The sequence below is a fragment of the Lactuca sativa genome, chromosome 2 (genome assembly GCF_002870075.4).
Source record: "Lactuca sativa cultivar Salinas chromosome 2, Lsat_Salinas_v11, whole genome shotgun sequence".
In the NCBI taxonomy this organism is placed as follows: domain Eukaryota; kingdom Viridiplantae; phylum Streptophyta; class Magnoliopsida; order Asterales; family Asteraceae; genus Lactuca; species Lactuca sativa.
Window position 1 is genome coordinate 39,327,174 of NC_056624.2, and position 72,089 is coordinate 39,399,262.

The 72,089-nt window shown below is 40.5% G+C and overlaps 2 protein-coding genes across 2 annotated transcripts; both read right to left on the reverse strand.

Moving 5' to 3' along the window:
* Positions 1-17,776: 17,776 nt before the first annotated feature.
* Positions 17,777-26,467, reverse strand: LOC111886535 (uncharacterized). The gene is made up of 13 exons (XM_023882797.3): positions 25,973-26,467; positions 25,687-25,858; positions 25,125-25,342; positions 24,810-24,870; positions 24,441-24,513; positions 24,268-24,345; positions 23,956-24,113; positions 23,062-23,230; positions 21,358-21,820; positions 19,671-20,066; positions 19,321-19,524; positions 18,247-18,380; positions 17,777-18,067 (listed from the first exon to the last, which is right to left on the reverse strand). Exons 1-13 carry the CDS (start codon positions 26,348-26,350, stop codon positions 17,893-17,895), a joined length of 2,679 nt encoding a protein of 892 aa, XP_023738565.1. The 5' UTR covers positions 26,351-26,467; the 3' UTR covers positions 17,777-17,892.
* A 25,977-nt stretch (positions 26,468-52,444) lies between these two features.
* Positions 52,445-54,668, reverse strand: LOC111886546 (mediator of RNA polymerase II transcription subunit 9). The gene is made up of 2 exons (XM_023882803.3): positions 54,070-54,668; positions 52,445-53,207 (listed from the first exon to the last, which is right to left on the reverse strand). The coding sequence occupies exons 1-2, from the start codon at positions 54,537-54,539 to the stop codon at positions 52,607-52,609; spliced, it is 1,071 nt and encodes a 356-aa protein (XP_023738571.1). The 5' UTR covers positions 54,540-54,668; the 3' UTR covers positions 52,445-52,606.
* Positions 54,669-72,089: the final 17,421 nt, after the last annotated feature.

The window sequence follows — 72,089 nt, forward strand, 5'->3', positions numbered from 1 at the left end:
TTTGAGCACAAAGTGACCTTTATAGCCATGCAAAGGCTTAAAGGTTTCAACTTTATGGATTAAGTCATATTAGAGGAGTCAGATCTGAAGTTTGGATGCAAGTCTTAACCGATTAAGACCTGAATGTGTTGGATAAAGAAACTGGGCATTACGTTGGGTGTAATCCCAATACGTGCCACGTAGGGGGTCACGTTCCCCGTTTCTGGAGTGCAAGGTTACGCCCCGCGTACAGGAGCTGGTACCCCCCGCGTACTGCTTGTTGTTGACTTTTGTTGACTTTTAGGGTTTTAGTCAATATGTGAACTTTTGAGTCGGGGAGGGGTAAAATGGTCTTTTACCCTTCTGTGGAATTTTAGAAAGGAATATATTATAGCCTTGAGATCCGTTAATGATTTGGAATAATTACTTGATGTGATTAGGCGAGGCTAGGTCGTTGTTGCGAGATTCAGAGATATAGAGCACGTGAAACACTAGACATCATACGAAGTGAGTCTTCTCACGATACTGTACCTGGGAGGGTACCTATGTGTGACCGGAAGGTCTGGTATGCTATAAGATATATGCATTGTATGTTGCATGTTTTGTATGCGTTATGTATGCTATGCTTGTTATGGGCCGGAAGGCATTATGTTATGGGCCGGAAGGCATTATGATGTAGATCGGAAGGTCAAGGAGTTATGGACCGGAAGGTCGACATGGGTAGAACCGGAAGGTATACCGGCTTGGGACGAAAGTCCCCTGAGACACATGGACCAAAAGGTCATGGCCTGGAAGGGCGTATGTGTGTAGGTGGTATTTTGGGGAACTCACTAAGCATTTATGCTTACAGTTGTTGTGTTATGTGTTTCAGGTACTAGCGAGGACCGTGGGAAGGTGCCGGCATGACTCGTACACACACACCCACAGGCGGATTTGGATATAGTTGAACTTGGGATTTGACATGTTTTGTATTATGACTATGTTACATTGGATTTTTATGGTTTGTTTTAAATGAAATTATGTTTTAAATAAAAGAAAATTTGTTTTGAAAATTCACGTTCTTACATCCTGCCCCTGGGACTTCGAGAGCCATCAGCAGACATCAGGTTCTGGCAAGGGCGCCCACGGCTCGGAGCAGGGTATTCTGGTTGGTTTCAACAGGGATTCGAGCAGCACTGGATGTTGGGGGTACGTATCTTTTACCTTCCTGTCAATTATTCACGATATTATTGTTATGTTGCTGCATTGATATCAATATGCATATGTGTTGGGGTATTATATTACCTGCTTGTGACTGAGTTTTATGCCATCTGCATACCTTGGAATTAGAATGGTAAATTGGAGGTCGTCCCCTTTAGCTCAGGTTACTTCAGATGCGGTGACTGTAGCATGTATGTGTAAATTCAGTAGTGCCTCACTACTTTCGGAAGGTTCCATTCGGGTATTGATCAGTTTTATCCTCAGTGGTGACGATTTAAAGCTTCTAGTGAAGTAGTTAGCGGACAGTAGGGAAGTGAGTTGGAGATGTTTACCTTGAACGCAAGTTCTCGGGATGCAGTCACTAAAGCAAATTCAGTGAAGGATTGAAGATTGCTCGGTTAGTTATCAGGAATGGTTCGGATCTGGTAAGGGTTAGTTGGAGCGCCAACAGAGATAAATGTGGGCGGGCAGCGGATCGCCCCTTTTCATAGAAGAAAGGATGAGGAATCCTTTCGACCAGTGAGCAGTAAGGAGTTAGCCGGATCCAAGTGGGGGAGAATCCTCCGAGTATACAAGGATAAGAGAACACAGACCCAGAATGAGTACGCGGCCTCTGAGAAGAAAAGATAGTAGCAACAATTGATGGATTGAGGAGTTCAGGATTAGGAGTTTGAGGAACTTCCCAACAGTTAGTTCATGTATTCGAGATGGTTAGTAGCTGGTTGGTAATCCAGGTTGGAGGACCGCCTGTAGGACTCTAGTGAGTCGGAATGAGGATCTTGAGAACAGTTAGCAAGAGATGCTTCCGTGTTAGTAGTCAGTAGCAGAGACAGCATGCAGAGCATGGTAGAGTGGCGGGAAAACCGCAACATTTTTCCAACAGCAGTCAGATAGTAGTAGAGTGTTGTAAGTCTATAGGGGTAGCCGTAGCATTCACTAGCAGTCAGATAGTAGTAGAGTGTTGTAAGTCTACGGGGGTATCCATAGCATTCACTAGCAGTCAGATAGTAGTAGAGTGTTGTAAGTCTGCGGGGGTAGCCATAGCATTCACTAGCAGTCAGATAGTAGTAGAGTGTTGTAAGTCTGCGGGGCTAGCCGTAGCATTCACTAGTAGTCAAATAGTAGTAGAGTGTTGTAAGTCTACGGGGGTAGCCGTAGCATTCACTTGCAATCAGATAGTAGTAGAGTGTTGTAAGTCTGCAGGGGCAGCCGTAGCATTCACTAGCAGTCAGATAATAGTAGTGTTGTAAGTCTATGGGGGTAGCCGCAGCATTCACTAGCAGCTAGATAGTATTAGGGAGTTGTAAGTATGTGGATGTAGCCATAGCATTCGTTAGGTTAGTCATCAGCATGAGCGCGTTGTTTCGACGCGGGGGAAGCAGTAGTACCCACCAGTTCGGGTGTAGCAGTGAGGATATGGGAATCCACGGGTTGGATTTCAGATTTCCCAAATGGTTCAGTGATGGTTAAGTCGGCGATTTGTCAGTGGATCGTCACCACAGTTATGAGATCTGGAAAGCAGTGGACCGCTTGGGTTTGTGTATGTTATGGGCTACCGTTAGTCTGGGAGCCATCATTTTATTCTTGGATTTGATGATGTCAGGATTCGACATGGACCCGTTCGGTTGGATCGGGAGGTTGTTAGGGTCTCATTGCCAGGATAACTAGTGGAAACTAGTTCCAGAGGAAGATTTCATTCAGAAGTCGTGGGAACGACTAAGTAAGGAGTCCTTAGGCTCCACAGTTGAGTTGGAACTCAGTGTTGCAGATAACCTGCAAATGATTGGAGACCAGGAAGGTCTTGAGATATTTTGGGAAGAAGCCATATAGGTAGTTCGGTGCTTCAGTCAGTTCAGTGTTTCAGGCAGTTCAGTGTTTCAGGCATGTTCAGTGTTTCATGCAGTTCGGTGTTTCAGGCAGTTCAGTGTTTCAGGCAGTTCAGTGTTGTAGGCAATTCAGTGTTTTAGATAGTTTCAGAGTTATGGACAGTATTATTATTTGTGTTGGAATGCAAGTGCTGACGGTATAGTTGGTTGATTTGGAAATGGCAAGTCCCTCTCAGCAGGATCAGTTGAGTCTTCTGCCAAGTATAAGTGATCTGCAAGGATAATTAGGCTGGTAGCCTTTCTTTCAGGATGGAAGACTCGAGTTATTGGAAGTTGAGTAGTCAGATGAGAGATAAGTAGGCTGGTTCCAGCAGCATCGATTTAGTATGAGTGGCAGAATGGATAGAACAGTTATAGATAGTCAAAGTATCTTCATAAGTCGCTGGAAGCGACTAGGAGATTGTGATGGGGTGTAGTGACCGGTGGGAGTCCGGTAACCCAGATATCGGCAGATTAGTTGGACCAGGGTGGTCTCAGTGCATCCAGTAGGCAGATGAGGGGCAACAGAATTCTCAGTCAGAGGCAGTAACCATAAGAGAAGTATGGTAAGAGGCACCAAGTAGACAGAGGGTGCTACGCCTCTCACAGCATGGTTGGATAATCTCAGAGGGGAGGGTTTGACCTTGCTGCGCAGTTCTAGTATGAGTCTTAACCATTGCATGGATGAATCTTTCACTCGAGGATTATCTGATCCATTCGCTAGGATGGGTGCTCAGCACTAAGTTATGGAAATAAGAAGCATTCAGTATGTAACTGCAGTAGTGACCAGCACTGAGAGTGGCTGAAGTGATGGAAAAAAGGTTAAAGTCACCAGGCAGGGTGTTTGAGGCAGATTGCAGGTCAGTTGACCAAAGAGAACTTTGAGGACGAAGTTTAGTTTAAGTGGGGGAGAGTTGTAACACACGAAATCAAAAAGTTCAAGAAAGGAAAGGAAAACCATAAGTTAAAGAGGGTCGACTCATCGAGTCCAGGGAGAACTCGGCGAGTCGGAGTGGGATCCGGGTGTAAAGTAAGTGTCCGACGCGGCGAGTCGACAAGTGGACTCGGCGAGTCTGGTCTGGATTGGGAAACCCTAATTCCGGGACTTGGTACCCTATTTAAGCATCTTATTCTCTTCCCTAGGGCTCATTTGCGGGCCCTATAGTCTAGAACCACAAACCCTAGCCACCAAAACCGTTTTTGGAGCAAGATCTACCCTTAGTGAAGTAATTTGGAGCTTGGAAGAGAAGAGATTCATAGTGGTGCAAGAGGAGGCCTTGGATCCAGAGTTGGTGGAACTTTTTAGAGCATTTGGAGGTAATGAATCGTTATCCTTGGCTTTCTCCTTTCTAGACCCATCTTTCATGGAGTTTTAGGGTTTCTTTGAGAGTATGTGATGAGAAATTCGTGCAAAAGTTAGATCTGGAGTTGAAACTCCAGATCTGAGCTCTATTTGGACCAAAGATGCAGAAAGCCCTGTTAGTTTCTATGTAAAAGCCATTCCTCATGAGTTAAGTTCCTTTCTAGCTTGTTTTTGGTATTATGAGACAAGAAGCATGTAAAGGTAGCAACTTTATGTTGCTAATGGACTCTAGGAACCCAAATCTATTGTTTGGAGAAAAGGAGTAGCTCTGTGACTCGAGATTATGAGAATACACATAAGGACTCGGCGAGTCTGGGAGAGGACTCAGCGAGTCGGGCTAGATACCAGACTTAAATCGCGTAGTAACTCGGCGAGTTACATGGGTGGACTCGGCGAGTTGGATGAAGATAGGCAGGAACTCGACGAGTTGGAAGAACAACTAGGCGAGTCTGTTGAAGATTGCCTTGGACTCGGCGAGGCTGTTCTTGGACTCGGCGAGTCAAGTAGCGAAACCCCAAACCCTTCTAGTTAAGACTCGGGTCAGTGAGTTGAGTGAAGACTCAGTGAGTTGGACAGGACAGAACTCAGAAATCAGTGGACTCGGCGAGTCATGGTCTGACTCGGCGAGTTGCGAATGAAAGGGGTTTCAGAGCTTATGAACTCGGCGAGTCAGTAGGCTGACTCGGCGAATAGGGTCAACCAGGAAGGTTGACTGTGACCAGGACTTTTACTTTGACCAGAGTTGACTTAGTTGACTTTTGCAGGACTGTCAGACTAAGTGTCATATTGGTATTGGTAGCTCGGAGAGCTAGAGGAGCAGTGGCTCAGAGGGTTGTCGGTTAGCAGCCAGAGGGTTATCAGCAGAGCTCAGTAGTTTAGGTGAGTTTCCTTCCAGTAGGAACGGGTCTAAGGCCACAATTCCGGCCCGTTTAGCTAGCAGTAGTTTCCGGACTTCGGTCCGATGCAGTAATTAGTATGTTTGATGCCTTCGTGGCTCAGACAGGATTTATGTGTTATGTGTTCCGGGCTACGGCCCGATGCAGCATGCAGTTTATGTGTTCATCCTAGTTGATATGTTATGCTATGATATGTTCAGTTAGTTTCGGACTTCGGTCTGATGCAGGGGACAAGGTCCCAGTCAGTTCCGGACTTCGGTCCGATGCAGGGGGCAAGGCCCCAGTTAGTTCGGACTTCGGTCCGATGCAGGGGACAAGGACCCAGTCAGTTTTCGGACTTCAGTCCGATGCAGGGGGCAAGGCCCCAGTTAGTCCGGACTTCGGTCCGATGCAGGGGACAAGGTCCCGGTGTAACAACGTAATTTTTTCAAAACAATTTTTCATTTCTTAAAAACATCAATTCATCCAAATCAAACCATAAAAATCCAATGTATCATAATCATAGTACAAAACATATCCAATCCCAAGATCAATTATATCCAAATCCGCCTACGTGTGTGTGTACGAGTCATGCCGTCGCCTTCCCACGGTCCTCGTTGGTACCTGAAACACATCACACAACAACTGTAAGCATAAATGCTTAGTGAGTTCCCCAATATACCACTTACATACATACGCCCTTCCAGGCCATGACCTTCCGGTCCATGTGTCTCAGGGGACTTCCGTCCTGACCCGGTAAACCTTCCGGTCCCACCCGTGTCGACCTTCCGTTCTGTAACTCCCTGACCTTCCGGTCTACATCATAATGCCTTCCGACCCATAACATAATGCCTTCCGGCCTATATCAAGCATAGCATACATAACGCATACAAAACAGGCAACTTAACATACAATGCATATATCTTATAGCGTACCAGACCTTCCGGTCACACATAGGTATCCTTCTAGGTACAGTATAGTGAGAAGACTCACCTCGTATGATGTTTAGAATCTCACATGCCCGATATCTCTGATTCTCGAAACGAAGACCTAGCCTCGCCTAATCACAACAAATAATCATTCCAAATCATTAACGGCTCTCAAGGCTATGCTACACCCCTTTCTACAATCCCACAGAAGGGTAAAAGACCATTTTACCCCTCCCGGAATCAAAAGTCCAACTGTTTACCGGAATCCTAAAGGTCAACGAAATTCATTGATCACAGTTGACCCTACTCGCCAAGTGGACTAAGGTGACTCGGCGAGTACACGCCTGTCCTCTTCGCCCCTGGTTCTCCCTTGACTCACTGAGTCAACCCTACATTCCACGAGTCGACACAGATCGCAAGTCGCGGGGAAACCCGACTCAACTCGTCGAGTCCTCCCATGCACTCGGCGAGTACATGCCATGCACTCACTCAAACGACCTTCTGAGGTCAGATCTGTTCCTCTAATCCATAGATCTGGCCTTTCCAAGCACTATAATCACGTCAAGTCTCAATCTTGATGCACATGCAACAACCATATGACCATATATGATGATTTAGCCCCAAATTCCTTAACCCAAGGTCATGACCTCCATTGATCTTCATAAAGCTTGAAGAATAGGGCTCTCTGGACCTCTATGGGTCCAGATCCAAAGTCTCATCACCAGAAGGGACTATTTGGACCTCCAATCGATTTAGACAAGGGCACAAGAAACCCTAAAACCATCTATCTTTCCCAAAACAGAAGAAGGGTCGAAGTTATACCTCAAATGAAATGGTCTTAGCTTCAAATCCTCATAATAGCAACCTCCTTTGCTCTTCCTTGGCTAGAACCTCCTTCTTCTTGCTAAACAACACCACAAAGGTCAAGAATGGCTTCCTCTCTCTCTCTCTCTCTCTCTCTCTCTCTCTCTCTCAAAACACTCCAGCACTCAAGGGTTTCTCTCACTGGACTGGTGGCCACAAATGACGGCCATAAGGGCCTTTAAATAGGGCGCAAACCCGAGAAATTAGGGTTTCATTAAACAGCGTGGACTCACCGAGTCCACTTATGGACTTGCCACGTCCCTCATTAACCAGACCACTCCAATCGCGATCCTACTCGGCGAGTCGGGGCTCCTACTCACATTTGGAGAAATTGGCGTACAAGCTCTCCCTCCTCAAGGCCTCCAAAACCTCTCTCAGATGCTCCTCGTGCTCCTCTTGCGTCTTGGAATAAACCAAGATGTCGTCAATGAAAACTATCACAGACCGATCCAGCATCGGTCTACACACGCAGTTCATGAGGTCTATGAACACGGCAGGAGCATTGGTGAGCCCAAACGGCATCACCACGAACTCATAATGGCCATAACGCGTCCGAAACGCGGTCTTCTGTACATTCTCCTCCCTGACCCTCATCTGATGATAACCTGAACGCAAATCGATCTTGGAGAACCAAGATGCTCCCTGTAATTGGTCAAAGAGATCATCAATCCACGGGAGTGGGTAACGGCTCTTCACCGTTACCTTATTCAGCTCTCGGTAATCTATACACATCCGATGCGACCCGTCCTTCTTCTTCACAAATAAGATCGGGGCTCCCCAGGGTGAACTACTCGATCGAATGAATCCCTTGTCTAGCAGCTCCTGCAGCTGCGTAGACAACTCCTGCATCTCGGGAGGAGCCAACCGATAGGGTGCCTTGGCTATCGAAGCCGCACCAGGAACTAGGTCGATCTTGAACTCTACCTGACGCTCCGGAGGTATTCCAGGAAGCTCCTCCGCGAACACATCAGCGTAGTCTCGCACCACTGGAACCTCACTCACCGTCACCTTACTCGCATCCCGGGTATCCATAAAGTACGCGACATATCCCGCGCAACCCTGCCGAGGGTAGCACCTAGCTCTCACTGCTGAACATACCGTGGGTCCATGTTGTGGCCTCTTGCCGTGGATCACCAACTCTCCCCCACTTGGGGTCCTGATCCGCACTAACTGCTGTGCGCAATCTATCACCACCCCATTAGGGCTCAACCAATCCATGCCTATAATCACCTTGTTCCCCCGTAAAGGGATGGGAACCAAATCCACCAAATAGCGCTCCTCAAATAACCTTAGGACACAATCCCTGAATACTGCTGACGCTCGCACCGATTGATCATCGGTGATCTCTACCTCTAAAGGGCAATCCAACATGCCCGAACCTCTTGCTAAGCGCAAGGGAAACAAATGATCGGGTGGCACCCGAGTCAAACAACACCTGAACAGGAATGCCGTTCACATGGAACGCTCCTAACACATATACACATAGCACAGATCAATATCATAACATCATAAAAATAAGATAGAGGGAAAGAATCATACCCGTCACCACATCGGGTGCGGCGCGAGCCTCCTCGGTAGTCAGCTGAAATGCCCGGCTCCTCACCACTGGAGCCTCTGCCTTGACCTGCCGGCCATCTGTAATCCGAAGGGTAGCTGGAGCTGGCGCCTTAGCCGGAGCTGATGCTGTCAACTAGGGGCAATTGGCCTTCTTGAGGCCCCTTTGGTTGCAGTGGAAACACAGCAACTCCGATGTCTAAATCACAGGTGCAGGGGCGGTATAATCCTTACTGAAATGCCCCGTCTTGCCGCACTTATAGCAGCCCGACGATCCCAACCTACATGCCCCCTCATGAGGCCTGCCGCATTTCTTGCAGCGGCTCGGTCCTGACTGGCCTTTCGGCCTACCATCTGGTCCCTTGGGCTTCTTCCCCGAAGCCCCTCCTGCCTGACCCTCCTCTGTCTTCCTCTTTCGGATGTGCTCCAGATCTATCTCCCTCTCCCTTGCCCTGGCAATCATAAAGTCCAGGGTAGGGCAAGCTGAAAAACTGGCATGCTCCCGAATATCAGCCTGTAGCATGTCATGATAGCGCGTCCTCCTCATATCCTCATCACCCACGTACTGGGGCACCAGCAACGCGCTCTCCTGGAACTTGGCGGTGATCTCCGCCACAGTCTCCGTCGTCTGTCTCATATCCAAAAATTCCCTGGCCAGCTGCTGAAGCTCGACAGCCAGCGCAAACTCTGCCCTGAACCTGGTCGCGAAGTCCGACCAAGTCATAGCCTCGACAGCCGAGGCTCCCAATGAGTCACCCACGGACTCCCACCAATCCCTAGCTCGATCTCATAAACACCCTGCTGCAAACCTCACCTTCGACCCCTCAGGGCAGAAACTAATCATCTGTGCAGACTCAATGTCTACAATCCACCGCCTGGCAGCAATGGGGTCCTTTTCCCCGTGAAAATCCGGTGCACCACTGCCCCGAAAGTCCTTGAAGGACAGTGTGCGAGATCCTGACTGGCCAGATGCCACGTCGCTCCTGAATGCCCTGAGGTGATCCTCCATCAACTCCAATATCCCTTCCTTGATCGACCCGAAGATAATGGGGGTCGACTCAAGGATGCCTCTGGTGATCTCTGACGCGATGAACTCGCGTAGCCCCTCATCTACTGGCTCGGAACCTGATCCCGAACCCGATCCCTCTCCTGAACTGCCAACTGCTGGCCTCGAGCGTAGTACCACCATTCTGAAATACAAAAATAATAATTGTTAGCGATACTGACACCTCTGGAGGGATCACACTTAATACAAGTTCCCCGGTCTTATCTTGGCCTTCCTTAGTTCGGATACGGATCCTCTGCTTTCAGTAGTATGGGCCCATACTACCTTCCACATCTATCCGTACGCTATCCAAGGACTGCCTCGACTCCACCAGGTCCCTTTCACTACCGCTGATCACTGTTATACTCATCCTAGGCTTGCCCCAGGAAATCTCTAACTCCACCCTACCCAGTCCTCAGCTGCTGAAGGCCTCCTTGTAATGCCAATTAGTCATTACCTGAATACCATCACATGTGGTGAGGCTCAGATAATCCTTCGAGTACAGACTCGGCTCTACACGGTTAGACTCAAACAAAAGTCGCGCAGTAAGGCCAAATCCAGAACTCTAAGATTATTCAACCTTGATCACATGTGACATGACATATTCATCTAATGTCTAACTCCCATCACTCAGAGTCCCCACGAAGCACAAAGCAAGTAGCATTCAGACACAAGGAAACAATCTCAGGCAAATTTGTCCTCATAGAGGAAAGCTATACTAGCATACAATGCTAAACACATACTATCAGGCATAACCCTAACAGGCTATCCTACTGCTGTCTACTCAATTCTAGCATGCAATTTTCGTACACTGAAGCACATAAGACAGGCACATAAGGCATCACTCCTAGATCCTTAGTCCTATTCTAGCATGTTGTTCTACTGAAACTGATAAACATAACATAAGCTGATATGGGTACTTTGGGGAATACTTACTTGAGCTCGGCCGGTCGCGCACATCACACACTTTGTTCCTTCTTAAAACTCTTTACTTAGCTTTTCGGAAAAATATTTTCTTCCTTAAAATCTTTTAAATCCCTTGATTTGAGTTCAGACACCCCCGAAGGCGTGTCCGAATCCCTCAAACCAAGGCTCTGATACCAACTTGTAACATCCCAAAAATTGGAGCCAAAAATTTCATTTTTAAAACATACAATTTGCAAAACATTAGAAATAAAACATTCACAGATCATGTCATTTCATTAAAGATGTTGCCTGTCTGGAAACCATTTCATAAAACATAATACTATCAGAGTACAAAACCCCAGGAGGATCCCAAAGTGCGGAATACGAAGCGTGTGTGTGATGTACCGCTACCGTGTCAGCTCCTTCCCCTTCGAAGAAGAGGTACCTGAAACCAAAACTGAAAACTGTAAGCACGAAGCTTAGTGAGTTCCCCCATCTTACCACATACCATACAATCACATATCATACACACTGTCGGGCAATTATGGGGTGCCCGACCTACCCGGTATGGCCATTCTGAGGTGCCGACCTACCCGTGTCAAGCCATTCTGGGGTGCTGACTACCCATGTCAAGCCGTTCTGGGGTGCTGACTACCCATCTGTCCTAAAAACCGATCCTCAGGGACTATTTCACCCCCTACTGCTACTATCACATATATCATAACATAACATATTATCAGACATATCTGGGGCGTCCGATCTACCCTTCGGTCCTAACGACCGGGCTTGGGGACTATTCCCCTACTACTACCACTATCACATATAACATATCATGCCAGCATATAAACATCTCATCCCGTACTGTCAGACCTATCTGGGGTGTCTGACCTACCCTTCGGTCCTAACGACCGAACTCCACTACTATCACATATTCATATCATACCAGCATATAACATATCAGGTAGTAGCAAACCTAGATGATATCACAAAGACAATCATCTAACATACAACTCCTACTGGTGGGCCGGCATTGTGGTCGTAGACCCACCGCTACTGGAAGGTAACTCACCTCAAAGTAGCTGCTGATCTGTGTGGGAATTGACTGTATTCTGCTGCTGCTGCTGTCCTGGAAGTCCTCTGGCTAAAAATCCCCACAAAACACCCAGTCAAATACTGCTAACCGACCTTAGGGTAAAATGACCATTTACCCCTGACCAAACCAAGAGTCAAAGTCAAAGTCAACTTCCAGTTGACCCGACTCACCGAGTTGGCCTGCCAACTCGCCGAGTCCCTATCCCTTTGTCTGACCATTGTCCCGTCTCTACTCGTCGAGTTTGGCATCGACTCGACGAGTTTCCCTTCTAAACTTATGACCAAACGTCCTTCATCCTACTCGTCGAGTTGTATGAACAACTCGTCGAGTTCATCTTCATCCAAAGAACACTCTATGCTGAGACTCGCCGAGTTGTATGAACAACTCGTCGAGTCTGTTCCTGAGGCAACAAGATTTCCTTGAACTCGCTGAGTCATGGCATTGACTCGTCGAGTTGCTACATGAGTGAGTCTGGCTTCCAACCCACTGAGTCACACCCTATGACTCACTACTCCAACCCGCAACACGAAAAGGGGGAAAACTCGATGACTCGCAACTCGACTCGCCGAGTCTGCCACATGCAAATACTATACACGCGATTTTTCTTGAATCCAGCTCATACCATACATAGATCTGGGTATCTAGGGCCTGGTTAACACGTAAAGTTTCCAACTTTATGTGTAAATAAACACCAATGAAGGTTTTAGGGCTCAAAATGCACTAAAAGAGTAGATCTAGGGCTCTCATGCAATATGGCTCCATAAAGTCCATAAAGGCAGTAGATCCAAGCTCCTGGAGCTCAATCATGCCTAGATCTAGAGGCGAAACAACTTATTACGAACCCTAATACACAACAAGCTTGGGGAAAGGCTCAAGAAGGACTTTCATGGAGCTACAAGGGACAATAAGCATGAAAACAGAGGGAAACTGAGTTATACCTCAAGGAAATCACTGAGATAACACAAATATGCATGGCCTCCTTCTTCTCTTATTGATCTACTCTCCTTTCCTCTCCAAATCTTCAAGAAAACACACCAAAATGCTTCAATCTCACAAGGAGCAAGGCTTGAACGAAGTATAGAGCTCTGAGGGTGAAGGGGGCGAGCTTGGGGCGGATAAGAGGGTTTAAATAGGGTGCAAACCCTTGAAATTTAGGGTTTCATCAGACAGTGGGGACTCGCCGAGTCCAGAATGTGGACTCGCTGATTCGCCAACTTAAACGTGCTCCCAAACCCGCTTCTACTCGGCGATTCGGGCCTACAACTCGCCGAGTCTAAGGCCAAAATGCAAAATACTTAGATAAGTTTTTACGTACCAGGAACCAGGGGCTACATCAAGAACTCCTGAACCAATCATTCCCTCTCCACCAGGGGAACATACTCATCCCTGAACATGGCGGTGAACCTCTCCCATATCACCTCAGAAATCTCTGCCAGAGTGAAGCTTTCCATCACGAACTTCCACCAATCCTTCGCTCCCAAGCGAAGCTGGTTCAAAGCGAACCGCACCCTCAAGTGTTCCGGACAAGAACACATATAGAAACATCCCGCAATGTCATAGATCCACCTCATCGCCGCAATCGGGTCTTGCGTCCCATCGAAATCTGGTGGCTTCGTGTTGCTGAACTCCCGAAACAACAAGTCACCTCCCTGAGGTCTGGCAGCAGCAATAGTTGCGGTAGCTGCAGCAGCTGCAGCCTCAGTCACCGCTGCATACCGCTCATCAAAGGTCTCGATCAGTGTGGTCTTGATGTCCCCAAACATCTCTGGAATCTCATCCCGGATGGCAGCAGCCACCTCCTCATGAATCAATCGACGGATCTTCTCGTCACTGACCCCACTACTCTCAAGTGTGTGTCGTGTCCCAACCATGATGCCTCTTAAATACAACATAAAAATATCAGAGACTCGATCGAGCATACTCGCACTCGATATCGCAACCCTACTCGTCCTCCAATACCCAAAGGATTCTTACTTGGGTTGCTCACTGATCCGGTGTCTTCAGTAGTACGGGCCCTATACTACTGACTACACCGCATCAGCATTCACCCCAAGTCCTCATCCTTGGATCCCGGATCGCAAGTACTCTATTCTCGCTATGCATTGACTACCTACTCGCTCTCAAGGCATCTCATAGCAGCAGGATTCTCCTAGACTAAGGCATCACAAATCAGGCCACTCTAGTCCTAATATGAATACCTAGCCTACTCTAGCATGCATAACATAACATAGCATATCTCATAACACATATTGTAAGAGTATTTTGGGGATTCACCGTTTGGGCGCTGGCTGACCGTACACACTGCTCTGCTCTATTTGTTTCAAAACTCCTTGCTCTTTTAGAAAATTTAGTTTTTATTGTTGAAAATTTCTCAAATCCTCAGTTTGAGTTCAGATATGCCCAAAGGTGCATCCGAGTCCCTCAAACCAAGGCTCTGATACCAACTTGTAACAACGTAATTTTTTCAAAACAATTTTTCATTTCTTAAAAACATCAATTCATCCAAATCAAACCATAAAAATCCAATGTATCATAATCATAGTACAAAACATATCCAATCCCAAGATCAATTATATCCAAATCCGCCTGCGTGTGTGTGTACGAGTCATGTCGTCGCCTTCCCACGGTCCTCGCTGGTACCTGAAACACATCACACAACAACTGTAAGCATAAATGCTTAGTGAGTTCCCCAATATACCACTTACATACATACGCCCTTCCAGGCCATGACCTTCCGGTCCATGTGTCTCAGGGGACTTCCGTCCTGACCCGGTAAACCTTCCAGTCCCACCCGTGTCGACCTTCCGGTCCGTAACTCCCTGACCTTCCGGTCTATATCATAATGTCGTCCGACCCATAACATAATGCCTTCCGGCCCATATCAAGCATAGCATACATAACGCATACAAAACAGGCAACTTAACATACAATGCATATATCTTATAGCATACCAGACCTTTCGGTAACACATAGGTATCCTTCTAGGTACAGTATAGTGAGAAGACTCACCTCGTATGATGTCTAGAATCTCACATGCTCGATAGCTCTGATTCTCGAAACGAAGACCTAGCCTCGCCTAATCACAACAAATAATCATTCCAAATCATTAACGGCTCTCAAGGCTATGCTACACCCCTTTCTACAATCCCACAGAAGGGTAAAAGACCATTTTACCCCTCCCTGAATCAAAAGTCCAACTGTTTACCGGTATCCTAAAGGTCAACGAAATTCATTGATCACAGTTGACCCTACTCGCCAAGTGGACTAAGGTGACTCGGCGAGTACACGTCTGTCCTCTTCGCCCCTGGTTCTCCCTTGACTCACTGAGTCAACCCTACATTCCACGAGTCGACACAGATCGCGAGTCGCGGGGAAACCCGACTCAACTCGTCGAGTCCTCCCATGCACTCGGCGAGTACATGCCATGCACTCACTCAAACGACCTTCTGAGGTCAGATCTATTCCTCTAATCCATAGATCTGGCCTTTCCAAGCACTATAATCACGTCAAGTCTCAATCTTGATGCACATGCAACAACCATATGACCATATATGATGATTTAGCCCCAAATTCCTTAACCCAAGGTCATGACCTCCATTGATCTTCATAAAGCTTGAAGAATAGGGCTCTCTGGACCTCTATGGGTCCAGATCCAAAGTCTCATCACCAGAAGGGACTATTTGGACCTCCAATCGATTTAGACAAGGGCACAAGAAACCCTAAAACCATCTATCTTTCCCAAAACAGAAGAAGGGTCGAAGTTATACCTCAAATGAAATGGTCTTAGCTTCAAATCCTCATAATAGCAACCTCCTTTGCTCTTCCTTGGCTAGAACCTCCTTCTTCTTACTAAACAACACAACACAGGTCAAGAATGGCTTCCTCTCTCTCTCAAAACGCTCCAGCACTCAAGGGTTTCTCTCACTGGACTAGTGGCCACAAATGACGGCCATAAGGGCCTTTGAAAAGGGTGCAAACCCGAGAAATTAGGGTTTCATTAAACAGCGTGGACTTGCCGAGTCCACTTATGGACTCGCCGAGTCCCTCATTAACCAGAACACTCCAATCGTGATCCTACTCGGCGAGTCGGGGCTCCTACTCGGCGAGTTTCTCTTTAAGAATTCATTATAAAAGAATAAAATAATATACCTGGGAATCCAGATGTTACACCCGGACAGTTCTAGACTTCGGTCCGATGCAGGGGGCAAGGCCCCAGTTAGTCCGAACCTCGGTCCAATGCAGTAGGCAAGGCCCATTATGTGCTTTATATGTTTGTATGGTATGTGGTGGTTTGGGGGAGCTCAGTAAGCTTCATGCTTACGGTTTACAGTTTTTGGTTTCAGGTACTCAGTTTTCAAAAGAGGAGCTCGGAGAGGTTGCAGTGCACACACCATAGTCAGTTAGCCTGGGAATGTTTTACTCTGATAATAAGATTATGTTTTGAATTAATACTTGGAAACTATGTTATGACTTATGATACGGTTTTTATAAATATGGTTTTAGTAATGTATTAAAAGAAATTTTTTAGTCTTGATTTTGGGTCGTTACAATAATATATAAGTTTTATTAATTCATTAGTATTATTATTATTTTAATATGATGGAGTCTTTTATAATTAATAATGTTTTTACTAAGTAATACATACCTTGATTAAGATAGATGTGATTTCCACTTGTTAATAATCTTGATTTGAGCTTTCATGCTGATAACGTGTTTTAAATTTGATGTAATTAAACTAAAACTAACAAAATTAAATTAGAACATTATAAAAGTAAAGAAGAAGATTTGAGAGGATTCTTGAACACTTAGAAGATTGTATTCAAGATGGTGTGTTCATATATTTCACATTTGATGGATATTTATACTACATATCATCATATTCTTACATCATCAAAATAGTAACTAAATAGTTAAAAGGAAACTATTTGAAGGGTGAAAATGTTCATCCACATACTATGTCTACTCAATAATTTTATGGCTTTTATAACATATATATATATATATATATATATATATATATATATATATATATAATTGCTTAGAAAATAAATAAATATTGGTCAAAGCCTCACTCACAAGAGATTCTTCCTCTCTTTCTCTTCTTGCTAGCTCACCAGCGTCTCCATCTTGGCAATCCCCCTTGACACATGTCAGGGGCAGTGTTGGTCGAGCGACTCCAAGGCGAGGCCTTGGCGATCTCCACTCTGTCAAATCTTAGTGTTTAAAGTATAATTACATGTCTTTTGAATGGATTAGTACAAGATACGATAATGTGTATACAAATTGATTACAGTTATCAAATATTTACATATTTTAATTTTCAATCTGATTCTAACCAACCAAATAATAATTTGGTTTGGATTGAATTTCATAATTTCGATTCAGAAGAGTTAAAAATCTTCTCTAATAAATAAAGGTTTTTTTTTGCCACTTGTCACTGATACATTAATTTGGACACATGTCATTTTTTGGTATTTTTAAATAAATTTTTTTTCCATTTGTTATTTTCTTTTTTTTAATCTTTTCTTAATTAACAATCAAATTTACACACCAATTACTAATTGCTATAATTAAAAATACTCAATAAATTACAATATTAGTACTTATATATTATATTTAATATGTTTTCTTTTAAATTCAAATTTTAAATTTCAAATCTAAAATTTCAAATTTAAATAAGTTTTTTTTTTTGAACATTCATATATATTTTTTGGTTTTACCAAACCCATATAACATACGGGTATTACAACTAGTAAATATAATAAGCATTAGTTAAAAGGAGAACAAAGTTTTGGCTTGTGAGCGACAATTGAGTTCGAATCTAAAGTTAGAAACAAAGTTATGGTTTTGTATTTCAACATTAATATAATTCAAAAAACAATCTTAAATCCAAAACAAAATTAGATGTATATTATAAATAAAAATGAGAAACTATTATTCTAGTTATTTACTTATTTTCGACTGTTCCGTTCTAGTTTTAATAACCAAAATTAATCTAAAATCATAAATAATAATCAGTTTTAGTCCAAACTAATCCAAACATTATATGTTCGGTTCATTTTGACCTTGTCTCTGTATCTGTATGTATCTGTAGACCGATATCAATGGAACAAAATATCAAGCTTATGTAGAAATTAGTTGGTGAGAAGTATTCATGAGACAAACTAGTTCCTATTAAAATCAAAAGTATATCATACAACAAAAAAGATTTGTATAAAATTACAAAGATGCACCATTTACATTAGTACGAGTTGTTTGTCTAGCTTGAATGACCATATCAAGTGTCTCATCAGGAACAGTGATACCACTTGTTTCCATGTCAGCAACAATTGCAATAGCTGCATCTAGTTCTCCAAGATCAAGGCACAAACCGATAACCTCATCATATAATGGACTGCATGCCAAAAAGAACCTCATGTTATATACCCTTTGTTATAAACTTATAATTGGGTAGAATTTTGAAACCACAATGCTACAATAAAAATACAATGCTATAATAAACAAATAAATAATAATATGTTGCGATAGTTATTGAATTTAATCATATATCTTATTAAATGATTTTCATCTCACCTTCCAAACACATAACCAAGTGTATGTGTCGTTCGTAAGATTTCTAAGAAAGCCGGAGGATATGGAGCTCGTATTGCTGCACGAAGAATTATAGCACAGTCTCCAATAGTTGGTGTCCCACCTAACTCCATTACCTGAAACCAATCAATTTATTATTAATAATCAATCAACGAAAATTTTAAAAGCATCATAACTTTTTCACATCGTATCCCTGAACCTAAACCCTAAGCATCATGTGAGATGTAAATCAGGTTTACAATAGTGTCTACAATGAATCCAACCCTAAACCCTGAGCATCATGTGAGATGTAAATCAGGTATATAATAGTGTCTAAAAAGAGTCCAATCCACATTGAACCCTGAACCCTAAGCATAATGTGAGATGTAAATCAGGTATAAAATAGTGTCAACAAGGAGTCCAACCCTAAACCTTAAACCTTAAACCATTAACGCTAAACACTAAACTCTAAACCCTGAGTATCATGTGAGATTTAAATCAGGTATACAATAGTGTCTACAAGTAAGTCCAACTCTAAATCCTAAACCCTAAACCCTAAACGCTAAACCCTAAAACCCTAAACCATGAACGCTAAACACTAAACCCTTAAGCATCATGTGAGACGTAAATCAGGTATAAAATAGTATGTACAAGGAGTCCAACCCTAAACCATGAGCATCATGTGAGATGTAAATAAAGTATATAATAGTATCTACAAGGAGTCCAACCATAAATCCTAAACCCTAAACCATGAACGCTAAACACTAAACCCTGAGTATCATGTGAGATGTAAATCAGATATTAAATAGTGTCTACAAGGAGTTCAACCCTAAACCCCTGAGCATTATGTGAGATGTAAATTAGGTATATAATAGTGTCTACAAGGAGTCCAACCCTAAGCACTAAACCCTAAGTATCATGTGAGATGTAAATTAGGTATACAATCGTATCTACAAGGAGTCTAATCCATATTGAAATTGAAACTCTCATGCTGCGACTGCTGAGACTTGAACCCTAGTGTGTATTTGCAAATAAGTTACTACACACAGATATTTGGAAGAAGGATTAAGAATTTACTTTCGACATTAGCTTCACTGCTAACTCAACTTCCCATTGTTGTGACCAGTGTCGAGGGGGAGTGTTTCTTAGCTCCATTTCCCATGTCCAACCCCATGCATCAGCAATTGTATACATATCTGATACATCGAATATTTTTCTTTCACGTAACTCCTTAAATGCCTCCAGTATATCCAATGGTAACCACTCTTCATCATCATCATTCTGCATTTATTGGACAAAAAAAATTATAATCATGTTCAGAGAACTGGTTTTGATCTCGTGTTTGTGAAAAAGACGTAAATGTCCTTCTTAATTTGATCATTGAAACAATCACAATCACAATCACGCATGATTATTACAATCCATACCTCCATAGCAGCAATTCTTGCTAATCTTTTCTTGGATTTTTTGGATTTAGTAGGTGTGGAATCATCAAAACCTTTGAATAATTGAACACCGATCATTTGTAAAGGATTTGCAGCATCTTCTTTGTCTTTAACAGCTTCTGTATCACCAGATTGGTTTTCAGTTTGTTCCTCTTTGTCCCCTTCATCATCATCAACCTGTTTATTATTAGTTGCATCTTCTTCAGAATTATTATTATTAATATTATTATCAGAGACATCTGTAGCTTCTACTTCAATTGCTGTTGGTTTTCCAAGTTCTGCTTCTAAACATTCACCAAGAAAACGTCTTCTCCAAAACTCTGTGTTTCCTTCTTCTAGTCTCACTCGTGAGATTAGTTCTTGAATTTCCTCATCAATCTGTGAAACAAAACAAAAAAATTATATAAATTTGTGAGTGGAAAAGACGTGAATGCCCTTCTTATATTCATTATCGAAACAAGTTCATTGAATAGCATCAGTTTTGGTTTCACAAGATATTTCAGTTTTGTTTCATTGTTATGAAATTTAGTATCCAAGTTTATTTCAACATTTTCAGAACAAAAAGTACAAAATTTCACAACAATGGAAACAAAAAACTAGAAGTTGAGTGATTAAAATTTAAATCTCTTTCAATGTGAATTCTGTAATTTTGTTACACACAGATCATTTCTTATTTTTATCTTACACACGGGAAACATTTCTGTAATATTTTCTTATACCCACCAACTGTAACTTTGTTACACATGGACCAATTCTGTAACTTCGTTACACATGGACCATTTCTGTAACTTTCTTCTACATAGGGACCATTTCTGTAATTTTACCCATATGAAGGGAGATCATTTCTGTAATTTTATTACACATGGACCATTTCTATAACTTTATTACACAAGGACCAATTCTGTTATTTTGTCCATTTAAAAACTACAGGGACCAAAAGTGCAATTCACAGGGACCATTTCTGTCATCCTTTCTCACACAGGTACCATTTCTGTTATTTTGCCATTTGAAAACTACAGGTTCCAAAAGTGCAATTCTTCTACATAGGGACCATTTCAATAATTTCATCCATATGAAGGGAGATCATTTCTGTAATTTTATTCCACAGGGACCATTTCTATAACTTTATTACACAAGGACCAATTCTGCTATTTTGTCCATTTAAAAGCCACAGGGACCAAAAGTAAAATTTCTGTAACTTCATCCATATGCAGGGAGATCGTTTCTGTAATTTTTGTTACACAGGGACCATTTCTTTAACTTTATTACACAAGGACCAATTCTGCTATTTTGTCCATTTAAAAACTACAGGGACCAAAAGTGCAATTTCTGTAATTTCATCCATATGCAGGGAGATCGTTTCTGTAATTTTTGTTACACAGGGACCATTTCTATAACTTTATTACACAAGGACCAATTCTATTATTTTATCCATTTGAAAACTACAGGGACCATTTCTGTCATTTTGTCTCGCACACGTACCATTTCTGTTACTTTGTCGATTTGAAAACTACAAGGTTCCAAAAGTGCAATTCTTCTACATAGGGACCATTTCTGTAATTTTGACCCATATGAAGGGAGATCGTTTCTGTCATTTTTTCTCAAACAGGGACCATTTCTGTCGATTTGAAAACTACAGGGACCCAAAGTGTAAATTCACGAAACGTACCTCTTCTTCTTGGTCTTCAACAGGAGGAACCCAAAGGGGTTTATTTCTCGACCGATTAATCCTCCTAGCTTTCTGCACACGTTGATAAAGCACACTCCTATTTCCATCAGTAGGAAGCCCTTGTGCTTCAAGCTCTTCAGCCAGCTCATTCACAAGCATTTTACTTGCAGCTTTTGGTTTCAATGCGTTTTTATTGGGGCGTTTAAGGATATGAAAAAGCCACTCAAGAACACGAACATATTCGGATTCTGTAACTTCTCCTAAAAGTGATGGACCTCTTCTACGTAAAGCTCTTAACACCTTTCGATGATATCTTCTCCAGTTTTCAAGACAATGTTGTCTGAATGAGGTTTCTAAAGGGTTTTTGTACACGAATCCTGCAACATCAGGGTCTAGGGATGTTTTTCCTTCTCTTGGGACCCACCTTTTGCGGGCCCCCGTTAGCCCACCTTCTTCTATGTATCTGGTTCATGTATAAACTTAGTTAGTTAGGGTTTCTTTCTTTTTTGACTTAATGGGTTAACCACTTAATATGATGATTGTTTCTTTCTTACTTAATCTGGATAGAATGACTTAATGAGTTAACCCAAAAAAATTGGTTGAATATAAGGGTAAAATGGTCATTTGGTCTCATTCAGATGGTTTATTCAGTCCAAAAACGTGACAGAGTATATGTATAGAAAACTTTATGACCACCATATGATATGGTGGTCATTTTCATGATTAAGCAACTTGATAAAAAAGTAAATGACCATTTTACCCTTCCAGAAAAATGGGATTTTCTTGCAAGCATGATCATACACAACTCCTCTTATGTTAAAATTGATGAATATTGTGAAATTGTTTTTTTTAATGTAAGGGTAAAATGGTCATTTGGTCTCATTCAGATGGTTTATTTGGTCGAAAAATGTGACAGACTGTATGTACACAAAACTTTATGGCCACCATATGATATGGTGGTCATTTTCATGATTAGCAACTTGATAAAAAAAAAAAAGTAAATGACCATTTTACCTTTCCAGAAAAATGTGATTTTTTTGCAAGCATGATCATATACAACTCCTCTAACTCTAAAATTGATGAATATTATGAAATTGCTTTGTGAATAGTCTCACAACAACAAACCTTACAAAAAAAAATTAACAATAACTCGAAAATTCATATATTGCAATTTTATTGCTACATTTTTATATGGTGTTTTTATTTTTCGTGATTAGCGACTTGATAAAAAGTAAATGACCATTTTACCCTTCTAGAAAATCGTTATTTTCTTGCAAGCAGCACCATCCATACTAACTTTTGAAAGTTCAAGCTTTTAATGATCAAATTATCAGTGGTATTTTGATAAATGATGTTTAAAAAAATTGAGAAAATTGCAACACATTTGGGGAAATTGGAAGGAAAAAATAAATGAGGGAATATTTTGTAAAATGTTAAAGACTTAATGGGGAAAGCTTCCTTTTCCCAAAATTTTCTATTAAGCCATTCTTTCTGCATTAAGTCAAAAAGAAACACGAATAGATAGTTTATCGTTTTCAATTATGCAATATTATTGTTCTTTACAACAACAATTCACCTTTCTACATCATTTGCTACAATTTTCATGTTGTTTTATAGCTTTTTTTATGTAGTTTTTATACCATATCATAAAAATCTATACAATTTTATATTTTTTGTGTGAAATTGCGAAAAGAATTATTATACCTGGCAATGTAATCAATTTCATATCCTACATCTGCTTCTGTATTCAATGGTTCAATCCAAGAACTAACCATTGTTCTATATTTTTGACTAAGTATCATTGCTCTAGCTGGAATTGGTTGATTTTCTTTACTCATTGCTTCTAAAGCTTCCAAAAGCTCAACAATTCTTCCTGATATCAATCACAATAATCACTTCATGGATTAAATAGCAACCTACTTTCATTTTTATATTCTTTTTTTATTATAGCAGTTTAATTTTTATTTCTTTCTATCACAAGTTCACAACATTGGACTTTCAATCTTTTTTCTTATCAAGACATTGTACTTTGAAAATGAGTTGATCTTGTATTTTGTGTTTTTTCAAGATTAGACCTCAAATTTATTTATTTTTTTGCCTGAAAAAGACCTTGTATTTTTTCATTTGTTCCAATTTTGCCCTTTTAGTCGTTTTATTCGAAAAAATTTGTAAAATGTGAGGGTTTTTTCAAGAAAAACTAAAAAAGTTGAGGGTTTATTTGGAAGCAGTTAGAAGGTTGAGGGGTTTTTTTGGAAAAAAAAGACTAAGTTAAGGGTTTTTTCGGAAACAATGAAAAAATACAAGGGAAAAAAATAAAGTTGAGGTTTAATCAGGAAAAAACACAAAATATAAGGTCTTTTATGAGATTAACCCTTGAAAAATCTACCTAATTATAGAAGTGAAAATTGATTTGTATTCTCAAAATGAAGTATTGTAATAGAAAGAAATAGAAGTATGATAATTGATTCTATAATAAATAAATAAATAAATAAAAAGGTATATTGTTATTGCTTGCATTTACCCCTATAATAAAAGGATAGACTCAATATATGTTGTAAATATGAAACAAAAAATGGAAAAGAGTAGATAAAATTTCACCTTCTCTACATAAAGCCCGAAGATATAAAGAAAGTGGATCTCCATAATTTCCTTCATTATATAAAACTTTAATTCCACCTTCAATTTTAATAAGTGCTCTAAAATGTCTGATAGCTTCTCTTATAGAACAATATTTTGTAAAGCATTCCACCAATAGCCTGAAATAATATCAAAATAATTAACAATACAACAACTTATTTGTGACTTTATCAATTACAAATACAAAAAACTTGTCACAAATAATTATATAAACATATTAATGAAAGTACATTGCTATTTCTTGATTATAGTAAAAACCAAAGTTTGACTTACGCGTAAGTTCTCACATTAGGTTGTACAGTTTTGTAATCTTCAACCATCATACCAAGTACAGCAGCAACATCTTGCACCCTGTATATTTTTTCCACTTAAAAAAAGATATTACAAATCAAATATAAAAGTAATAAAAAAAACAAATTATAAGAAAGAATCTTCTAAAAGGTTACCTATCAGATCCTTCTGCCCTTGTATAAGCTTCAATCACCCAATTATATGTCTCTGTATCAGGTTTCATAAAATCTGTAATGGAAGGCTATTATCAGTAACCAAAGAAAGTAGAAGAGATTTAATAAAACTTTAAAGGGTTTTAAAAAAAATCAAGAAATAGCAATGTGTTTTTATTAATTCGTGTATTATAGCATCCTAGTCTTATATTTTTCTATTATAAACTTTCACTTTTTATCTTTTGTACTTTGAATTTTGAAATATCTACCAAATTATAATCACTATTTGCTCTTGATACACATAACAAATCAAGTTCCAATGTGAAAAAATGTTGAAATGTATAAATTTTAGTAACTAAATATTTAAAATACCTTGCCCATATATCATATTTTCAAATGTCGCGTATGCAATTTCAGGTATTCCACACTTTGCCTGCAGCCCAAAAAACATGACAAAATATTATTTTTTTAATCATGTCAATGTTTGTAGAATTTGTTGTAATCTGAACCCATGGCCCACATATGTACACTATAATTGTATAATGTATAGAGTAGAGATGAAAGTATAGGTTGCATTTACATATAAATTCATATGAGGCTAACCAAACATGATAATGGAATGGAATAACTCATTCCATTTACTTGCTAATTCCATTAACATGTTTATTTACACAATAAACAACTTACCTGACAACTAAGGAGACAATTGAAATGATAAGTAGTAGCCATTCTTCCAGCTTCCTCCATTTTATAAGCTATTGTTAATGCATTTGAATGATCTCCAACTTTACAATCCTCTTCGATCAAAAGATCATATATCTCATCAGTAGCTCTCATCTTACCCTCTGCACCTTTTAGAAACACCTTGTTGGCATCAGCCAAGTAATTGTTTCTAATAAGTTCCTCTGCTCAAAAAACACAATTACTTCAAATTTGAAACACAAAAAACATTTTCAGGTTATGAATGATTACCACTATTTGTATATTTGTATGGTGTAGGGGCTTGTTATGTCATTTTACCATTCTTAGAACATACCTAGAGCTCTCATACCATGTTAGGATTCAATCAATGTATTGCAAAAAGGGAATGTTTATGTTACATTACAGTTGGATAAAGAAGAAAGGAAAGCAATATAAACCTAAGGTAAGGAAGGTGAAATGACATAAGAGGCCCTTACACTATATAAGTATACAGATAATGGTAACAAGAAGTACGAATTATTGCATAATTTTGGGTGGAAAAGGGTACCAATAAGAACTAGCCAAGCATTACGGATGTCAAAATCTAGTTTCTCCATAGCTGCAAGAATCTCTAAACCTCTTGTGGCATACCCTTTTGAACCAAATAAACGAACTAATGCAGTGAAGGTTTCAGGAAGAGGACAAAGGCCTTCACTTAACTCTCTCCTCAATGCATTCATCTGAAAAATAGATTACTGATTATTACAAGCACATTCGACCAATATCTCCTACGGTTTTCCTATTACAGTATTTTGTTGCAAAATTGAGAGTAATCGTGGAGGAATGAGACTTACAGCGCCTTCGTGATCGCCATTGAGTGTATGAGAAATGACCAAGCCATGAAATGAGCGAGGTCCCGGGTTAATTCCGGCAGCAATCATATCGTAAATAACTTCAGAAACTCCGGCGACATCGCGACTCCTTGCACGCTCCATCAAATCCTCCATGAACAATAATCTCAGCCCTTTCTCCATCGTCGTAGCTGATAACAACGAGGACTCATCTTCCTTCTGCTGTGACTGTTTCTTTCGCCTAGTCTGAGACACCGCGGAAGCACGAATAACGAAGGCGTTTCGATAAAGGCCACCGGAAAAAGGTGAATGACCAGCTAAAGTACCATTGTTAGTGACAAAATTCAGAGGAATTAATGAGTGGGATAGCAAATTCGCCATGAGTTCGTATGCAAAACACTGTATCTTCTAATGGCAAATGAATTAAGGAGGCATGTCGTTGTATGAACTTGAAAGGAAGGAGTGGATAAGCCTCGGGTTTTTGAACAACTATGGCAGTGGGGTTTAAGATTTGGGTTTTATGAATTCTTTGGGTTCTTCCAGACTTTAGAAAAATATGATTGCAACCCTCAAACTTTATGTTAATTACGAAATTTACCACAAATTCTGCTCTTTTAGTATATTGGTACCACATTTGACCTAGCTAGTTTATAGATTCCATGCAAATGTCTTATTTTGCACAACACGTACTAAGAGTATTAAAACTTCATGTCAGTATATTAAGGGGTGTTAAAAGTTATGTGAGGTAACTTTTAGATTTTAAGCATTTTGTTTAAACCAAACGATAAAAACTTGTGGTGTCAAACGAGACTTTTTGTTCGCAACAGGGCGTTTTGTCAAACACTAGAAGTTAGAAGCTCTCAAACGTTCCGTATCAAACAAGGTGTAAATCGATAAATTGAATATGTTCTCGTTTTCAATCATAGCAAAAAAATTAAATCAATTTCGGTTAATCTACACCCTGTTCTAAACTTAATTTAATAAGTGAAATGGAAATGAATGAAAGTATATCATCGGGAAAATGTATTCTTGATTTTATTTAATAAATGGAAAGGAGTGGGATTGAATGGAGGGGAAGCAAAATAAGTGTTTTTTTACAAGCTCGCTTTAGGAAGGTTTAGAAGGGGAAGAGAAAAAGTGTAACGACCCGTCTCCGGTATGTTGTTTCCATGTTATTTATTTAGAAGTTTTCAAGAGGGACTTGGCGAGTCTATAGCCCGACTCGTCGAGTAGAGACGGGATTTCGAGCACGTGTAAGTCGGCGACTCGACGAGTCCATATTCGGGACTCGGCGAGTCCGCCCGCCAGGAAGAAACCCTAAATCCCCGGGTTTGCTCACTATTTAAGCAATGTTATGTGCCCCAAACTCGCCTCCTTCACCCTCAGAGAGCTTGTGAGAAACCCTAAACCATTCCTTGTATGATCTAAGTGTTTTTGTGTGGATTCTTGAAGGATTGAAGGAGAAAAAGAAGAAAGGACCAAAAAGAGGAAGTGTAGAGCAAAGATCCAAGGCCAAAGTCAGAGTTCATTGAGGTATGTCTCGGAATTATCATGTTTTGTGCTTAAACCCTCCATTAGAACACCTCTAAGGCTAGTTTAATGTATTTTCCAAGCTTTATAGTTGTATGGATGCCATGTTGGGTCGAGATATCCCTAGATCTGTTCATTTAGGAATGTTAGAGCCCTGATCTAGTGCCTTTTCGAAGTTTCCTTGCTTGAGAACCCTAGATCTAGCCTTTATTATGCTTTTTGAGCCTCTTAATCTTCATGGGTGCATATGGACACGTAAAGATAGAACCTTTACGTGTTAATCGAGCTTAGGGAGCCTAGATCCATAAGTTTTATGCGCTGGATTCAAGCAGAATCGAGTTTAAAGTAGTTGCATGCATGCGACTCGGCGAGTCGGAAGAACGACTCGGCGAGTCGAGTCGCGAGTCCCCGATTTTTCCCCTTTTAAGTGATGTTGAGTGGGGACCAGTGAGTAGTAGAGTGGACTCAGTGAGTTGGAGGTCAGACTCAGTAATGGAGGGACTCGATGAGTTGTTCATACAACTCGGCGAGTCCAAGGCAATCTTCTTAGCTCAAGAACAACTCGTCGAGTTGTTCATACAACTCGGCGAGTCGGATGCAGATAGCCTGAGTTCTAGAATTGAAAGGGAACTCGTCGAGTTGATGCCATACTCGACGAGTAGCCGCGAGTAGGGTTGAGAAGTGAGAATAGAGACTCGGCGAGTTGGCGGCCCAACTCGGCGAGTCAGGTCAACTGTAGGTTGACTTTGACCGGGAGAGTTGACTTTGACCAGGGGTAAAAGAGTCATTTTACCCCAATTCAGTTATTAGTATTTGATTGAGTGTGTTTATGGAATTGTAGCCGGGGAGATACCGGAGCAGCAGCAGATAGCTTCCAGAGCCATACACTTAGCAGTCAGTTCACGAGGTGAGTTTCCTTCCAGTAGGAACGGGTCTACGGCCATAATGCCGGCCCGTTTAGTTAGCAGTAGTTCCGGACTTCAGTCCGATGCAGTAGTTAGAGTGCTTGATGTCTTTGTGATTCAAGCATGTTTTGTGTTATGTGTTCCGGACATCAGTCCGATGCAGTATATGTGTTATGTTGGCAGATACGTGTTTATGTTATGCTATGTTCAGACAGTTCTGGATTTCGGTCTGATGCAGCTAGTTCCGGACTCCGGTCCGATGCAGGGGACAAGGTCCCAGTCAGTTCCGAACTTCGGTCCGATGCAGTCAGTTCCGGACTTCGGTCCGATGCAGCTAGTTCCGGACTTCGGTCCAATGCAGTGGGCAAGGCCCAGTATGTGCTTTATTTGTTATTGTGTGGTATGTGGTAGTTTGGGGGAGCTCACTAAGCTTCGTGCTTACAGTTTCAGTTTTGGTTTCAGGTACTTCCGCAAGTAAAGGGAAGAGCTCGGGATGATGGCATCGCACACACCACAGCTTCAGTTTTTGTCTTGGGAGTTGATTCGGTTTCTTAGATATGTTTTGATACAGTTGTGACACAGTTTTTCTCACAGTATTTTAGTATGGTTTTGAGATACGCAACGTATGGTTTTATTATGTGATACTCAGTTTTATGATCTTTGTTACATTAAAAATAAAATTTTCGGGTTGTATTTTTGGGATGTTTCAAAAAGAAATACTCAAATCTTTTCATTCAATTCCATTTCTATCAAACTCAATAACACACTTAGATTATTTATAATACTCTTTCATTTCCTCACCTTCCATCCCCTTTCCTCCCCTTCCATTCCTTTCATTTAATTTAAAAACTCGAGAACGAGGCGTTAGTTTCAAACTTGTTTTAAATTAATGATTTGGTGTTGTTCACGGAAGAAATCATGATTGAATCATTAGGCTATAACAAGCCCAACGTTTGTAATGCAACATAGAACCGGCCATCGAGTCTTTGTTGTTGGATCGGGATTGGATGTCTTGATTTGTTAGTAGATGGCGGGCCCCTAACTTGGTTCTTAGTTGCCATCATAGTAGAAAACTATTAGATTTACCGAGGGCATGTATCCTTGAGCGGACTCTAACAATCGATATATAGGTATATATATCATATAGGTATATATACTAGGGTGGTTTCTCTAGGCTTGAGAGAACCATCTAGGAGAAAAGTGTGTACGAGGAAGAGTCAAAGTACGAAGCTCTATGTGTTGTTTCTTGACTAAATGGTGGAGGAAAGGCTCCTATTTATAGTGAAGGGTATGAGACAAGGAGGGGATAAGGGAGGAAAGAGAGGGTCGCGATTTTTTTTTCTTTTATGGATGGAGAACATGGTATCCAAGCAAAATCATGGGCATCAAAATCATGTTTAATGTGCTTTAAGGACGTGATTAGGCCTAGAAAATGGGTCTAACACCATTAAGTCTCAACGGTCGAGCATGGTTGGCTTTTAGCCAAACATCTTGGATCGAAAGAGATAAATGGTCCTTAGTTATATTTAGACAAAATTACAAAAATGGTCTCTGTGGTTTGCCAAAAGTAACAAAGTCAGTCCCTGCTAATTTTTTTGATGCAAATGGCCCCTGTGGTTTGCAAAACTTGCATAGATGGCCCTTTTTACCAACGTAGTTACTATTCTGCCGTTAGGGACTAAATCTGTAAGGGCATTTTCGTCTTTTCAAGTGTAAATGAACTGAATTTGTGACATTTAGTAAACCATAAGGACCAGTTTTGAAATTTCTTTAAAGAAAAGAATTAAATTGCTAGGGGGAGGGCTCCAACTCATGACCTCCACCCTTAAATTACCAAAGCTTTAACCAATTGAGCTGAATGTTCTCTTGGTTTATTCTTTCCTAAAACTAATTTATATAATAACAAAATCGTTAAAACATAAACAATAAATAAATTATAAAAACATTTTTTACATAATTTTTTTTAAAATAAAACAAAATGTATTTTAGTCGTACTATAAAAAAATAGTTTTTTACAAACAAATTGTATTTATTTTTCTGTATTTATTTTACGTAAAATATATATTTTTTGTCTTTACGTTTTCATATAAAAAATACCTTTTTGTAAAAAATGTTTTTTACGTCTTTGAAATAGTAATAATTAACACTACTCGCTACATAAAAAAATGTATAAATTCTTTCGAGTCGCTAGTTTTAAAACCGTTTTTCGGTTATATGTATTAAAAACAACTTAAAAATGACTTTGTTATGTATCTAAACAATTTATACGTTTTTTTATGTCAAGAGTAGTGTTAATAATTGTTATTTCAAAAAGATATATCACTATGTCTCAGTGTTTTAAAAACTGGTTTGAACCGGTTGGACCGGGAACCAGGGAAGAGAACGGTTCAACTATAACCGGTTTTACATCAATTTTAGAACCGGATTGAACCAGCCGATTTTAGAAAAAAAAAACGATTGAACCGGTCAAAATAAACTGGTTGAACTGGTTAAACTAAATAAAAATACATGGAAAAAAACATTTTCAATAATAAAGGTGGATTTTTTCACATCTATTTAGATTTCTCTAAATAAAAACCTATGGTAAATCTTATGATGTTTTTTTGATGCATTTGTATTCATTTAAAACTATATTTTGTTTCGGTATTATATTTTATTTTCTTTTTGACGTATGTGAATTGATATAAAACTTATAGTTATGTGTTGTTTTAATGTATTTATATTAATCTACAATTTATTTTTATGTGTATTTTTAATATGTGAACTTGTAGAAGTCAAATTCATGATTTATGTTTGTATGTATGTGTAGAAAAATAAGAAAAAATATGAAAATTATAGAAACCGGTTGACCCGGCGGTCGAGCTGGTTAAACCGGTTGAATCGGGAACCGGTCGTCATACTGGTTCAACCAAAAAACCGGTTTTTAAAACATTACGATTAAGATGAAATATGTATTTTAAATAAGATATATAATCAACTGGTTTTTTATGTTTTTTTAAATACATATAACCAAATGTGTATATATATCTTATTTAAAATATGTATGGTTCTAAATCGTATTTAAAAAACATAAAAAACCGTATAAATTGTTTAGATTCATATAACCGGATACATATATATCTTATTTAAAATATGTATGGCTCTAAATCGTATTTAAAAAAACATAAAAAAATTGTATAAATTGTAACGCCCTGATTCCCATGTATTAAATTAATTAAGAATTTCTTTAGTTTTTAAGCCCTACTTGACGAGTAAAGGGTGCCCTACTCGTCGAGTAGCGTCGACGTGGGATCGCGAAATTAGTGATCTACTCGCCGAGTCCATAAAGGGACTCGACGAGTAGGATCTGACAGAAGAAACCCTAAGTCCTGGGTTCTACACTCTATTTAAGGAGGCATAAGCCCCATTTGGCCTCCTTACAGTCAGTTAGAGCTCATAGAAAACCCTAACCGTGTATTGTGTCATTATTGTGCATTGTAAGCTTGGAAGGAGGGCTTTGTGGAAGAAGGAGCTTGGAGAAACAAAGGGATAGGAGCAAGGAAGGAGTGGAATCCGAAATCTACCTCAGTTAGCACTCATTGAAGGTACCAAGTCAACATCTTTATCTCTTTTCCCTTATAGATCTCATATGGTGGAAATCTAGGGTTTTTATAGTGTAATTAAGGTGATAGTGCAAGACATAAGTTAGATCTGAAGTTGTAACTTCAGATCTGGACCATTCCCGAGTTCTAGATTCATAAAGTTCCTGTCTTGGTCGTGAATGAGGCCCCCCTTGTGCATGAAACCCATTAAGAGCTTAGTTTTGGGCATTAAGAACCTTTTTAGCCATGCATGCACGTAAAGTTTGCAACTTTACGTGAAAGGACTGAAGGAACTCGGCGAGTCGCAAGGGCGACTCGGCGAGTCGTATGAATATAGCCGTGAGCTCGACGAGTTGGAAGAACAACTCGACGAGTCCGATAAAGATTGCCATAAACTCGACGAGTTACATGAACAACTCGGTGAGTCGAATGAGTTTTCCCCAAGTTAGGAATGCATGTGTATCGACGTGTTACTAGAAGGAAACTCGACGAGTGGCCATAGGGCCTCAATCGAGAATCGTGGAAACTCGACGAGTCACCCCGGTGACTCGGCGAGTGGGTAAGGGTTTCAAGGAACTCGGCGAGTAGCCGAGGGTACTCGACGAGTTAAGGTGAACATGGATTGTTGACCTTGACTAAGGACTTTGACTTTGACCAGGGTTAACTGGTTGGGTTATGGAGTACACTGTGAGGATGAAGACTTATGCGCATGTTCGTATTGTGGTAATAGGTGGTGGAGTCTTTGACGAGTAATCAGAGAGCTATGATTATTTACCGAGCTGACATCTACGAGGTGAGTTATCCTCACTATACTAAGGGGTCTAAGGCACCAAGGGCGGCCCATTGGATTTGATATCCTAGTAGTTATTGATATGTTGAGTTGAGTTAGTAAAGTATGCCAGTTGATATGCTAGTCGGGTAGATCTGTAGGACTGCTTGTGATACTGATTGATTACATGTATGTGCATTTATCGGTTACATGTCGACATGTTATGTCGGATGGGTTGAGGTTGTACTGCTCCGTGCGGTAGCCAACAAACTCGAGAGTATTCCAGTTATGAGCTGAGGGTCTGGTAGGCATTCCAGACTCATACTGAGGACTTGGGAGCATTCCAGATACGAGTTGAGGGCCCGGTAGGCATTCCAGAATCATACTGAGGGCTCGATGGCATTCCAGATACGAGCTGAGGGCCCGGTAGGTATTCCAGACTCGTACTGAGGGCCCAGGGGTAGTCCAACTTGTAAAGTTGTGGACCCAGTGCATGTTGTTCTGTTTTTGATTGATATGATATGCTAATGTTGATATTGCTATGTGGGTTGTATGTGTATCGGTATTTTGGGGGTAACTCACTAAGCTTTCAGGCTTACAGTTCCAGTTTACTGTTTCAGGTACATCAGGGGATCGCGGCAAGGCAAAGGCGTGATCGTACAGCTCCTCATGTTATTTCATGTTTCTGGGAAATACTCTGATAATTTACATTTTGAAAACAAAGTTGTAATGTTTTGATGAATTTGACATGTTTTAAAAAAGTTTAAATTGGTTTGAAATTTTGGATGTTACAAGTTGGTATCAGAGCCTTGGTTTGAGCGAATTGGAGGAACATCCGTGTGAATCCAGTCTCAAATCAAGGAACGGTTTTCAAAAATGTTTTAAGAAATTGGTTTTCAAAATAAATAAAGGAGGATGCAGGGCGTACGATCAGCCGGAGCCAGTAAGTAAACCCCAAAATACCATACAGTTATTTGATTATGTGATATGTTAGAACAGCATGCTAGTACTAGGCTAGGGATCTCAGGAATTGCATGATATAATTGTCTGATACATGATGTCCACTAGCCTAGGATTTCCCTTATATTAAATTGACATCATTACTGTAGTTATCTAGTGTAGGCATCACGGTTGTACATAACTAAGATCTTATAGCCTGAGAATGTTTGATTTAGCCTTATGTTCTGTTCTTGTTTGATTGGGAGCTTAGGGTAGGATTGAATATTCAAAAGTCTATAGGGTCCAGCGTTATGTATGGCTAGTGTACACTAGTGCTGCAGGGTTGGTGGAAGTTTCATGGATGGATAGGTTGTTGGGATGAGTCTGCCGACTTCGAGGCATTTAGCCCTCCTTTAGGAGTGATGCTTGAGTGCTCTATACAATTATATGTATTGTTAGGGTGTTGTGATGATACTTGGAACAAATATGGGTAGGTGTGGAAGGTAGTATGGGTCCGTTGTAACACTCTATTTATTAAATAAATAAATAAATAAATAAATGTATAGTAGCCCAAAAATCGATAGTTATATAGTAAGGTGTTGGTCTCGAGGAGCTAGTCGTTATAATACAGAGATTGGGGGTTAAAATGGAAGTTTCAGATTTATTTTGTAAGTATTTATGAAGGCATGGATTAAATGGTAACTTATGGGACTTCATTTGAAGAGATTTTGGGGCTAAGGGGCTGTTTGGTAAATTGGGGATCGAATTTGTGAGGAATTATGGAAGCATGGGTGAAATTGGTAAATTGTTGGGTTTTAGCCATATGAACATCCCTATGTGCACATGCAACCCTAATGCTTGGATCTAGGTTTCTCTAATTGATCATACATTGAATCCAAGACTTCTAATGGCTAATATACAATATTAACAATATGAAATCAAAGATTAGAAGTTTATCTTAAATCACTTGCTTGATCTTGTTGTCCTTGAGGCTTTAGAGTCACAATTGTCACTCCTCTAATGGCTTACAAACACCAACTTGCAAGAAGATGATTTAGGAGAGAGGAGAAGGGAGGAAGAATTCGGCCAGGGTTTCCTTAGAGACAAGTGTGTCGAATTCCCTCAACCCATAGGGTCTATTTATACTAGTAAGGCTCCTAGGGTTTCACCCTTAAACCCTAATTGGATAACTTAAGTCCTAAGCAATCCAAATCCTTTCCATGATAAGCCTTGGACGATTTTATGGCTATCCTTAGCCCTAGAAATCGTCCACCTCTTATCCTTAAAGGATATATAGCCCAAAGTGCAACTATCAAACAATTGACAGTTTATACCCCTTTATTTATTTAATCTCTTTAAGTCACCAAATTAATTCCTAATTAATTTATGACTTATATTAATCAAATAATAATATTATTATTCTTATAATATATTAATAATATTCCTTCTCTCATTATAAATCATCCTGTCAAGTTGCTATGGTGAAGGCAACCCAAAAGGACCATGCTCAACCGGGTCAAATACTTGCCTAATATAGTTGTAGCCTTAGACACTATTCCAACAGTCTCCCACTTGGATAAGTCTGGTAACTATATACAAGTATATTCTGATTAGCAATCGTAGCTCTCAAAGACGCTGTCAAACTCTAATCTAATAAATCTTGTCCTTTAGATAAGGGATCGTACAGTCCTCTGTTTAGATATCATGCTGACAATTCTATGGAACAATTTATCTAGCATTTGGTTTCTCGATCTCCGATTTATTTGACATAGAACTTAATCGAACACATCAATTCAGTTCTGACCGAGCCCGGCACATAAGTCAAATCAAATCATCGAGCGGCCAAGATATCGCTTTTACCCTCTTGGGATAAAAGTAACAGATAAACTTTGACTTATATGCATTTACTTATTCATTAATCAACTATACACAATAATATGTTTTATAACATCAAGTTACTAATGCGGTTTCGCATTATTAATGTACAACCAATTAACAAATAACAAACCATATATCTAGGTTTTAAGACTATATGATATTATCGTCTTGCGATCACCCTTTTATCATATTCCATAAGGTGATTCCAGCAAGCGCGGGTTTGTTCCAATGCTCAAAACTAATTCATAAGCACTCATGAATGTTGCAGCAAACTTTTGCTATGTCTAATACCATTTAGACAATCTACACACCAATTCATGACAATCTTCATTCATACCTACTTCCAACATATGAACGATTGTGGACAATTTGAACAATTCGATTATTCTTAATAAATTCAATTATTCTGGAAGTCAAAACATGCAAAATGAAACAATAGTTAAACAATTAACATAAGATAGTAACATTAATCATAAATAATACTCTTTTATTTAATCATCAAATGTTAATTACATTTATCTATTACACGTTTCTACTACTATCTAATCTATACTAATATCATCCTTCAGCCCGATACTCCTAGCATGCTGCAAGTGCTTAACCCTACTCAGTCCCTTCGTAAGCGGATCTGCTGGGTTATCTTCTGATGATATCCTCTTCACTATGAGTTGTCCTTCTTCTAAACGATGCCTAATAAAGTGATATTTTCTGTCGATATGTCTAGATCTACCATGATCCCTCGGTTCCTTGGTCAAGGCAACCGCTCCTTCATTATCACAGAAAATCTCCATGGGCTCCTTTATGGTGGGTACAACTCCAAGATCACCGATGAAGTTCTTTAACCATATTGCCTCCTTCGACGCTTCGCTCGCTGCAATGTACTCTGATTCGCACGTTGAATCAGCTACGGTTTCCTGATTGGAACTTTTCCAAGTCACTGCTCCTCCATTCAGGGTAAAGACCTAGCCCGACTACGAACGGTAGTTATCCCTGTCGGTCTGAAAACTGGCGTCACTATACCCTCGCACCTTCAAGTCATCACTCCCTCCGAGGACTAAGAACCATTCCTACGTCCTCCGAAGGTACTTAACGATATTCTTAACCGCAATCCAATGGGTTCTGCCAGGGTTCCCTTGATATCTACTGACCATGCTCAAAGCAAAGGCTACATCAGGGCGAGTACAAGTCATAGCATACATGATTGAGCCAACTGTGGAAGCGTATGGTACTCGGCTCATTTCTGCTATTTCAGCTTCGGTACTCGGACTTTGAGTCTTACTCAGCTTGGCATTACTTTGTATCGGTAATTCTCCCTTCTTCGAGTTTTTCATACTAAAACGTTTTAGTACCTTATCTAAGTAAGTGTTCTGACTAAGTCCTATTAGTCTCTTACTTCTTTCTCTCACTATCCTTATTCCCAAAATATAGGAAGCCTCTCCGAGGTCCTTCATAGCGAAGCACTTCCCGAGCCAGGACTTAACTTCTTGCAGAGTCGGGACGTCGTTTTCTATGAGTAGTATGTCATCGACATACAGAACGAGGAAGCTTACTATACTCCCACTGGCTTTGACATATACACACGATTCATCTTCGCTTCGTACAAATCCAAACTCTTTGACTTTCTCACCGAAGCAAAGATTCCACCTGCGAGATGCTTGCTTAAGTCCATAAATGGACTTCTCAAGCTTACACACTCTATTTGGATGCTTCGGATCGACAAAACCCTCTGGCTGAGCCATGTAAACATCCTCAGCCAACTTCCCATTAAGGAAAGCGGTTTTGACATCCATTTGCCAAATCTCATAATCATGAAATGCGGCAATCGCTAGCATCACTCTAATAGATTTTATCTTCGCAACTGGTGAGAAGGTCTCATCATAGTCAACTCCGGGAGCCCTTCGCAACCAATCGCGCCTTATATGTGTGTACGTTTCCATCCACGTCGGTCTTCTTCTTGAAGATCCATTTGCACCCAACGGTCTTACGTCCGGGCACATTATCAACCAAATTCCAAACTTGGTTGTCAAACATGGACTGAATTTCGATGTCCATCGCCTCTTTCCATTTTACAGACTCCGGGTCTGCCATGGCTTCCTTATAGCTATTAGGTTCATCTAGATTTGTTAGTGTACCATCACTAGTATACGTGTCCCCTTCGGTAGTAATATGAAAACCATAAAACTTGGGTTGAACTCTAACTCTTTCGGAACGTTTAAGAGGTAAGGACTCGTCAATCGGTTCAACCGGAGTTTCCTCCTCGGGTTGAGTGCCAGCGGTAGAGGTTCCTTCATCTATCGACTCTTGAATCTCTTCAAGCTCGATTTTCCTCCCACTATCTCCTTGGCTTATGATTTCTCTCTCTCGGAAAACTCCTCTCCTCGCCACAAAGACAACATTGTCCTTCGGTCTATAGAAGAGATATCCAAAGGATTTCTGCGGGTAGCGGATGAAAATACATCGCTCACTACGAGGTTCGAGCTTGTCGTGAGTATCTCGTCTTACGAAATCCTCGCAACCCCAAACCTTGATATGTGCCAACGAGGGAGCTTTCCCTGTCCACATCTCGTGAGGTGTTTTGCCAACCTTCTTAATAGGGACTCGGTTAAGGATATGGGCGGCAGTCTCTAAGGCATACCCCCAAAAAGAGATAGGTAGTGAAGCATGACTCATCATAGAGCGAACCATGTCTAACAAGGTTCGATTACGCCTTTCTGCCACACCATTCAACTGCGGTGTCCTAGGTGGCGTCAATTGTGAAAATATTCCACACTCCTTGAGATAATCATGGAATTCAAGACTTAGGTACTCTCCTCCTCGATCGGATCGAAGCATCTTGATTTTCCTACCCAATTGATTCTCCACTTCATTTTTGAACTCTTTGAACTTTTCAAAAGTTTCCGACTTTTGCTTGATTAAGTAAATATATCCATATCTACTATAGTCATCGGTAAAAGTCACATAGAAGCGGTTTCCATCCTTCGTGGTTGATCTAAACGGTCCACATACATCGGTATGTATTAGGTCCAATAGACCTTCACCCCTTTCACACGTACTTGTGAAGGGTGACTTAGTCATCTTTCCAAGCAAACAAGACTCGCATGTGTCATCTTCCCTAAGGTCGAATGACTCCAACACTCCATCATTTTGGAGTTGGGTTATGCGCTTCTTGTTGACATGTCCAAGATGACAATGCCACAAGGATGCTCTATCCATACCATTGGAAGAATCCATGTATAAAACATCATTTCCTAAGTTATCTACAACCATAATAGTTTCATAAATTCCATTACATGGTATAGCTTCAAAATATAAGACACCATTTAGATAAGCAAGAATAGAACCATTCTCATTATTAAAAGAAAATCTAAAACCTTGTCTAAACAAACCATGAAATGAAATGATGTTTCTAGCCATTTCTGGCGAATAGCAACAATTGTTCAAATCTAAAGATAAACCATTCCTAAGCACTAAAGAATACACTCCAATCTTGGTCACAGGCGACGATCTTCTGTTCCCCATGATTAGATTTATTCTTCCATGCGCCACCTCCCGATTTCTTCTTAGTCCCTGCAAATCGGAACAAATATGGTAACCACAACCGGTATCAAGGACCCAAGAATTAGCATGAGATGAATCATTAGATTTAATTGTATAAATACCTGCGAAAGATGGCTTGATCTTTCCTTCCCTTATGGCTTGTACGTAGTCTGGGCAGCTTCTCTTCCAACGCCCTATTTTATGGCAATGATGGCACTCTGCCTCCTTAGGGTTAGGACAGGGTTTAGCAGGATCAACTTTGGTCCCACTAGAAGAGGAACAATCTCGGGACTTTCCCTTGCGGTGGCTCTTAGACGGAGCCTTCCTCTTCTTACCTCTTCCTTGCCCAATGGCCAAAACAGGAGCAGTGGGTGGATTGGGAGTGGGTGCAATAGACTTGTCCTTGAGGTTGCTTTCAGCAACCCTAAGGAGACCTTGGAGCTTGCTTAGGGTGACCTCTTCCTTGTTCATGTGGTAGGTCATCCTAAATTGATTGTAACACGGAGGCAAAGAGTGAAGCACCATGTCGATCGCCAAGTCTTCCCCAAAGTCAACATTCAACTTGCGAAGACGATCGACATACCTTTGCATCTTTTGCAGGTGCACGGTAAGAGATTCTCCATGACCCATTTTAGCGGAAATCATGTTTGTGAAAATCTCGTAACGCTCTTGCCTCGCGTTCTGGTGGTATCTCTCCAACAAGTCTTGGTGCATTTCGTATGGATACATGTCCTCATAGGACTTTTGGAATTCGGCATTCATGGTGGCAATCATGATGCAATGTACCTTCATTGCATCACGCTCGTGAGTTTCAAAAGCGGTCATTTCAGCCGGAGTAGCGATTTCTGGGTTGATTTTCTCGAGCTTCTCATCTAGGACATACTCCTTGTCCTCATAGCGAGCAATTGTGCGAATGTATCTTATCCATTCGCTAAAGTTCGTCCCATCGAAAGTAACTTTTTGACAAAGGCTCATCAATGTGAATGAACTAGCAACAGCGTTGTTGGCGTTCGACATCTACAAATAGAAAGGACAAAGATAGATTAGAATATGAATCCCTAATTATCACCCAATAAGAAAAATTAGGGCTAGGATCCAACAACAATATTTACATATTAGAAAAGGGATGTCGTAATCTAACATGCAAACAATTTGAAGGTAAGTGAATGACGATTCACTAATTCTCCACCACATAACTTTAAGTTCTAAATGTATTGAGAATTCCTAGGTTTGTATGAGATTCATTGAAAACTTTTCAATGGCATGTTTAAATCTCGATATGCCCCTCTTGTTTGTGACTGGGATACCGAGGATCACAAAGTGGGTGTGAATTACCATGCAAATTTACATGGTGCCTTCATTGTAACGATCACCTATTTGATGTGCCGGTAAACGACACACGCTCCATCAAACTATGATAAACAATGAATCACCCATTTGCCACCTTTGCTTAGAACCAATTAGTGTGCCGGTAAACCACACACGCTCCACTAACTTCTTAGCAAGGGTGCAAAGTGTAATTTCATGGGATTGCATCAATTCACTTTTCCTAAAGTAACTAAGATTAGGAAATTTTTGAAAAACATGTAGTTACTTTGTATTTTATATTATACTTTTAATGAAGAGATGAGGTTTCCCTATCCTACCCGTTCGGCTAACGACCCTCCACCGATCAAGCAAGGGGTGGGTGTGATTGTACACCCATTAAGCGCCATTTTACAGGCAGCAACCTTATACCCACCTTATAGACCGGCTTCGTGAATGAGGCCTACTAACGGTAAGACTAGCATTTTAATTATACATATATATATATATATATATATATATATATATATATATATATTAATCTTGTAGTATTATATTAGTATAGGGTTGGATTTTAAACTTGTAAAATTCTAGGGTTTGAAATTTAAATTGTCTAAATTAAACTTTTAATCACAAAACATAAATTTCAAAACTTGAGGGCAAGTTTTAAACTTTTAAAAACATAGAGGATCAAATAACAAATAATCTTAATTAACAATTAATTCCATAATTATCCATATTTGATTTATTTAATGATTTCTTGCAAAATAATTTACCAATTTAATAAACTAATTAATCAATTATCACATAAGGAAACAAATATTTTATTAATTGATAAATATCTTCAATTAGGTCAAGAATATACTCATATATATCATAAAATCGGATTTATATTGATCTAATATGATTAAGGCAAGTATCTCAAAGATAAACAACAAGAAATCCCGAAGTTTCCTTTTTTCTGACGCTCGAACTCGCCGAGTACCCAGATGGACTCGCTGAGTTGAGCCTACTCGCCGAGTACCACCATGGGACTCGCCGAGTTCATCATCCAGAGAACAAAAAAAAACGATTTTTTCAGCAACAAACAAGCAATCAAAGTATGAATTCAATAGAAACCAATCTAGGCTCTGATACCACTGTTGGGTTTTAGCCATATGAACAAAACTATGTGCACATGCAACCCTAATGCTTGGATCTAGGTTTCTCTAATTGATCATACATTGAATCCAAGACTTCTAATGGCTAATATACAATATTAACAATATGAAATCAAAGATTGGAAGTTTACCTTAAATCACTTGCTTGATCTTGTTGTCCTTGAGGCTTTAGAGTCACAATTGTCACTCCTCTAATGGCTTACAAACACCAACTAGCAAGAAGATGATTTAGGAGAAAGGAGAGGGGAGGAAGAATTCGGCCAGGGTTTCCTTAGAGACAAGTGTGTCGAATTCCCTCAACCCATAGGGTCTATTTATACTAGTAAGGCTCCTAGGGTTTCACCCTTAAACCCTAATTGGATAACTTAAGTCCTAAGCAATCCAAATGCTTTCCATGATAAGCCTTGGATGATTTTATGGCTATCCTTAGACCTAGAAATCATCCACCTCTTATCCTTAAAGGATATATAGCCCAAAGTGCAACTATCAAACAATTGACAGTTTATACCCCTTTGTTTAATTAATCTCTTTAAGTCACCAAATTAATTCCTAATTAATTTATGACTTATATTAATCAAATAATAATATTATTATTTCTTATATTATTCTTATAATATATTAATAATATTCCTTCTCTCATTATAAATCATCCTGTCAAGTTGCTATGGTGAAGGCAACCCAAAAGGACCATGCTCAACCGGGTCAAATACTTGTCTAATATAGTTGTAGCCTTAGACACTATTCCAACATAAATTTCGTACCTAAGTTGTAATGAATTTTTAATGTCGGGGTTTAATGGGTAAATATGTGATTAATTCTGAAAAAGATCTCATGGGGAGGGACTAGAATGGTTAGATGGGCAAAGTTGGACATGGACACGGGACAACTCCCGTCACCCTCGCTTAAACCACGTATATATGCATCTTAAATCACAAAAAAAACCCTAACCCCAAGGGATATGCCTCCAGCCTCCACCTTTCTCCCTTTTTCTATTATTGGTGCCGCACCACCCTTATGTCACCCTCACCATCGGCGACCGCCAAAACTGTGGGAGACGGAGGAATCACCACCAAATGTTACGCTAGTCTTCCGACTAGTTGAGCCACCAAGTGAACAAAGCACTACTGCCGATGTGTTGCTGCCGGTGAGACCTTGCACTGCCGTATTTTCCTTGGACTCAAAACGCTGCCACCACTTCAGTCGTCGAACGTCGCAGCCTGCCGCCACAACGAACGTTGTTGTTGTTATTGTTGATGTTCTCGGCCACGACATCTTTCTCCATCCCTCAGTGTTACGCCCCTGTCAGCATGTCCGCCGCTGCCCTATCACCACCGTCATTCCTATCCGACTACGAAGTCGGGGCCAACGACTTGAAGACTTCCATTGTTGCTTCGGCGTGTGTGTGGTCATTGTCTCGCTGTCGCCACTATCTAATACCGCTACGCTATCGTGACTGCTGTCTTTGTCTTATTCCGCCACCACCAGCCACCATGGGAGGTGGCTGTGGGTGTATTTGTGGGTGTGTGATTCTGCTCCTAGCGTGTGTGGGTGTATTTCTGTCGAGTGGGTGTTGTGTGGGTGTTTAGTTAGCCGGAAAAGCCACCACCACCACCGTGAGGTGGTGGCTGCCGCCATGAACCACCATTGTGTGTGTTTAATGTAGTTAGTGTATGCTTATTTTTGGTTAAGGCATTGTAAAGTGTAATTAGCTAAAGTATAATGAAAAGAAATTAAAAACCACCACCTTAGGGTGGTGGCTGCCGCCACCGGCCGCCGTGTCAGGTGGCGGTGTGCTTATCTTGTGAGTTTCATTCGGTTGGGGTGCTTGAAACCCTAATAGGCCTTGTAAGCCCTAATGGACCCTAATTGATCCAAATAAAACCCTAATGGGCTTAATGATATTCTAGTGGGCCTAAGAGGCCCAATAAAGCCCTAATTGACCTAAAAGCCCAATAAATTGATAAATGGGCAAGTATTTGGGTTGCAACACCCTAATGCCAGTAAAACCCTAATTTGGGGAATTAACCGGGACACGCGGGAATTATTTAATAACTTGAGATATTAAATAATATTCATTGGCAAAGATTAATCTAAGCGATATTGGACTTAATGGATTAAGTGCTTAGAGGATTAAGTCCTTAATGGGTTAAGTAGGAAACTTAACCCTAATCATCATTCTATGTGAAACCCTAATTGCACTTAGGTTTATTGTTGGGCCTTTCTATTGGCCCTTAATGATTGGGTTATTAATGGGCCATCCCAAGATCAAGCAAATAGACTAGAATAATTAATGGGCTTTGTGGTAAGGCCCATATGAGGCGTTGGGACCAATTTGGAAAATTAGGCCATAGATGGGTCATAGTTTAGGCCTTCATGATTATGAGGTATTGGGCCATTAGAATACCAAATGTCGGATTGGACTTTTTGGTTAAGCCTTTGAATAAGACCATGTATAGGCCTGGGCCCAAATTGGAAAATTGGGCCATGTGTTGGGCTTTGATTTCCTAGTGACTTTGGGCCTATGGATTGGGCCTTGGGCTTGCATAAAGCCAAGCTTGGGGTAATGTAGTAATTATTTAAAGTGTGTATTCATGCTTATGTAGTGAAACCCAATTATTAATTTGGTGTTATTTTGGTATTGACAGTTCGGGAACCTATCATCCATCAGTTGGGGTTGAGTCTGCGGGACTATAGCAGTATGGGATTGTGTCTACGGGACTTCAGCAATGTGAGGTGAGTTACCTTCCAGTAAGGGTGGGTCTAAGGCCACAATGTCAGCCCACCAACAGGGGTAGTTGGTAGATAATTTGTCTTTGTGATAATTACCTGTCTTTGTGATAATTACCTTGATATGCTTATGTTATATGCTTATGCTTATGTGATATGCTATGTGTTTCAGTGGTAGTAGCAGGGAATAGTTCTTCCCTGACTCGGTCGTTAGGACCAAAGGGTGGGTCAATACCCCAGTAATGCCTGACTGCATGATTATATCATGTTATTGTATGATAGTGGTAGGGGTGAAATAGTCCTCGGTTACCAGTTGAAAAATACCGTTGGCGGATTCCGGTTGAAAGATACCGATGGCGAATACCGGTTGAAAAATACCGATGGCAGTTACCAGTTGAAAGATACCGAAGGGGTATACAGAACCCATGTAATGCTTATCTGTCTGTTTATGATATGTTAGTATGTGATCAACATGTTTATGATGTTAGTACGTGATCAGTATGTTTATGACATATTATTATGTGATAGTGGTAGGGGAAATAGTCTCCGGTTACCGGTTGAAAGATACCGATGGCAGTTACCATTTGAGAGATACCGATGGTGTTATGTGGTATGTGGTATGATGGGGGAACTCACTAAGCTTCATGCTTACGGTTTACAGTTTTGGTTTCAGGTACTTTGTTTCAAAGGAAAGGAGTCGGCTTAGTCGCAGCGCATCACACTATGTTTTCCGCACACGAGATCCTTGGGATTATACTCTAATATGGTTTCATAATATTATATTTTGATTATTCACACTTTAGTTTTATGTAATAACCTAATTAAAAATGAAATTTTTGGCCTTAAATTTTGGGACGTTACACCCGTACTACTGAAAGCACAGGACCCATATGCGTGACAAGGAAGTCACAACCCCTAGGGTTTTGTCGGGGGTTGGTCCCCAGTTATTGTATGAGTTATCTGATGCCTTGTGTTGTGCGTCAGAATAGTGATGACCAAGCGCTTTGTGACTGGATCCGGTTCGGGATCAGGATCAGGATCAGGAGAGGGCGGACAGGGGGGCTGACAGCACCCAAGACGATAGGCCAGATGCGGCCAGATGAGATGGATAATAGGATCTGAGCGATCCTGCACGATGAGGTTGTTGTGTTGTTCCGGGCCGAGTTGCCGGAAATGTTCGGGTCGATTAAGACCGCCATGGTGGAGTATTTTGATGAGCGCTACGCAACCCTCGTAGAGATAGCATCTGCATCAGTTGTATCTACGGCAGGGGGAGGAGTTGGTAGGGGTTTTCAGTACCGGGACATGTCCTGCTGACCAAAAGGTCAAGTGTGCTCTGAACCTGCTTAGGTACGGAGCCAAGGACTGGTGGAGACTTGCGACTGGGGCTTACATTGATGATCAGAGAGCTGCTGTTACTTGGGAGCAGTTCAGGGATATGTTCCGCGTTCGTTACATTACGAGGGTTGAGTGGGAACGTTTGGCACATGAGTTTCTGAGTTTGAGGTAGGATGGAGAGTCGGTGACGGAGATCACCTGTATGTTCACTGAGCGGGCGATGTTCTTCCCAGAGTTTGCTTCTGAGTAGTCTCAGATGACCTGTTATCTGAGTATGCTCAAGACTGATATCCAAAAGTTTGTATCTACCCAGCGATGTGATACCCTTCTGGAGTTACAGGAGGCCGCCAGACGGCGGGAGTTGTAGATTGAGCTACATCTAAGGGAGCAGGGGCCGGCCCCGGCACTGTCACAATCGGCGCTGAAGCGGTCTAAGACCCCTGATACTAGGACCGGGGGTCAGCAGGGCCACACTTATGGGAAGTGTGGCAGGAGTCATTCTGGTATATATGTCGACCTGGTAGTGGGTGCCACAAGTGTGGCAAGGAGGGGCATTACGCGAAGGATTGTCGCCAGGCTGCCCCAGTTCAGGGTATGAGGTTATGTTATCACTTCAATCAGGTTGGCCACATGAGAGCCAACTGTCCACTACTTGCCGTCAAGTCGGTGCAGGCTGCAGCGCCAGCTACTTTGAGGATCACAGATGGGAGACCAGTCAGGGCAGAGCCTCCGAAGGCTCAGGGTCGTGCTTTCCAGCTTATGGCGGAGGAGGCCAGAGCAGCACCAGATGTGGTTGCTGGTATGTTTCTATCCTCATCTCGTTTTATTTATCTGTTATATGCTTATCTGTTGTACCTGTAATTAGGTACGTTTTTGGTGAACTCTTTGCCTGCTTTGGTCTTATTTGACTCGGGGGCGAGTCGGTCCTTCGTGTCTCAGTCTTTTAGTAGGGAGTTCAGTATGCCTGTGGGCGAGTTGGAGTGTCCTTTGCGATTATCTATCGCCAATGAACACGGGGTTTTTGCTTCTTCAGTTTATCGAGGATGTGACTTGGAGATTTTCGGGGTGTCTTTTCCGATCGATCTGATTCTGATCCCCATGGGAGAGGTGTGCGTAATTGTGGGCATGGATTGGCTGAGTCGGTTTAGTGCTATGATTGATTGTGAGGGCCAGTGAGTGGTAGTTCGAACCCCAAGTGGGGGAGAACTGGTTATATATGGTGAGGGCACCAGAGTAGGCTCAGGTTTTTGTTCATTTGCCAGGACCTCGGCAGTACATTCAACATGGGTGTATGGGTTATCTAGCATATATGGTAGATACGCGAACCAGGGACCAGACCTCGGTTCCCGATGTACCAGTGGTCAGGGAGTTCGCAGATGTGTTTCCGGAGGAGTTGCCAAGGATACCTCCGGAAAGGCAGGTCGAGTTCAGGATCGACTTGGTGCCAGGTGCGGCCCCATCGCTAAGGCGCCGTACCGATTGGCGCCACCAGAGATGCAGAAGCTGTCGTCGCAGCTACAGGAACTGTTGGGAAAGCAGTTCATTCGACCTAGCCGTTCTTCATGGGGAGAGCCGATTCTTTTCATCCTGAAGAAGGACGGTTCGCATCGGATGTGCATTGATTACCGGGAGTTGAACAAGCTAACGGTGAAGAACCGTTACCCACTCCCTAGGATAGACGACCTCTTCGATCAGTTGCAGGGCGCATCTTGGTTTTCCAAGATAGATTTGAGGTCCGAGTACCATCAGGTCAGGGTCAGAGAAGACGACGTAGAGAAGACCGCATTCCGAACTTGTTATGGACATTACGAGTTCGTGGTGATGCCGTTTGGGCTCACCAACGTGCCAGCAGTGTTTATGGACCTGATGAATCGGGTCTGCAGACCGATTCTTGACCGCTCGATCATAGTATTTATAGATGATATCTTGGTGTATTCCAAGACCCAAGAGCAGTATGAGGAGCATCTACAAGAGCTATTGGGAGTCCTGAGGCAGGAACGACTGTACGCCAAGTTCTTGAAGTGTGAGTTTTGGTTACGGGAGGTCCAGTTCCTTAGAAATCTCGTTAACCATGAAGGGATTTTGGTCGATCCGGCCAAGATCGAGGCGGTTATGCAGTGGGAGGTTCCGAAATCCCCCTCAGATATTAGGAGCTTTTTGGGATTGGTGGGATACTACCGGAGATTCATACGGGATTTCTTCAAGATTGCAGTACCCCTCACTCGTCTGACGAGGAAGGGGGTGGATTTCCGGTGGGGTCCCGAGCAGCAGAGAGCGTTTGAGACCCTACATCAGCGTTTGTGTGAGGCTCCAGTCTTGACACTCCCGGAGGGAGTTGAGGATTTTGTGGTGTTCTGTGATGCATCCATCACAGGGTTAGGGCGGTCCTCATGTAGAGAGGACAAGTGATAGCCTATGCATTGCGGCATCTGAAGCCGCATAAGGCACGATACCCTACGCATGACTTGGAGCTGGGGGCGGTGGTGTTCGCTCTCAAGATAGGTGACATGGTACTTCTGAAGGTCTCGCCCTAGAAGGGTGTAATCCGCTTAAGGAAGAGCGGAAAATTGGCCCCTCGATATATTGGGCCATTCAGGATCATTTCCAGGGTTGGCAATTACGGAAGAGCTCAGCCGGATTCACAGCACATTCCATGTTTCGCAATTACAGAAGTGCATCACGGACCATGAGGCGGTAGTATCGTTGGATGATATACAGGTCGATGAGCGCCTGAACTACGTGGAGAGGCCTGTGGCCATCTTAGAAAAGAAGAAGAAGATTTTGCGGAACAAGGAGATACCTTTGGTGAAGGTGCAGTGGGAACACCGAAAGGGATCTGATTGGACATTAGAACCGGAGGCAGAGATGCGCGAGCACTACCCAGTGTTGTTTATTCCAGAGGACTTCGAAGACGAAGTCTAGTCCAAGTGGGGGAGAGTTGTAACACCTCGATTCCCAGGTATTAAATTAATTAAGAATTTCTTTAGTTTTTAAGCCCTAATCGACGAGTAAAGGATGTCCTACTCGTCGAGTAGCGTCGACGCGGGATCGCGAAATTAGTGATCTACTCGCCGAGTCCATAAGGGGACTTGACGAGTAGGAGCTGGCAGAAGAAACCCTAAGTTCCGAGTTCTACACTCTATTTAAGGAGGCATAAGCCCCATTTGGCCTCCTTACAGTCAGCTAGAGCTCTAGAAAACCCTAACTGTGTATTGTGTCATTATTATGCATTGTAAGCTTGGAAGGAGAGCTTTGTGGAAGGAGGAGCTTGCAGAAACAAAGGGATAAGAGCAAGGAAGGAGTGGAATCCGAAATCTACCTCAGTTAGCACTCATTGAGGGTACCAAGTCGACATCTTTATCACTTTTCCCTTCTAGATCTCATATGGTGGAAATCTAGGGTTTTTATGGTGTAAGTAAGGTGATAGTGCAAGACATAAGCTAGATCTGAAGTTGTAACTTCAGATCTGGACCATTCTCGAGTTCTAGATTCATAAAGTTCCTGTCTTGGTCGTGAATAAGGCCCCCTTGTGCATGAAACCCATTAAGAGCTTAGTTTTGGGCATTAAGAACCTTTTTAGCCATGCATGCACGTAAAGTTTGCAACTTTACGTGAAAGGACTGAAGGAACTCGGCGAGTCGCAAGGGCGACTCGGCGAGTCGTATGAATATAGCCGTGAGCTCGACGAGTTGGAAGAACAACTCGGCGAGTCCGATGAAGATTGCCATAAACCCGACGAGTTGTATGAACAACTCGGCGAGTCGGATGAGTTTTCCCCAAGTTAGGAATGCGTGTGTATCGACGTGTTACTAGAAGGAAACTCGACGGGTGGCCTTAGGGCCTCAATCGAGAATCGTGGAAACTCGACGAGTCACCCCGGTGACTCGGCGAGTGGGTAAGGGTTTCAAGGAACTCGGCGAGTAGCCGAGGGTACTCGACGAGTTAAGGTGAACATGGATTGTTGACCTTGACTAAGGACTTTGACTTTGACCAGGGTTAACTGGTTGGGTTATGGAGTACACTGTGAGGATGAAGACTTATGCGCATGTTCGTATTGTGGTAATAGGTGGTGGAGTCTTTGACGAGTAATCAGAGAGCTATGATTATTTACCGAGCTGACATCTACGAGGTGAGTTATCCTCACTATACTAAGGGGTCTAAGGCACCAAGGGCGGCCCATTGGATTTGATATCCTAGTAGTTATTGATATGTTGAGTTGAGTTAGTAAAGTATGCCAGTTGATATGCTAGTCGGGTAGATCTGTAGGACTGCTTGTGATACTGATTGATTACATGTATGTGCATTTATCGGTTACATGTCGACATGTTATGTCGGATGGGTTGAGGTTGTACTGCTCCGTGCGGTAGCCAACAAACTCGAGAGTATTCCAGTTATGAGCTGAGGGTCTGGTAGGCATTCCAGACTCATACTGAGGACTTGGGAGCATTCCAGATACGAGCTGAGGGCCCGGTAGGCATTCCAGAATCATACTGAGGGCTCGATGGCATTCCAGATACGAGCTGAGGGCCCGGTAGGTATTCCAGACTCGTACTGAGGGCCCAGGGGTAGTCCAACTTGTAAAGTTGTGGACCCAGTGCATGTTGTTCTGTTTTTGATTGATATGATATGCAAATGTTGATATTGCTATGTGGATTGTATGTGTATCGGTATTTTAGGGGTAACTCACTAAGCTTTCGAGCTTACAGTTTTAGTTTATTGTTTCAGATACATCAGGGGGTCGCGGCAAGGCAAATGCGTGATCGTACAGCTCCTCCTTTTATGTCATGTTTCTGGGAATACTCTAATAATTTACATTTTGAAAACAAAGTTGTAATGTTTTGATGAATTTGACATGTTTTAAAAAAAAATTAAATTGGTTTGAAATTTTGTATGTTACATAAATTGTTTAGATACATATAACCGGATACGTATATATCTTATTTAAAATATGTATGGCTCTAAATCGTATTTAAAAAAACATAAAAACCCGTATAAATTGTTTAAATACATAACAAACCTATTCGGTTAAAATACATATAATCGAATATGTATATAAAAAAACCTGTAAAAAACTATTTTTTAAAGACATAAAAAACCGTATAAACATGTTTTACAAAAACGTATTTTTTAAAGACAAAAAATATATATTTTACGTAAAATAAATACATAAAAATACATACAATTTGTTTGTAAAAAACTATTTTTTATAGTATGACTAAAATACATTTTGTTTTATTTAAAAAAAATTATGTAAAAAAATGTTTTTTATAATTTATTTATTTTTTATGTTTTAACGATTTTGTTAATATATAAATTATGTAAAAAAAATGTTTTTTATAATTTATTTATTGTTTATGTTTTAACGATTTTGTTAATATATAAATTAGTTTTAGGAAAGAATAAACCAAGAGAGCATTTAACTCAATTGGTTAAGGCTTTGGTAATTTAATGGGTGGATGTTATGAGTTAAAGACCTCCCTCTAGCAATTTAATTTTTTTGTTTTTTCAAATAAATTTATAAAATGGTCATGTGGTTTACTAAATCTTACGAATTCAGTGCATTTATATTTGAAAAGACGAAAATGCCCTTATAATTCGGTGTTAGTAAAAAGGGTCATCTATGCAAGTTTTGCAAACCACAGGGGCCATTTGCATCAAAAAAAAATTAATAGAGACTGACTTTGTTACTTTTGGCAAACCACAGTGACCATTTTTGTAATTTTGTCTTATATTTATAAAATTTTTCGGTATACCGCTTTACATCTAGTTAACACCAACTTGTTTTATAACCTCACTAATATTATACAGCCACATAAATCATCTACACCTTCTTGTTGAGTTTTGTTTTTAAGAAAGAAAAGGAAAGATTAGTAAGGGTTAGAAGTACTTATTTGTGAACATGTTGCATCAGGATATAGCATGCACAAAAGTGGTTAAGTTTAAACACAACCGGATACAATTTGATCATACTTTCTTCACGTAAGACCGATAATATCGATAAAGCTCTAAACTTGTTCAAGGATATACGTATCAATGGATCTAAACCTGATATTTTCACTTTCAAACTCTTTAATCTTTTTTAATACAAATGTTGATATTTGGTAAAGAAATTATCCATATGGTTGTTAATTGGGTCAACTTGATCAGGTTTCGAGTTAATTAGGGCAGGTTAGTCGATTTTTTTAAAATATTAATTCACCTGAAACTGTCCCTATTAAGCTATGAGTTGGTCGGGTTCATGTCAATCGGGTTTCGAGTTAATAGGATTGCCTGTTTAGCCGGGTTAAATGGTCGCTTCTTGATTTTCTCCCAAATAAATACAATTTATGTTTAAAATGATCAATGATTTTTAAAAGTTAAATTATGCTAATTTGAGTAATAGATAGTTGACCTTTACATCTAATAGTAAAATAATACAAACATTAGTAAGAACACTTTATAAGGCTTTATAAGGTGTATTCGAAAAAAATGCATTGAACATAATTAAGTATTTTTGCTTCATTCAATATGTACATGTAAGTTATAGTAATTAGCAAGCTCGTCAAGCTATGGAAGGGGCATTTAATTACCTCTGATAGTTCATTTAGGTTTGTAACTTGTAATTATAATTTTATGAAAAAAAAAAAAAAAAAAATGGCATTGATTAAGTTTGAAACCCTTAATCGTACCTAACGATGTAACATGGTATATATTGATGGTTTAATGTTTTTATAGATAGATTTTGAACACTTCCACGTAAATTAGTATTAGAATTAGACATGTTGTAAACTTTTATATACAACCATTAAAGCATCTCAACATATCACTCTCAGAACTTTTATTTTTTATAACATTAAAATTCTAATCTATTACAACATGCATATTATTCAAGAATTTATATTCTCTTTATCACTAAAGAACTTAACTCTAACAACATTTTCCAACTTTAACAATTAAAATTACATTAAAAAAAAAAAATCACAAATCCATCATCTAGTATTCAAATCAAACTCCCCTCCCTCACGCCACTCACTTTGCATCCCACCATCACCATTCTCCCTCTCCTCATCATTCAAAAAATCCTCCGACGGCTCCTTCTCCTCCCTCCCCCACCCATTCATCACCTCCTCCTGCCCACCACCATCACCACCGCCGCCTCCCCCATCCTCCTCCATCCCCGCCATCGCACTAGCCCGAATGGGCGCCCGGGCCATCATCTCCGCCCTGGCCGCCTCCGCCTGAGCCAATGCCGCCATCCGCATACTAGCGGCATGCGCCTCCCGCCCGGCTTTTTGTCGATTTTCCATTTCCGCCCTTGCTTCGAAGAGCGCGCGACGCTCTTCTTGGAGCAAAGCTTGTTCGATTAGTAATCGTTCTTCGGAACGGAATTCGCCCATCGCGCGTTTACGCGATATGATGTTGAACGCGAGGACTTGTTTTTCAAATGTCGCAGTGAATTCGGAGACTTTGTTCGCGATGCTTTGGTCCCACTGCTGGCAACGGGAAAGGACGGTTCCGGTCGTGTCGGAATCCAGGATTCTATCGTCTTCCTCGGCTTCGTAGTCCGCGACTACGTGGTACGGTAAGAGTCTAGACAAAGATTATTTGTTTTTTGTTAAATGTTAGAAATAGCAATGTACTTTGAACTTTCATTGATTTATTTGCTATAGCATCCTACTTTTGTTTCTTCCTATTACAGATAGACAGACGACATTGTACTTTGAGAAGTCTACCGATTATACGCATGTCACCTTGTTATAATTGGAAAAAAAAAATTCAAAGTATAATGTTATAATTGACTTGCTATTTATAGAATATTTAGTTGCATAACTTCTTCTTTTTTTTCCCTTAATCACATGTCATCAACTATCATGCAACCCCATGCTTCTAAATTTGATTAGTCAGCAACTACTTTGACATATCATGCTTCCATATTTGACTTAAAGTTTAAAACTTAGAGTAAATTACAAGAATAGTCCATGGGTATACCAAAATATGTGGGTTCAGTCCAATTTCAGATTTTGTTTATATGGGGATAAAAACAGCGCCTGATAAAACTCCAACAATCAGAACAACAAATACAAATCACTCAAACCAGCTTTACTAAAGAGCTTACCCAAGCAAAAGAGGAAGAAAAAAAAAACTAATTAATCACCCTCAACACTAGACATACCTAAAGCTATAGAAAGAATGAACAAATCATGCCCTACCACATAAAGCATTTGCAGCCTTAACTTCTAACAAGTACGCAAATTAATGGTCTTAATTTTTCCTATAAACACAGATTAGCAAGTAAAAATCATCACAATTCTTGCTAAATACCAGAAATATAATCAGTTTAAACGCATATAAAACTCCCCCAAATTGGAGATTGATCGAGGATATGGGTAATAGCAGTATAAACAAAGAACAACTCAAAGCATCACAATTAAGAAAGGGGAAAAAATGTCACCTTTCACAAGCATCTTCCAGTGAAGAAAAGGGGCGTTTGAAGTCGGGATGGCAAACTCGCCAAGCGTCCTGATACGCCATCTGCAATTCAGCCTGGTTTGCTGGAGGAGTTTGAGAAGGTTGAGTTTGGGTGCGATTAGGAGGTCTAAGCTGTGGATTCATGGACATAGGGTTAGGGTTTTGTAGAAGATTAGGGTTAGGATTAGGGTTTTGCTGTTGATGCTGTTGATGCTGTTGTTGATTGATGATGGGACGCTGTAGTGGTCGAAGATGTGCATCGATGTTAGAGGGAAATCGAGAGATTGCTTGCTGCTGTTTGTGCTGCTGCTGGATTTGCTGTAAGAGAAGGAACTGTTGTTGTTGTTGATGTTGCTGTTGCTGTTGTTGTTGATGTTGATGTTGTTGTTGTAGCATCAGATGCTGTTGTTGTTGCTGTTGCTGTTGCTGCGCCATGGCTTTGGCTTCTTCCATTGGTAGGGATTCGGTGATCTTGAGATACAGTCTCTGTCGGCTCGTCCCCTTTTCAATGCCCAGTAGATCCCACTGGTCAAGCTGCTCCGAGTTTAATGGAGCCAAGGTCTTTGGTTATCGAATCCGAAGTATCTTATTTCTCCTTAAATGAAATAGACATTGTATTTTATTGATCGATTTTTATTAATATGTTATTTTTATTTTTAATAGAGAAACTATAAAAAAAATGGTGAACTAGATTTTTGTTTTATTTTTTTTTATGTATAATTTATGGATTTATTAGAAAAGTCACATCAATCATTAAATATACACATTAATTCCTAAAACACTTAAGTTTTTTTTTGTAAATTCAATAAAAAAAAAAAGGAAAATATTGGAGAAAGAAAGGGAATGGAAGGCAAGGAAAATTTCTTTATTCTATGTTCCCGAGTTCGGAGGAAATGAAAAGGAAATTTTTTAAGTTTTTGTATTTCCGAGTTAGAAGGGAAAATAAGCTTAAAATTTTTACTTTCCCTCACTTTCTTCTCAAATCCGCCCAATTTAGGAGAAAAATATGACATCAAAATCATTTCCTTCCCCCCACTTTCCTTCCATTAATAAAACTCGGAAACACGATTTTCCTTTGACATCGCTCACCTTCTCTCCATTTTCATCCATATCTCTCAATAAGTAGAACTCGGTAACAAGGCGTTAGTAATAATTAAATTTCTACTCTTTAGGCTTTCATATGTTTTGGAATTGGTTACTTTTTACCTTCGATATCTTTTCATTATCGTTTGGTCACTTTTTTCCTTATGAGCTTTAATTTTCATCCCTTATTATTATTATTATTATTATTATTATTATTATTAGAGTAAATGACACAAAAAACACTATTTTTACACAGAAATTCGATTTCGACACCGATTTTTTTTGTGTCAATTTTGACACTGTGTTTTTCAATTTGTTACAATTCTGACCACTTGACCGGTTAACCAGGTTACATGCTGACGTGGCATGATGACGTGTCAGTTTTGATGACGTAGCATGCTGACATGATATGCTGACGTGTCAAAATTGATTTATTTTCGACAAAAAATACTAAGTTTTCATTTTTTTTTCAATTTTGACACTAAGTTTAATTTTTTGTTTCAATTTTGACACTATGTTTTTTTTGTTCCAATCAAACATCATTTATCAAATTTTGTTCAATCTTGTCTATTTTTCATTTGAAATCATATAAATATATTTTTTATTACATTTTAAACCGTATAAACATATTTTTTTTCCTTTAAAAACCACATTTTTATTTAAGTACAAGGTGTTTTTTTTCTTACATTCAAAACATTAGTTATATCTGAGTTTTGATCAACTACACGCCTCCAAACTTCTAAACACATTTTAAAGTTGCATATTTAATATAAAATACAATTTTTATATAACTAATACACATTTATACATAAAAATATGGTTTGAGTGTAAAAAAAGTATTTATACAAAACTATGGTTTTTAAATGAAAAAAAAAACATATTTATACAGTTTAAATGTATTAAAAAAATATTTATACAGTTTCAAATAGAAAATTGTCAACTTTGAACAAAATTGAAAAAAAAAAATGATGTTCGATTTGGAACAAAAAACTGTAACATCCTAAATTTCAGAAGTTGAGTTAAGGGCTAAAAGTGTAAATTGAAGGAGGGACTCGACGAGTAGGTATACTTACTCGCCGAGTCGGAGCGGGTTTGGGTTGCGAATTAAGTGACCAACTCGCTGAGTCGAAAGCTAGACTCGACGAGTTGGTGCTGGGATGAGTAAAACCCTAATCTTCGGGGTTGCACCCTATTTAAAGGACTCAAGGTCCTCCCCTCAACTCCCTTAGCCCCCTTTGAGGTCCAGTAAACCTTAGCTCGTGTGTATAAGGCCATTGGAGGGAGATTGAAGTTTTGAGAGGTGTTCTAGTGGAAGAAATATGAACATCAAAAGAGTTTGCATCAAGAAAGTAGTGTGGATCCAGAATCTACTGCAGTTTTGGGCACATCTTGGAAGTAATGAGCTGTTACCTTTCTTTTGTTGCTTCTAGACCTATTCTTGAATGAGATTTGGGACCATTTTGGTATGATTGAGATCCATTTCAGGTTTAGAGTTCAGATCTGAGGTTGCTACTCCAGATCTAGACTCATGATGGCCTAGAATGTCATAAATCTCCAGTCTTTGAGTTGTTGGTGAAGCCCATTTGCCTAAAACCCAAGGTGTGTTTTAAGCCTATAACTCCTTGGTTTCACGTAAAGATTGCAACTTTATGTGAAGGGTGGGCTTTTGAAGAGTGGATCTACGGTTTGGAGCCCCTGCATGGCTCGAAAAGCCACTGTATGGATTAAGAACTGGAGGGACTCGGCGAGTCACATGGGTGTACTCGACAAGTTTTATGAATATGGGCAGGAACTCGACGAGTTGCAAGAACAACTCGTCGAGTCTGTTGGAGATTGCTTTAGACTCGACGAGTTTGTTCTTGGGCTCGACGAGTTGGATCGTAGAACCCCAACCTTTCTGGTTAAGACTTAGATCGGTGAGTTGAGTGGTGACTCAGTGAGATGGACAGGATGGGACTCAAAAATTATTGAACTCGACGAGTCGGCGAGGTGACTCGGCGAGTTGAGGTGTGTTATGATAGTTTCAGAGTATAAAGACTCGACGAGTTAACAGGTTGACTCGGCGAGTAGAGTCAGTCAGGAAGTTTGACTTTGACCAGGACTTTGACTTTGACAAGAGAGGACTTAGTTGACTTCTAGAGTTCAGTTTGGATCTAAGTAATATATATATATATATATATATATATATATATATATATATATATATATATATATATATATATATATTACTTAGATCCAAACTGAACTCTAGAAGTCAACTAAGTCCTCTCTTGATATATATATATATATATATATATATATATATATATATATATATATATATATATATATATATATATATATACATGATATTGGTAGTTCGGGGTGCTAGTGGGGCAGCGGTTCAGAGAATTGTCGGACAGCAGCCAGAGAGTTATCAGCATAGTTCAGCAGTGCAGGTGAGTTTCCTTCCAGTAGGAACGGGTCTATGGCCACAATTCCGACCCGTCTAGTTAGCAGTAGTTTCCGGACTTCGGTCCGATACAGTAGTTCAGTGTGCTTGATGTCTTTGTGATTTAAGCAAGTTTTTGTGTTATGTGATCCAGACTTCAGTCCGAAGCAGTATGCAGTATATGTGTTTATGCTAGTTGATATGTGTTTTGCTATGCTATGTTCAGTTAGTCCGGACTCCGGTCCGATGCAGGGGGCAAGGCCTTAGTTAGTCCGGGCTTCGGCCCGATGCAGTTAGCCGGACTTCGGTCCGATGTAAGGGGCAAGGCCCCAGTTAGTCCGGGCTTCGGCCCGATGCAGTTAGTCGGACTTCGGTCCGATGCAGGGGGCAAGGCTCGAGTTAGTCCGGGCTTCGGCCCGGTGCAGTGGGCAAGGCCCAGTATGTGCTTATATGTTATTGTTTGGTATGTGATAGATTGGGGGGCTCACTAAGCTTCGTGCTTACAATTTTCAGTTTTGGTTTCAGGTACTCAGTTTTCAAAAGAGGAGCTCGGGAAGATTGCAGTGCACACACCATAGCTAGCCAACCTGGGATGTTTCACTCTGATAACAAGAATATGTGTTGAATTAATACTCTTAATTTATGTTATGACTTATGATATGGTTTTTATAAATATGGTTTTATCAATGTTTTAAAGGAAATTTTTGGACTGTATTTTTGGGACGTTACAAAAACATAGTGTCAAAGTTGTAAGAAAAAATTCAACTTAGTGTCAAAATCGAAAAAAATGAAAACTTAGTATTTTTTGTGAGAAAAAAATTCAAATTTGACACGTCAGTATATCATATCAGCATGCCACGTTAGCATGCAACCTGGTTAACCGTTTAAGTGGTCAGAGTTGTAACAAATTGGAAAACACAGTGTCAAAATTAACACAAAAAAAACACGGTGTCAAAATCGAATTTCTGTGTAAAAAGAGTGTTTTTTGTGCCATTTACCCTTATTATTATTATTATTATTATTATTATTATTATTATTATTATTATATTCTATTTTATTTTAACCTTATGAAATGTTTAAAAAAATATATGTTGGAATGACTCCAAGATACATCATATGCTTCCAAAAATTTGAAAATCTTTTCCAATTTACCCCATTCTTCATTACTTTTGGACAATCTAAGTACTTAAAATCACTTAGTGCTAAATGGAAAAAAGCACGACGATAAACAAGAGCACTTCCCATCATAAGAAAAGTAGCATTCCATCTAGTTGGAACATCTTCTCTCAAGCCTTTTTTTGGATTCAAATTAACCTGTTTCACACAATTCAGAAAGTTTTTTTTCCATATTGAGTATCACTTCACGTACTTGATAGATTCTTTAATTTTGACAATCCATTCATCAATAGCCTTCAAGCCATCTTGCACAACTAAATTCAACACGTGAGCACAACATCGAACATGAAAATAATCTCCGTTACTACGAAGTGCACCTTCATTACATAATTAACCTTTTAGGAGATTGAAAAAAGTGTCATTACTTGAAGTATTATCTCACGTGATTGTAAACAACTTTTTATCAATCCCCCAATTGGTCAATAAATGTCACACCCCCGAACCAGGCGGCGGAAACGTTCGGGAGCTGTCGTGACTCAATTGAATACCATAACATTGAATATATATGAAACGTAACAACATTCGTCACCATGCATTAATATAGTACAACCAATAAAGTTTACATGAAGTACATTGTTTAAACATTACATTCCCAAAAATAAATTGTTCGATTCGTTAATAAGTAAACTGCAAGCCATCACTGAGTACATTTTCCTTTGATTCACTGGTTCCCTGAGAATACAAGTATTTTGAAAAACGTCAACATGCGAAATGTTGGTGAGTTCATAAGCGGTATTTGAAAAACAATGTTTTGTATCGTTTTGAAAACCACCAGAAAATCCGATATTTTTTGAAAAGAAAAGCTTTTGAAAACGTTTGCGAAGATCCATAGTTATGCTTGTTCGTTTCTATACTTGAAAAAAATTGTTCATTCAACTTGTATACATTTCGAATCCGTATGTATTGAAAAACCCTAGGAAAACCCGATGTTTTCCTAATTCTTTGAATTCCATGAAGTTAAAATGAAACCATTGCAACGCGTGAAGTTATCAATTCCAGGCGACGTCGGATTATTTTTGAGCATGATTAATTGCTATAAACACGCGTTACACAAACGACCAGTTTATAACTATACTAACGATCCCGTAGGCGTCGTCCGTACTAATCACGTTATCCAACCGCCTTGTCTTCCCCACACCCGAAGAGAAAGAGGACACGAAGACCCCGATGACTCCATTAACCGGTTGGGGATAAAAAAAAGGTACGAGGGGCCCTTGACCCGCCTCGCATGAAATACCGACTTTACTAGCAATACCATAGGACCCTTGGGGACCAATAGTATAAAAGCCATTGAAAGTCCTTTTACGCTGTGTTAGATCATGTAAGACCCAAAAACTCGTAAGGTAGAAGTCTTCGGGCCTTAAGATCAGGTCATTGGGCTAGCTAGGCCCAACAAACAAGATTTTACACTTTGGGGCCCAAAGAAGGTGCGTAGACGTCTGTGCACTCTCACGTGTATATTGAATTACCAAATGTTTTCGTGTATGAATCGAGTTATCGTCGTGTTAGTATTTTCGGATTGTTATTGATTCGAGACCGAATCAATTCGTTTAACAACGATTTTTGGTATTGTTGTGTATTGTATTACGTAGGTAGTCGCGGTGCCAATATTTGATCAAGTTGCGTGCATTGAATTAGCCTTGAAAGTTTTCTGTTTTCAGCCCCTCATTGTTTGTAAAATTTACTCTTTTCAACCCTCTAATTAAATAACTTTCCGGTTTGGTCCTTAAATCATTTTTCTTGACATTTTAACACCAAAAATTATTGAAATTAATATTTTTCAGCATATTTTTCATTGAAAACAGTTTAAGTCCCTGAAATTGCAGTTTTCTCGGTTATAGCCCCTCTTTTTCGCAGTTTTTACAATTTTGGCCCAAATTGGAAATTTTTTGCAACTTTGGTCCTTTTTAAATTTGAAAAGCATTTTAAACCTTTGAAAAGTACTTGGAACCTTAGTAGTCCACTGTTTTACAGAAAAACACAGTTTTGGCCCTCCAAAACATAAAATTTCGCATAATGGGCCTTATTGGGCCGAAAATGTCATTTTTAGCCCATTAAGCTTGAAATTTGTGTTTTTAGTCCTCCAACAAGTATATTTTCATAAAATACATTATGGAAACTGTTTTGACTCATCTCCCCCATCAGATTTCGAAATATTTCAATTTGGGCCCTTTAACTTTATATTTTTAGCATTTTATGTCCAAAAATTAAGTTTTTAGCCCAAAGAAAATGTTACTAAGCCATTTAGCTATTTTTCTTGGAACACTTTGTATGTAGAAATATACTTGATGCTAGTATCATTTAACATGAAGTATATCTCGGTTTTTAGGGGTTTTATGGCTAGATCCAACATTATAACACACAAAAACACACATATAAGCATAGAAATCATACAAGGCATACAAAACACATATAGATCTACACTTTCACTTGTATTCCCCCCCCCCCCCAAACTCATAAAAACAGAAAATAGGGGGTATGAAGCTCACCTTAGGATGTTGATTCGGTTTTTGAAGAAAGGATGGAAGAAAGCTTGGTGATTTTTGACCCTAGCACCCCTTGATGAAGATTTCGAGCTTATAGAGTTCTAGATAATGATTTTGGTGATGGATTCTCCTTGTGAAGCTTCTTGATGCACGAAATTTTTGAAGGAGGAGGGAGGATTGTTCTTCAAGACTTAGAGAGTTTGGAATAGATTTTTGTGATGTGTGTGTGGGTGTGTTTCGGCCGAGAGTGAGGGAGGAAAAAGGAGAAGTGATTTTTGAAGTGATATGTTCCTAGAAGTATGAGATGTGCATGGAAACATGTTGGGTATAAATGAGGTGGCAAGCAAATAGTCAACTCTTCACCATCTCCTCTTGGACTTGGGCCTTGGGCCGAGAACCTTGAAGGAAAAAGGAGAAATTTGGGCTTTTTGCCCCTAAGCCCAATATTAGAGTTTGTTTGGGTATATTTTAAACCTAAAAGAATGTGGTAGGATTTTTATATTTTTATTGGACTAGTTTAGGTTATTCATGTATCAAGGCTTTTAATTCATTTCATTCTAGGCCCAACATGGCCCAATAATGTTGAAATAAATTAATATGGTTCCAATTAGAGCCCATTTAAGGGTTCTAAGCCCATGATAGTCAAATTGAAAGCTTATTGGTCCATTGAGTCCAATAAGGAAGTCCTAGTCTAATGTGGACCTTAAATAAGAACTTCTAGAGTTTCCAATTGTTTGATGACTATTTGTAGTACTTGTATGATGCATTGGATTTAAGTTTTTGATGTCATAATAGTAGGTATCACACATGCTCTTAAGTTTTTGATTCACATTGACTTGAGTGTATAGATTACATGACACAAACTTTCCAGTTGTGACATCATCCCCTCGTTAGAGGGAATTTCGTCCCGAAATTCTGTTTGAAAGCTAGATTTGAGAATGCTAGAATAGGTGAGGGTACTTTTGCTTCATTTGATCTTCGCGTTCCCACGTGAATTCTGGCCCACGCTTTGCGTTCCACCGTACCTTCACGATCGGGATGCGACTTTGCTTAGTACGCTTCACCTCCCTGTCCATGATTTCGATTGGTTCTTCGACGAACAGGAGATTCTCATTGATTTTGATTTCGTCAAGAGGAATGACAAGGGTTTCATCTGATAGGCACTTCTTCAGGTTAGAGACATGAAACACGGGGTGTACACCGTTAAGTTCTGCGGGTAGTTGCAGTCTGTAGGCTACCGGACCTATTCGGGCGACGATTTCGAAAGGTCCAATGTATCGTGGGTTCAATTTTCCCCGTTTTCCGAAACGTATAACCCCTTTCCAGGGTGAGACTTTCAACAGTACTCGATCACCGACCTGGAATTCGAAGGGCTTTCGCCGTTTGTCGGCGTAGCTCTTTTGTCGGTCACGCGATGCTTGCAATCGAGCTCTGATTTGAACGATCTTTTCTGTGGTTTCGCGAATGATCTCCGGTCCTGTTAGTGCCTTGTCCGACATATGTGTTCTTGCTAGCTGGGTGTCACCTACTTCAGCCCAACATAACGGTGATCTACATTTACGCCCGTACAGTGCTTCGAAAGGAGCCACCTTGATGCTCGAATGGTAACTATTGTTATATGAGAACTCGATCAAAGGTAGGTGGGTATCCCAAGACTTCCCAAAGTCTATCACACATGCACGAAGCATGTCTTCAAGCGTTTGAATGGTTCGCTCACTTTGGCCGTCCGTTTGTGGGTGATACGCGGTGCTCATGTCGAGATGAGTTCCCATTGCCTTGTGGAGTGATTGCCAAAAGCGCGATGTGAACCTACTGTCCCTATCTGAGATAATAGATTTTGGCACTCCATGGAGTCTCACAATTTCTCGTAGGTACAAACGCGTCAATCTCTCCATCTTGTAGGATTCTTTGATTGGCAGGAAATGGGCAGATTTCGTCAGTCGGTCGATTATTACCCATATGGTGTCCAGTCCGTCCGACGTCTTGGGTAGCTTGGTCACGAAATCCATAGAAATCCCCTCCCATTTCCACTCAGGGATTGCCGGTTGCTGCAACAATCCTGAGGGTTTCTGGTATTCCACCTTCACTTTGGCACACGTAAGGCACTTACTAACGTAGGTCGCGATTTCCGCCTTCATGTTAGGCCACCAATAGTGTTGTTTAATATCCAAATTAGGGGTGTTCAAAAATATCCGCATCCGAAATATCCGATCCGAAAATCCGAAAATCCGATCCGAAATTATCCGAAATTTCGGATATCCGGTTTTTCGGATTCGGATACGGATAGTGAATTTATAAAGTTTCGGATATTTCGGATATCCGATATCCGAAAAAAATATTTTTTCTTTATTTTTTAATATTTTAAAATGAGAAATTAGAAACATTGACATGCTTAATGGACTAATGTTCCCCACCATTTTTAACTTTTTCGTGACCATTCTTTCCAAACTTTTATTGCAAACCTTTCCTTTTACAATCGTTATATATTTGTTTGTTATAATCCTGGTTCGTTGGCTTATAATCAACTATTTAGTAAATGCTACATATATTTATTTGTTGCTATCGATATCCATCTATATCGCAAGATTTAACATAGTTGCTATTATTAATTTTAAGAGTTGCGGTGATTTTACGGATCGGATGTTCGGATGTGGTTTAAAACTAATGAAATTCGGATATCCGGTTTAATATCCGAATCCGTATCCGAAATTTCGGATATCCGAAATTCGGATATCCGAATTTTCGGATACGGATTCGGATATCAAAAATCAACTATCCGAATTTTCGGATATCCGGTTTTGAACACCCCTAATCCAAATACATCTTGTCCGAACCAGGATGAATGGAGTATCGCGTCTTGTGGGCTTCCTTCATAACAACCTCCCTAAATCCTCCGATTTTTGGGACCCAAATACGGTTCATGAAGTAGTATACCCCATCCTCCTTTGCTTCTAGGTTCTTCTCCATCCCGCGCAATGCCTCGCTAGCTCTATTTTCCGTTTTCATAGCCTCTGACTGGACTGATGCAATTTGAGTGGCCAGATGAGATTGAATGGTTATCGAGAGAGTTTTCGTACGACGATTAGAGTACTCCTTCCGACTTAATGCATCAGCTACCACGTTGGCCTTGCCTGGGTGGTACTTGATTTCGCACTCGTAGTCGTTTAGTAATTCCACCCATCTTCGTTGTCTCATGTTCAGCTCCTTCTGGTTCAAGATGTGCTGGAGACTCTTATGGTCAGTGAAGATGGTGCACTTCGTACCGTACAGGTAGTGCCTCCAAATTTTCAGAGCAAAGACCACAACTCCCAATTCTAGGTCATGGGTCGTGTAATTTACTTCGTGCGTCTTTAGTTGGCGGGACGCATATGCTATCACTTTTCCACGTTGCATGAGAACGCAACCTAAGCCCTGATTCGACGCATCACAGTAGACCACAAAATCTTCCGTTCCTTCAGGTAGAGATAGTACAGGAGCGCTACAGAGAGCTTGCTTCAAAGTTCGAAACGCAATCTCTTGTCGGTCTGTCCATTTGAATGGTACACCCTTTTGCGTAAGCGAGGTAAGCGGCTTGGCGATCTTAGAGAAGTTTTGAATGAATCTCCTATAGTAGCCTGCTAGGCCTAAAAATTGACGAATTTCTGTGGGCGTGGTCGGAGTTGTCCATCCTTCCACAGCTTTGACCTTAGAGGGATCCACATGAATTCCGTCTTGGCTAACTACGTGGCCTAGGAAATTCACACTCCGGAGCCAGAACTCACACTTGGAGAGTTTGGCGTACAGTTTTTCCGATCGCAGTGTTTCTAGGACTTGTTGGAGATGTTGGCCATGCTCCTCTTTGCTTCGAGAATAGACGAGGATGTCATCGATAAACACAATGACGAAGTTGTCAAGGAACGGTCGACAGATTCGATTCATTAGGTCCATAAATGCGGCAGGTGCATTTGTTAGACCAAAGGGCATTACGACGAATTCATAATGTCCGTAGCGGGTTCGGAAAGCGGTTTTTGGAATATCCTCTTCCCGGACTTTGAGTTGGTGGTATTCGGACCGTAGATCTATTTTAGAAAAATAACTAGCTCCTTGGAGCTGGTCGAATAGATCATCGATTCGTGGGAGTGGGTAGCGGTTTTTAACAGTGAGTTTATTTAACTCTCTGTAATCGATGCACATTCTGAAAGATCCGTCCTTCTTTTTGACAAAGAGCACTGGAGCTTCCCATGGCGAGTAGCTAGGTCGGATAAATCCCTTGTCCAGAAGCTCACTGAGTTGGCTGGACAATTCCTGCATTTCAGCAGGAGCCAACCGATAGGGTGATTTAGCGAGAGGAGTTGCTCCTGGAACAAGGTCGATTCGGAACTCAACCTGTCTCTCTGGGGGTACTCCCGGAAGATCTTCAGGAAACACGTCTGGAAATTCACACGCTACCGAAATATCTCGGATGTTAGTTTCTTCCTTGGTCTTGTCCACTATGTGAGCCAAGAACGCCGAGTTGTTCTTTCGCAGATGTTTTTGTGCCTTGATGCACGAGATGTGACGAAGATTCGTGCTGGGTTTGTCTCCGTAAATTACTAGGGTTTCGTGATTTGGGAGACGAAGGCGAATGGCCTTCTCGTGGCACATAATCTCAGCATGGTGGGGGCTTAACCAATCCATGCCGACAATCACATCGAAACTCCTAATTGACACTGGCATTAGGTCTATTCAAAAGACGTGTTGGTTAAGGGTTAGGGTACATCCGATGTAGATCTCCCCAGTGGATTCGGTTTTCCCATTGGCCATTTCCACCATATAGGTTTCATTTAGCTTATGGGGTTGTTGTTTTAGTAAATGTTTAAACTTCTCGCTTACGAAACTCCGCTCCGCTCCGGTGTCAAATAAGATGCATGCATAAGTGTGGTTTAGGAGAAACGTATCGGTCACAACTGCGGGGTCCTGAACTGCCTCACCCTGACCCATAGTCAGCATCCTTCCTGCTCCTCTGTTTCCTGAATTGTTGTTGTTAGGGAAATCTCGGCGGAAATGCCCCGTCCTTCCACACCCGAAGCAGGTGTGGCTAGGACCTGCATTGTTGCCGCCGGCATTGGTGTTATTGTTATTGCGGTGGTTGTTGTTGTTGTGGTTGTTTCCGTGATTTTGATTCTGGGGAGGATAAGTCCTGCAGAACTTTGCAGTGTGTCCCCTTCGGTTGCAACTGGTGCAATGGAGTTCCCTGCATTCGCCGTGATGATGGAGACCGCACTTATTGCATTTGGGAAGATTACCGGAATAGGGTCTTGAAGCATTTGAAACAGCTGAGGCTGGAGCATGTGGTGTGGCTGGAACCGGTGTGGTGACAGCGTTAACTGCCACTGTCTGCTGCTTTTTAGAGGTCTCGGGGCCCTGACGCCCCTTTCTCTTGTTGTTCCTCCCTTTCTTGCCATCACCCTCCTTTTTCTTCTCAGCCTCCACTGGCTTCTCGCCCTTCTTGTTGTTATGATCATACAACCTCTTCGCCAATCTCTTCGCACTGTCAAACGTTTCAGGGTTCACAGCTATCACATTCCCTTGAATGGGGGATGTCAGTCCCCAGATGAATCGCTCAATCTTCTTTCCTTCTGATGTGATCATACCCGGGCACAACAAAGATAGTTCGCTAAATCTCGATATGTAGGCATCGATATTCGCATTCTGCACAGTGAGGTTCCATAGCTCTTGCTCCATCTTCTGTATTTCGCCTCGTGGGCAGTACTCAGCCATCAACATTTCTTTCATTTCTGTCCATGGCATAGAGTTGGCTACAGGGAGTGTGATGGCTTCCACGTGTCCGTTCCACCAAGTGAGTGCTTGGTCCACAAAAGTGCAGGCCGCGAACTTCACCTTCATCTGTTCAGGGCATTCGCATATCTCGAATACCGACTCCACCTTCTCGATCCATCGCTTCAGAGTGATCACCCCTCCAGTGTCGTTGAAAGTTCATGGTTTAGCGTTTGTGAAGTCCTTGTAGGTGCACGTTTTAGTGGGTCCTTGATTCGTCCCGTTGTTCGAACTTCCGGACCCTTGCCCGTTGCCTCCTCCGTTGTTCCCTCGGTGAAGTTGTGCCATAGCTGCTGTGACTGCAACAGACACGGCTGCCTGGAAAGCAGTGGAGTCAACGTCGGGCGGGGTTGGTTCGGGATTTCCGCGAGTAGCTCGGCGAGGCATATTTCTGTCATGAAACGGAAAGATGTTGAGTGTATGTGGTTTCTGTGAGGTTGTGATCCTACTAACTAGGTGCATGGTACGACTTAGACATTTCTACCATCGGACATACAATCATAACTTCTCAACACATAGCAATTTGTAATATCATAGCAAAGCACATAAAAGTTCATTAATATTATCCACATTTAATACAAGAAAATTTTGCTCGTAAGAGCATACATGAGTGACGCTAATTCGACAGCATAACGTCTCTATGAGTAGTGTAGTCACTTAAACATAGAGTCGGAGTACAAAGCATAGTTCCTAATGACCTACTAAGATAAGTCTATCCCTAACCGCGATGAGCTGCATCCGGAGGTGGTGCCGAGGATGTGGATGCTCCCTGAAGATGAGCCACCAAGCGTTCTGCGTCCTGAAGTCGAGACTCCCACCTTACCTGCCTCATGTGAAACTCCCGAAGGACGTCACGCGTCTCCTGTTCCGCACGCTCGACCCTAGTCCACAACTGGCGTACTTGATCAGCAGTGCCCTGAGCAAGGTCGCCGGTGTCCCGTAATCGTCTCACCATGACCGGTAGGGCTTGGTCGGCTGGTCCTCCGTCCCTTAGGTCAAAGAACTCACGTGACATACCAAACGGGGGTCGCTGTCCCTGATGTCTGCTCCATCTCCAAAGATCAATGCCCCAAGGAGGGGTAGGCCCAGTGGGGCCCACACGATAAGCAGGCACCCTGATCGGGTAAGGGGGGTTGATGACCTCGGACTCTGCGTCCGAATCACCCCCTTCGCTGTCGTCGAGCTCCTCTTCGAAATTCTCTTCGTCTTCTTCAGGTTGGAAAGGTTCGCCCTCGACTTCTGCCTCCGGTTCCCCGTCAGATTCCTCTTCGGGGTCTTCCTCAGGTTCCTCTTCAGGCTCTTCCTCAGGCTCCTCCTCCTCTAGCCATCCGTTGTTTCCCTGATTAGGGAAATAAGGGTCTCCAGGGTGATGAAAACCAGCCATGCTGTCTGCGCGAGTATGTAAATATGCTAACATTATTCCTAGGATGCTATGACTATTATACGGACTAAACAAGCGTTCTCTTTTTAGTGATAAAGGGTATAGTTTTAGGTTCCCTAGCTATCCCGATCTCATCAGGACGTGTGTTAGTTTTACTTTGGAGAGAATGTAGTTGATCAGGCTACATTCACTCCTTGGTATCACTAAGAACAGTCCCGAATTAACCGAGATACCAACATTATTGTGTTTGATTCGGCGTTATGTTCTTATTCCTAATGCAAGCAAGCATGTTTTATTTACTTGTTTTGTTCAGAGTTATGTTAGTCCCTCTTTTTGGTTTATAGTTGCATATCAATGTGTGGCTCGACATGCTAGTTCACTATAAACAAAGCTCTGATACCAACCTGTCACACCCCCGAACCAGGCGGCGGAAACGTTCGGGAGCTGTCGTGACTCAATTGAATACCATAACATTGAATATATATGAAACGTAACAACATTCGTCACCATGCATTAATATAGTACAACCAATAAAGTTTACATGAAGTACATTGTTTAAACATTACATTCCCAAAAATAAATTGTTCGATTCGTTAATAAGTAAACTGCAAGCCATCACTGAGTACATTTTCCTTTGATTCACTGGTTCCCTGAGAATACAAGTATTTTGAAAAACGTCAACATGCGAAATGTTGGTGAGTTCATAAGCGGTATTTGAAAAACAATGTTTTGTATCGTTTTGAAAACCACCAGAAAATCCGATATTTTTTGAAAAGAAAAGCTTTTGAAAACGTTTGCGAAGATCCATAGTTATGCTTGTTCGTTTCTATACTTGAAAAAAATTGTTCATTCAACTTGTATACATTTCGAATCCGTATGTATTGAAAAACCCTAGGAAAACCCGATGTTTTCCTAATTCTTTGAATTCCATGAAGTTAAAATGAAACCATTGCAACGCGTGAAGTTATCAATTCCAGGCGACGTCGGATTATTTTTGAGCATGATTAATTGCTATAAACACGCGTTACACAAACGACCAGTTTATAACTATACTAACGATCCCGTAGGCGTCGTCCGTACTAATCACGTTATCCAACCTCCCTGTCTTCCCCACATCCGAAGAGAAAGAGGACACGAAGACCCCGATGACTCCATTAACCGGTTGGGGATAAAAAAAAGGTACGAGGGGCCCTTGACCCGCCTCGCATGAAATACCGACTTTACTAGCAATACCATAGGACCCTTGGGGACCAATAGTATAAAAGTCATTGAAAGTCCTTTTACGCTGTGTTAGATCATGTAAGACCCAAAAACTCGTAAGGTAGAAGTCTTCGGGCCTTAAGATCAGGTCATTGGGCTAGCTAGGCCCAACAAACAAGATTTTACACTTTGGGGCCCAAAGAAGGTGCGTAGACGTCTGTGCACTCTCACGTGTATATTGAATTACCAAATGTTTTCGTGTATGAATCGAGTTATCGTCGTGTTAGTATTTTCGGATTGTTATTGATTCGAGACCGAATCAATTCGTTTAACAACGATTTTTGGTATTGTTGTGTATTGTATTACGTAGGTAGTCGCGGTGCCAATATTTGATCAAGTTGCGTGCATTGAATTAGCCTTGAAAGTTTTCTGTTTTCAGCCCCTCATTGTTTGTAAAATTTACTCTTTTCAACCCTCTAATTAAATAACTTTCCGGTTTGGTCCTTAAATCATTTTTCTTGACATTTTAACACCAAAACTTATTGAAATTAATATTTTTCAACATATTTTTCATTGAAAACAGTTTAAGTCCCTGAAATTGCAGTTTTCTCGGTTATAGCCCCTCTTTTTCGCAGTTTTTACAATTTTGGCCCAAATTGGAAAATTTTTGCAACTTTGGTCCTTTTTAAATTTGAAAAGCATTTTAAACCTTTGAAAAGTACTTGGAACCTTAGTAGTCCACTGTTTTACAGAAAAACACAGTTTTGGCCCTCCAAAACAGAAAATTTCGCATAATGGGCCTTATTGGGCCGAAAATGTCATTTTTATCCCATTAAGCTTGAAATTTGTGTTTTTAGTCCTCCAACAAGTATATTTTCATAAAATACATTATGGAAACTGTTTTGACTCATCTCCCCCATCAGATTTCGAAATATTTCAATTTGGGCCCTTTAACTTTATATTTTTAGCATTTTATGTCCAAAAATTAAGTTGTTAGCCCAAAGAAAATGTTACTAAGCCATTTAGCTATTTTTCTTGGAACACTTTGTATGTAGAAATATACTTGATGCTAGTATCATTTAACATGAAGTATATCTCGGTTTTTAGGGGTTTTATGGCTAGATCCAACATTATAACACACAAAAACACACATATAAGCATAGAAATCATACAAGGCATACGAAACACATATAGATCTACACTTTCACTTGTATTCCCCCCCCCCCCCCCCCACAAAAATCATAAAAACAGAAAATAGGGGGTATGAAGCTCACCTTAGGATGTTGATTTGGTTTTTGAAGAAAGGATGGAAGAAAGCTTGGTGATTTTTGACCCTAGCACCCCTTGATGAAGATTTCGAGCTTATGGAGTTCTAGATAATGATTTTGGTGATGGATTCTCCTTGTGAAGCTTCTTGATGCACGAAATTTTTGAAGGAGGAGGGAGGATTGTTCTTCAAGACTTAGAGAGTTTGGAATAGATTTTTGTGATGTGTGTGTGGGTGTGTTTCGGCCGAGAGTGAGGGAGGAAAAAGGAGAAGTGATTTTTGAAGTGATATGTTCCTAGAAGTATGAGATGTGCATGGAAACATGTTGGGTATAAATGAGGTGGCAAGCAAATAGTCAACTCTTCACCATTTCCTCTTGGACTTGGGCCTTGGGCCGAGAACCTTGAAGGAAAAAGGAGAAATTTGGGCTTTTTGCCCCTAAGCCCAATATTAGAGTTTGTTTGGGTATATTTTAAACCTAAAAGAATGTGGTAGGATTTTTATATTTTTATTGGACTAGTTTAGGTTATTCATGTATCAAGGCTTTTAATTCATTTCATTCTAGGCCCAACATGGCCCAATAATGTTGAAATAAATTAATATGGTTCCAATTAGAGCCCATTTAAGGGTTCTAAGCCCATGATAGTCAAATTGAAAGCTTATTGGTCCATTGAGTCCAATAAGGAAGTCCTAGTCCAATGTGGACCTTAAATAAGAACTTCTAGGGTTTCCAATTGTTTGATGACTATTTGTAGTACTTGTATGATGCATTGGATTTAAGTTTTTGATGTCATAATAGTAGGTATCACACATGCTCTTAAGTTTTTGATTCACATTAACTTGAGTGTATAGATTACATGACACAAACATTCCAGTTGTGACAATAAAGTAGATATTGTTTCGGTTAAACATATAACATTATGTGGAGGTGGCGTATATTGAAAGTTCAAAATTCTTTTTTGCAACTTTCACTCCTCATCAATAAAGTGAGAAGTAACACACAAGAAACCATTTGTGTTAAGAGAAGACCACAAATCAGCAGTTAATGAAATCTGGCCAGGAAGTAACTCAAACAAGTTCTTGAGTTTTCCTTTTTTCTCTTTTAAACAAATTCAGCACATCTTCTTTAGCAGTGTTTCTAGTAATTGTGATAACTTTTTCATTTAAGTAACTAAAGATTTCT

Excerpts from the sequence above, each read along its gene's own strand:
- LOC111886546 (XM_023882803.3), bottom strand. The coding sequence starts at position 54,539 with ATGGAAGAAGCCAAAGCCATGGCGCAGCAACAGCAACAGCAACAACAA. Across the intron at positions 53,208-54,069 it reads CTGGAAGATGCTTGTGAAAG|ACTCTTACCGTACCACGTAG; the intron begins GTGACATTTTTT and ends ATCTTTGTCTAG.
- LOC111886535 (XM_023882797.3), bottom strand. The coding sequence starts at position 26,350 with ATGGCGAATTTGCTATCCCACTCATTAATTCCTCTGAATTTTGTCACT. Across the intron at positions 24,114-24,267 it reads CCTAATGTGAGAACTTACGC|GCTATTGGTGGAATGCTTTA; the intron begins GTAAGTCAAACT and ends ATATTATTTCAG. Across the intron at positions 19,525-19,670 it reads CAAGAATTGCTGCTATGGAG|AATGATGATGATGAAGAGTG; the intron begins GTATGGATTGTA and ends CAATAAATGCAG.